At 39.8% G+C, this 54,509-nt stretch overlaps 1 protein-coding gene across 1 annotated transcript; it reads left to right on the top strand.

Annotated features, from left to right (window-relative positions):
* Nucleotides 1-32,197: 32,197 nt before the first annotated feature.
* On the top strand, nucleotides 32,198-49,878 carry LOC114050211 (rho-related GTP-binding protein RhoU). The gene is made up of 3 exons (XM_027871861.1): nucleotides 32,198-33,086; nucleotides 34,907-34,965; nucleotides 46,430-49,878. The coding sequence occupies exons 1-3, from the start codon at nucleotides 32,795-32,797 to the stop codon at nucleotides 46,883-46,885; spliced, it is 807 nt and encodes a 268-aa protein (XP_027727662.1). The 5' UTR covers nucleotides 32,198-32,794; the 3' UTR covers nucleotides 46,886-49,878.
* Nucleotides 49,879-54,509: the final 4,631 nt, after the last annotated feature.

Below are 54,509 nucleotides of genomic sequence, written 5' to 3'. Positions count from 1 at the left end.
ACACACACACACACACACACACACACACACACACACACACACACACATATGAAAGAAGCAAGCCCCTAAGGAAGTTTTTAAAACCCTTGGGTCACCTTGTCAAAATAAGACTTGCAGTAAAGGCCCAAATTTCCTTTTCCTCCTGGCAGGAGTTTGAATATTAACTAGACTTCAATTTCTCCCCGTGTTCCCCACAGCATGAGTCAGCATGTGTCCTGAACCTTGACCCCACCCCTATCCCTTCCTCTGGTTTAAGCTGCCCTGACCCCTATCTAAACACCTGGTCCCATTTGACCCAGACTAGAACCCTGTAAAAACTCACTTGTTTCTGCCATGTTGGGGTGGGCGGCTAACTCCATCCAAGACCCCAGTGGACTAGGGTGTGTGTGTATGTGTGTTCATCTTTTCTGACCACTCCAGTACTATATGAGTACCTCTTCTCAATGAAGCTTCACTTTCCTTCTCAGGAATAGGTTTTGGGTTTGTCCAGGGGTGCTCCACCTCCCAGCCTTGGTATTCTTTTTTTTTCTTGTTTTTGTTTTGTTTTGTTTTTTGCTAGGCAATGAGGTTAAGTGATTTGCCCAGGGTCACACAGCTAGTAAGTGTCAAGTGTCTGAGGCCGAATTTGAACTCAGGTCCTCCTGACTCCAGGGCCAGTACTCTATCCATTGCGCCACCTAGCTGCCCCTTGTACTCTACTTACAAGACCAGAATTGTGACTGGAGATTTAGTAGCCACATCTGGTTTCCAAGTCTTTTGACTTAGGGAAAATAGAGGCCAAGGGCTGAATCAGGAACCAAATGCCTCAGTGTCAATGTCTTCCTCTTTCTCTCCTACACCAGGATTGTGACTAACGGTTCTGTCCCAAATTAAGTGCCTCTCAAATTATCCGCCTCCCTCCCCCACCCCATTAATCGGCAGATAAAGGAGATTACTCCCTTTCCCTGTATAGGATTTGGTATTGCTAACCTCCCAAGTCTGTGTTGACAGTTGGTTATTTAAATTAAGAATTTTTTCTTCCACTTATTAGTGGATCTATTTGTAGACTCCTTTAAAATACAGTTTAATACTTCCCCATAATGTATCAAATTACATTTTAAGGAAGCCCAACAGTGAATCTTTTGGTAAATAGAAAAATTTGATTTATGTCCAGTTTTGTTCAGGAACACATTTAAGGCATTAATCAATTCATGTCTATACTTACACAATCCACAGTTTACCAGCAGATGTCCAGAAAGTATCCTTTGAATCTTATTCAGGTCTCAGTTGGGAACTTTCAGCCTCAGGCCTTTTGAAATCATGAAAGGCTAAGAAAATACTTGATTGTCCCTGGCAGCAGTGATTAACTGGGGGCATAAGGGAAGGGCATGATTATTAATCAGTGCCTTTTAAATAAAGCAAGTAAGAAATAGCTTTCCAAAGAATTGGCAGATACTGAAATGAGTTTAAGTGAAGGTAAATTTCATTATTGCTTCTTGCCATCAGGCCTGACTGGAGGGGTATAGTGGATCATAAGATGTGATGAAGAGCTGAGTCCCAATAAAAATTTGCTCCCCTTTCCTTCTCCTTCCCCCCTCCGCCTTTTATCAGCAATGACCAGTGTGGGCTTCCAGGCTGATAACCTAAAATACCTCAGAATCTTGCCTCTGATTGTCAGATGGGATTCAATAGGCTGAGTGTGTGGTCATGGTAGATATTAAGAGGCAATAGAAAAAAAATTGAGTGATAGTCAACATTGTAACGGGGATGTCACTCAGAACCTAGAGTGACAGTTTTCAAACTAATAGAGAAATGAGTAGTTAAAGATGATTAAAGCTTTCTAAAAGGCCTATTGACTGTTATCAAGGAACTAACCTATTCTTTAAGTTATTTTAAAATGGAAAAGTCTTCCTGACAGGCAATCTGGGATTTTATTAATCTAACAGACCATTGGGATCATAGAGTTTTTGAGCTGGAAGAGATCTTGGAGAATATCCAGTCTAACCCTTTCATTTTACAGATGAAGAAACTGAGGCAGAGAGCAGTTAATTGATTTGTTCAAGGTCATATAGCTAATTGATGCCAGAACCAAAATGCAATGTCAGCTCTCTGGACTCCCAGCTCTGATACTTTCCCACAATGCCTCAGGTTTCCACTTCCATTTAAAATAAACCAAGGAATAGGTTTTCTGTACATAAAAGATTTAATTAGATATTGATTCAACTGGACCTAATAGTACTTTATAAAGAAAAAAAAAAGCCCCAAACAACTATTGGGTTGCTTTTTAGTTTTGTACATCCTAGTTTACAAAACTTTGAGTGGATTTGCTAAATTGGAACAAATTATTCTTATCTGCCCATTCTGCTGGGGCAAGTCTTCATGTGCTTGGGATAGACACTCCTCTAACTTACTTATGGGTTTGTGGCCCATCAATTATCCTCCACCTGGTTTAGTCCATCTGTTATCTGATACATCCTCTGAGGACAATGTATTTGAGAAAATAAATTATGAAAGAAGCCTTGAATTTGGAGTCAGAGCACCTCGGTTTGCATCCCAGGCCTGGTATTTACTCCCTGGGTAACCAGTAGACAAGTCATTTTACCTGCCTAGACCTCAGTGTTCTCATCTGATAAATGAGGATATTAGAAGAGATGTAATCTGACTAATTCCTGAAAAATCTCAGCAGAGCGTGTGACTTGGAGTCTCCTGAAGGCATTTACCTATACTAAGTGAGGGGACCATATGGCCAGAGAGATGCTAGAGTGTTAATAGGGATGGAGGGCACAGCAGTAGAGTGACTCAGGTTCCTGAAACTGGCTTCCTGAGATTGCTGTGCATTTCCTGGACTGCACTGAGCTCCTGTTGCCAGCCTCCAGGTAAAGCCACTTTACTTTCTGGGCCTCAGGTTGTACTTGGAAAAAATAAAAAAAGGCACTGTAAGAGGTTTCATTCTGAAAAAAACTTCAGGGCCAAAGAAACAACTTCAGGGTTAAAAATATTGGAATTGTAATATGCAATGGCATATGGCTTCAGAATAGGACACAGAATAAATATAATTTTTTTCTCATGTTTAAAAAAATGTTTCATTCTGAGACAGTTAACACCGACAGACATACAGAAAGGAAAGGAGAATTAGAGGGTCAATTAAAATCTTCAGTAAGTGATATTTCAAATACTGAGATGTGTTGCTATTTGTTCTTGTCACTTTAGTAACCAATTAAGAACTGAAATGAGAAGAAGGAGCTTAGGGGCAGCTAGGTGGCACAGTGGATAGAGCAACGGCCCTGAAGTCAGGAGGACCTGAGTTCAAATCCGGTCTCAGACTGAACACTTGACACGTACTAGCTGTGTGACCTTGGGCAAGTCATTTAACCCTGATTCCTCACTGAAAAAAAAAAAGGAGCTTATTAATTATTGAGATTGCATGGTCCAAGTTTGTAGAGTTGGATTTGGAGTTAGAGTACCAGGGTTCAAATTCTGGGTGTGCTACTTACCTGTGTGGCCTTGGGCAAATTACTTAATGTCTTTGGGTCTCGGTTTACCCATCTGTAAAATGAGAGAGTTGAACTAGCTAATCTCCAAGGTCCCCTCTGGTTCCAAATCTATGAGTCTATGACAGAAAGTGGGTAGAAAGTGTTCTTTTGCTTTCTTTGGAAAGATTCTTTTTTGGTGCTCTTTCAATCTATAACTATTTTCAAAGATATTTATTTATTCTTTTTAAGATTTGATCTCTTTTTCTTTCTTCCTTCTTGCTTTTCCTCATAATTTTCTTTCTTTCCCCACTTTTGCCTCGTCCTTCTCCCTTAGTAATTTATAATCAGGCAGACATATTTATTTTTTGTAACCATCTTTAAAAATTTGATATTTTATTTTTCCCAATTACATGTAAAAACAACTTTAACTTTTTTTTTTTTTTTTACAATTTTGAGTTCCAAATTCTCTCTCACGCTCCTTGAGAAGGCAAGCAATTTGATGAAGGTTATACATGTACAGTCATACAAAACATATTTCCATATGTAACTGTCTTTTAAAATTCATCTGTAAGTGACCAAAACTGTCAAGGAAACACTGAAGAAGGGCAGTTCCCACAAGAAAGAAAGAAAGACTCCTCTAAGGAATTCCAGCTTGGCGCGTCTGAGAGTTCAGTACAGAAGGCATAAGCTTTCTTCAAGTCCTAAATTCTGAATTTCGTACTCCCTCCATGTTCAGTTTCACATCCCATCAGGCTAGATGATGTAACTATCATGATTGGGTTCAGGACCACTTTACTGTATCACACTTTCATCACTGACAGAAGAAGTGGGCAGATGGATTACTGAAACCTCAGCATAATTAGATGCAATAAAAATAAACCTTTTTTGACACCCTTCCTCCATACTAGAAATAATTCCAGTCTGCTATATCCAAAGGCACAATAACTAGGGTAGAAAGCTCATTAGAACACAGCGAAGGGTGTCAGCGCTTTTGTATTTAATTTACTTTGGAAATCTGTTCTCCCTTAGGAATATTTGGTTGTATATTCCATAGTGAAATTTCATCTTGTATAAGGCACAGAGGCTCATGATAAGAACACTTCCCTCTACTCAGTTTTGTTCACACAGCTAGCCCTATTGGCTTCAGCCCAGAGTTATAATCATATTGGAGATCTTGGAGCATCTACCCCATTTGGGATGCTAAAAGGTACCAGTGGAAAGTTCTCTCCATAATTATTATGTTTATATGTATCCCATAACTATTTTTAGAAACCCATCTGTACAAAATTCTTCCATATGACCTGTTCCAGCCCCCCCTTTTTAACTAGGATTCACATTTTTTTTCTAGAATACTAGGACTTTATAATTTGGATCTAGAAAAAGGATATTAATGCAAATGCTTTGGTTACCAGCTGATAAATGATGGCTCTCAAGAGTAGTCCAAGTCAATCTAAACTACCAACATCTATGTAAAAATGCTACAAATCACTAATAATCAGAGAAATATAAATTAGAGCAACTCTGAGGTTCTATCTTATGCCCATCAGATTTACAAAGAGAAAAATGGCAAATGGAGGGTTTATGGGAAAACCGGCATGCTGGTGCACTGTTGTTTGAGCTGTGAGTTGGCCTGGTTATTTTGGAAAGCAATTTGGCATTATGTCCTTAAAGTGACTAAATTTGTACATTGTGGTCCAGCAGTGTTACTACTGAACTTATACCCCAAAGAAATGAAAGCTAGAAGGAAAAGATAGATATGACAAAAATATTTATAGTAATTCTTTTCATGGCATCCCCAAACTGGAAATTAAGGCAGGGGGAGACAGACACCTATTGGGGAAATATCTATAAACCAATGCGTAGTAAATTGAGCAGAACTAGGAAAACAACTTATACATTGGCCACAACATTATAGAGAAAAGCAAGTTTGAAAGACTTTAGAATTTGGGTGAATGTAATGATAAATGATGAAGACTCAGGATGAAACACATCACCTAGCTGCTGTCAGAGAGGTGAAGTACTTAAAATGCAGAATGAAATATATATATATATATATATTTTTATATTTATATGGTCAATGTGGGTATTTATTTTGGTGGATGACCATATGCCTTAACTGGACGTGCTATTCCTCAAGCTCAATACTTCATTTCCCAACTCCAGACATTCTCACAGGCTATTTATCATCCATGGAATGCTCTTTCTCCTCATCTGTGCCTCTTGGCTTCCCTGGCTTCTATCAAATCCCAGCTAAAATCTCACCTTCTACAGGAAGCCTTTCCTAGTTTAATTCAAGTACCTTCCCTCTATTGCTTATTTCCTACTTATCCTGTACAGAGCTTGTTTGTACACAGTTGTTAGACTGCCTTCACACGTTAGATTGCCAACGAATCTCCCCCATTAGATTGTGAGCTCTTCAAGTGCAGGGACTCCCTTTTGCCTTTTGTTGTATCTTCAGGGCTTAGCACAGTGCCTGGCACTTAGTAGGTATTTAATAAAAGTTTATAGACTGACTGACTATGCATAATCTTATGAGGCCTTTATTTTTAAAGTTTAAAAAAATGTTCAATGGGGGGGCAGTAGGAAGGAAAGAAAACAAATACTTGGGAAAATAAATAAATATTTTAAATTAATAATCCAGGTCAGAAAGTTCAGGGAGAGTGAATATGGAAGATAGAAGAAGATAAAAATTAACAACACTTCACATTTATAATGCTTTTCTCACAAGAACCTTGTGAGGCAGGGAGTTCACATTTTATTTGTCCTCATTCTACAGATGAGAAACTGAAGCTCAGAGAAATACAGTGACTTACCCAAGGTCACCCAGCTAATAAGTTTCAGAGCCAGGAATAAAATCCAGGTTTTATTGACTCTGAAGCAAGTTTTCTTTTCATTATAATGCTCTATCACTGAAGAAGTAGAATCAATCAATCAATCAATGAGGACTTATTAAAGACTTGTTATGTGCCTGGTGCTGTGCTAGGCCCTAGGGAAATAAAGACAAAAATGACATAGACCCTGCCACCTAGGAGCTTATATTCTGCTGGGGAGAGAACATATACATATATAAGAAGAGCAGGCCAGAGACTTGACCTGTGATTTCATTAGAATAGAGAATTCCCAGGTAAGGAAACCCCCTCTACCAACTGGTTTGTGCCTTTTCTGTGATTTAACTATCCTAGAGAGTTGTCTTAACTACGGAGAGGTCGAGTGACTCATCTGGGGACACACAGCAGTATGTGTCAGAGGTGGAACTCAAACCTTTGTCTTTCTGGTTTCAGGAGTGGCTTTTGGGAATACTGGACTAGCAGCTGGTGTTCGAAAGACTGTGTAAGAGGTGGCATTTGAGCTGAGTTTTGAAGAAAGCTAGAGATTCAAGGTAGATGCAAGGAGCAAGTGCATACCAGGTATGGAGAACAGACAGTATAAAGGCATGGAGAGGGGAAATGGAGAGTTGTGCATAAAGAAAAGCAAGAAAGTCAGTTTAATTGGACCCTAAAATATGTGAAGGAGTGTCATGTGTTATAAAACTGGAAAAATGACCTGGAGGCAATTTGGGAAGAACTCTAAATGCCAAATAGAGGAGTTTGCATTTGATCCTAGAGGCAATAGTTAGCCACTGTAGTTTATTGAACAGTGGAGTGACAGAGTCACTGGAAAGTCATTTTGGCAATTGAATGGAGAAAGTATTGGAGAGAGGAGAAATTTGGGAGTCTATTGCAAAGTTCAGGTGAGATGATGAGCTAGGGTTGTGGTCATGCAACTAGGGTGAAAGAAATAGTGCATTGGCACATAGTAGGCATTCAATAAATGTTGATTGATTTGTAAGTTCCCCCATATTGCCTTGCTGAAAAAAAAAGGGTTTTTCCTTTGAAAGACTCAAATTTTGTAGCTGACTATATATCTGGAACCACTAAGACTGCCAATGAGAGCTTAAGCTCATGTCGCTTGTAATACTGGCCTTTTATCATCTTAATACCTGGCCACTGAGAGCAAGGCAGAGTTCAAATGGTTCACTTGATGTTCAACATCAAGAATTCATTGCTTGTAACTACTTTCAGTCACTGCTAGATTCCCCTAGCCAATCACTCGGATGATCTCAGCTCTTGGATTTCTTGAATTATTACTTCTTTAAATGTCATTTCTAATACTTGTCAGGGAGACAAGACGAATTTGCCCAGAGGAAGGTGGAATGACCTCACAAAATACCTTGGATTCCTTTCCTTCTACCAAAAAAAATCATGAGACATTTTACAGATCATGCAGAATGATGATTGGCTTTGTAAGGGATTCAGCCCTTGGTTCTGGGCCTCACAGTGGCCCAGCTTTCCCTGGGGGTGGGGTGGGGAGGAGGGGGTAGGGGAAGGATGCTAGTAAGCTAGAGAACATCCAGAGCGTGGAAGACAATATGGTAAGGAACCCTGGGATCGTTCGTTATGAGCATCTGTTGAAGGAACTGTCGTGGAATGTTCATCTGGGAGAAAAAAGACTTTAGGGGGACAGGAGAGCTGATGGGATTTCAGATGGAAGAGGATTGAAATGTGTTCTTAGAATCAGGAGCAGTGACTGGAAGTTCTGAATAAGCAGATTTTGGCGTTAGGTGAAGAAAATCTTCCTAACAATTAGAACTCTGTAATATCTCAGCAGGAAGTGAATTTCTCCTCAGTGAAAGTCTTAAAAGTCTGAATAATCCCTTTCAGCACATCTCATAGAGGGGATTCTTGTCAAAGTGTGGGTTGAATTCAAAGGTTCCTCAGGTCCCTCTTATCCCGGAGATTCTGTGATTCTCTGGACCTCTGCCTTCAAGCCCAGTGCTTCTACCTTTAAATGTCCTAGCTCATTGAACCCGAACTTGAGGCAAGGAACCTCTTGGACTTTTCCTCGTCCTTGAGTTGGGGTATCTGTCACACTCAGTCCCTCATGCTCCTTTCCCCTTCTACAGCCATTAGCACCATAACTAGATAGTTCAGCACAGCATTCACTACTACTTTCTTTGTTGTATTCTTGTCAGAGTCCAGGGCTGGGAGTAGAAGAACTTTGCACAAGAATTAGATGGGCTATTCAATGCTGAAAGCAACAAGCTATTTTATTTGGTTTATTTAAGGGAAAGACTAAAAGGAGAGTTACATGTCTTAACTGGAGACCTCCAGACAGTGAGGGACAGGGGAGATAACGGAAGGGTGCTAGGACAGACCAATAAATCTCTCTCTCTCTAGAACTGGGACTAACACCTCCAAATTAGGGTAGCCCTTCAACCATCTTACAAGGCTGAGACTGACACTTTCTAATTAACTTCCCTTACACTGGGGCCAAAACTAATTCCTCCAGAGTAGGGCTGGGAAGGGGCTGGGAAGGAAGAAAAACCACCAGGGATGTTGCCAGGGGGTTTCAGACACAATGGTCTTCAGGCCATGGCAGGAAGAGGGAGTCTATGATGCTTTAGGACTCTTGGGTTCAAGCAGTACCAGCTGCTCTAGAGTCAGGGTAGTTATTCTATCAGCTAGGGCAGGGGTGGGGAACCTGTGGCCTGGAGGCCACATGTGGCCCTCTAGGTCCTCAAGTGTCGCCCTTTGACTGAATCCAAACTTCACAGAACAAATCCTTTTAAACAGTCTAGAATCTAGACTATGACACTCGTCTCTCTCCATATTCCAAACCATAAAGGTACGTGTACTAGGATTTAGAATTTATTTCTTAAGGAAAAGAGAATACATAAATTCAAAAATAATGCATTAGGGTAAAATAATAAAAAGTACAATATAGAATAAATTTACCTAGTACTACACTAAGTGGCTCTAAATTTTTTAAAGTTATTCCCTATAGATTTGATTCCCAGGTGTCCCTTGCCCCCTTGTGGACCCAAGTTAAGAATGGCTTCTTCTATCCCAGAGTACCCCCTCTCCACCCCCACCTCCCAATTCTTAGATTGTGTACACCTGGACCTCCCGGTTCAAGTAGCCCCGGAGCCTGTGAATCATGCACAGACATTCAGTAACTGGTACTGGTCTTCAAAACATATGGTTAGGAGGAGCCTTTTTCATTTGCCTGTGAAGGGTGGTGGGGATCGGCTTTGAAGGCTCTGAGTCAGCTCTGCCTACTATTTTTTTTTTCAGCTGCACTCTTGGGAGAATCTTGGTGACTCCTTTCATTCACTGTGTCTGGTAAAAAACAGCGTTGGTGAGAGAAGAGGCCTTGGGGCCTTCTCTCCTCCAAGGCAGTGTGATCTCGTGAAAGAACCACAGTCCTTAGACCCTGCATATGTTCTTTTACATTTTAGGTGAAGTGATTGATTTCTCCAATATTGTGAATTTTGAAAGGTCAGGAGAAGGCTCTGGTATCCCAGCTTTCCAATTTACAGCCAATGAAGTACTGATGCCCCAAGAAGCAAGGGGTGACCTTCAGTAGCTACCTTTGGGACCCAGACCAATGGTAGCTGAGATGAGGATTCCTCTGGCAGTCATCTACAGCTGAAAGTGAACTTGATGAGATCAATGTTATGTAGGAACTGGGTGAGCTAAGAGGGTATCCCTGAGGTGTCAGGGAAAAATGTTTATATTTTGCTCTTGCTATGTATATGAAGTAAATGTCCCTTTGTAAAAGCTAATGGGTGTTAAAGGATTAAAGGGAACTGGGGTACCAGTCACTGACAAGCTAACTTAGGGGGATCAGGACCAGTAAAAGACACTATCTGCATCCAGAGAAAGAACTGATAAATAGAAGTGTGTGTAGAACAATTATACATGTATATTCTATTTTATATATTTATACAAACATATATAAAAATATATATTAAAATATATATTGTATTTAAGTATATAAATATAAAATAAAATATATGCATATATACCTATTTGTATCTGATGGTAGTCATCTCTAAGATTGTGAGAGGGAGAAAAAAAGGGAAAAAAGAAATTTACATGATAACTTTATTATGTATTTAAAAGGAATAGCATTTTTTTTTCTCTTCTGTTGAGTTCTGTTTCCTCTTTCTGGTGGTTCCTCCTATTGGATCTAATTTTTACTTACAACATCACTAATGTGAAAATAATGTTTAATAGGAATGTATATGTATAGCCCATATCAGATTGTGCACCGTTTTGGGGAGGGTGGTAGGGAAGAAGGGGGAGAAAAATTTTGAACTCAGAAGCATATGGAGTGAGTGTTGATAAATGAAAACACATTAATAAAAAATAAAAAAAAATTTTAAAAAGGAATAGCAAGTTGTCCATAACAGATTTGCAGTTTCATGTGCAATCATCTTTTTTATTCTATGATATTATGGAAATGCTTGTTTTATTCCATAAATTAAAAATCAAATAAATTTTAAAAAAAGAACCAGTGAGGGCTTGAGCTGATGGCAGTGGAGAAAAACATCCCCAGACCCTTATGGATACCCTAGAACACTGAGGGGTATGCCTAGATCTAAAAAAGGGAAACAGAGAACTTACTCATGTTTCATTTATGAGTTAATAACACACACATTATTCTGGGAAGAGATCCATAGGTTTCACCAGATTGCCATAGGGGTCCAAGACACTAAAAAGTTTAAGAGCCCCTGGTATAATGCAAAAGCCCGTTGAGACTCCCTTTTTCCACTGCATAGAATATAGATGTCAAAATGAGCTAGAATATTCCTATCACCTGGTCAGGACACATTCCTTGTAAGCTCCTTTGGGACAAAGCTTTTTTGTTTTGTTTTTGTGTCCCCAGCTCTTAACACAGTACCTTAGAAGGCTCTTACTCGATGGTTGGACTGGATTGGGCAGGGTTTTTTAGGTAAATCCCTGGGATCAAATTTCAAAGCTCACCAGCTTCCCCTTCTACTTTTCCATTGCATTATGGCTTTCTACCCTGCATTCCCAACATTTCAGCCTGAATTACATTTGAAAAAGGGCATACCAGATTGCTAATCTCTATTTAGTGTCTTGCAAATTCCTGCAGGCTGCTTTACTACTCCCTAATGTAGACTTTCCACAAAGAACAAGGGTGGGCGGCCCAGAGATTGACCCAGGTGTGGGTTAAGGTGTGAAATCAGAATGAATGAACAAAGGAAACTGACTAGGTTGGCCGCCTATTATGACCCACATGCAGCTTTGAGACTGGCAGGTAATAATAACCACATTTACATAGTGCTTTAAAGTTTTCAAAGGGCATTTCTAATAATCATAGCCATTTCCTTCACAGCCAGCCAGCGATCCCTCTTCTAGCACCCTCCCTATCCTAGGGCTACTGTGCTGATCTTGCATCGCTCATGGGCCAGCAGGGCAATTTCATTCACTTACAACCAGTGCAGCTAGCTGATCCTATTCACCATCGGTGCCAAGGCAGGTCAAATCTGGGTTCATCTCATCTGTTATTTATGTCAGGTGCAGCGACTACGGCTCTTCCCTGGGTGGGTAAAACAGTCATCTTGCTCAGGACCTCTGAACTTGCATGTAACCTGCTGCTGGCTCAGGGGGTGATCTGCTCTGTTTTCTTCATTTGTCATTCCCTTCCGGATTTCTCCCCTCCCTCTGTGCAGGCCAGATGCGGAGCTCACTCTTAAGCCAAAAATCCAGATGGTGGGAACAACTGATTCCATATATAGTCCATGACAGGATCACTTTGTCCTTATTTTGTATTTTTCTTTAAAATGAGGTGGAAAATAATCTGATTTACAAAGAGGTATAATATCATATGGGGCAGCTAGATGGTACATCGGATGGAGCGCTGGGCCTGGAATCAGGAAGCTCTGAGTTCAAATCCAACCTCAGACACTTATTAGCTATATGATGGTGGCAAGTCACTTAACTTCTATTTGTCTTAATCCACTAGAGAAGGAAATAGCAAACCACTCCTGTATCATTGCCAAGAAAACCTCATGGACAAAGTTCAAAGGGTCACAGAGAGTTGAATACGGGGCAGCTAGGTGGTTTAGTTGCTAAAGAGCAGGGCCTGGAGTTAGGAAGAATTAAGTCAAATCCAAGCTTGGACATTTACTAGCTGTGTGACCCTGGGTAAGTCACGTAACCCTGTTTGCCTCAGTTTCCTCATTTGTAAAATGAACTGGAGAAGGAAATGGCAAATCATTCCAGTATCTCTGCCAAGAAAACCCCAAATAGGATCACAGAGAGTTGGACACAACTGAAACAACTGAGCAACAGCAACGAGTTGGACATGATTAAACAACCACAACAAATAATCTTCTATACAATAATAATAATACAACATTAATGCCATCATCATTACTACTACCTCCAAAAACAATAACAACAACAACAACACTTCATGTTAAAAGAAGTAGCCTTAGGGCTAGGAAGACCTGAATTCAAATCCTGCCCTTAACCCTAACTGCCTGAGTGACTCTGGGCAAGTCACTTATCTTCTGGTGCTCCAGGCAAATCCCTAAGATTCCGAATGGCAGAGAAGGTGCCATTGGTAGAGGAAGTTTTATCATCCACTCGTCCTCTATACTACTGAAATCACAGGCTCAGACCCTAATCCTACATTTGTATAGCAGTTTTCAAACATTTTTAAATATTAAAATTTAAATATTTATTAATAATTAATATTTATAACTAAACAATATTTATATTAAACATTGTCAATAAAATCAAATATTAAACATTATTACATATTACATAGAATATGATAATATATTAAATATTATTAATATTTGTTAATAGATTTTAAATATTTGTATATTAAATATTAAATTAAATATTAAACATTCTTTCTAGGTAGGCGCCATGAGTATTATTATCCCCACAGTATAAATGTGGACATTAAGAGTTAATAAAAAATGGTTAAATGATATGCCCAATGTAATAAATATATAAGCTGGAATTTAAACTGAGGTCCCTTCATTCCCAGGCCATTCATTGCTTAGGGTTCATTGAGATTTAAAGCTGAAAGAGGCCTTGGAGGCCAATCTGCCATTTTACAGAAAAAGAAACTTAAGCCCTGGGGAAATGGAGTGATTTTCTAAAGATGGAATAGGCAGTAAGCATTGGAGGCAGGATTTTAACCCAGTTCTTCAGACTGCAGAGCGAGTGCTCCTCCTACTTACCACGCTGTTTCCCTTACATTTCTACAGAGCTATAAGTAGGAATTTTTGTACCTAGGACAAGAGGTAGGAAAGGTATGCTCAGCTGTGCACACCACCACAAGGTGCGGAGGAGGCTTTCACTCTCAGAGATCATCTGGTATCAATTCAATTCGAACCAGAAAACATTAACTACATAGCAGTTATATAGTGCTTCAAGGTTTGCAAAGCAATTTACATATGTTTTTTCATTTGATGCTTACAATAACCCTGTGGGGTAGGTGTTATTATTATCCCCATTTTGCAGGTGAGGAAACTGAGGCTCAGTTAAGTGACTTACCTAAGGTCACACAGCTAGTAAGTGTTTGAAGCAAGATTTCAACTCAGGTCTTCCTGATTCCAAGTTCAGCACTCTATCCACTGGGACAACCTATCTCTCTACTGTGTGTGTGGATAAATAGACAAAACAAGTCCCAAACACCATTGATCTGGGACTCTCTCTTCATTGATGGAGATCAATGTGAGAGGGGTTGGGCAAAGTTGGAAAGATTGGAGCTCTCCTCTCCTCCTACTCTCACCAACTCGGCCCCACTTTGGGAGTCTGGTTACATACAAAAAAAGTCCCTGTTTTTCAGGAGTTCACATTCTATGGGAAGGTTGTAGCACTGAAGCCGATAAGAACATATAAGAGATAATTTCAAGGAATTCCATGAATCAGTTTTCAATGGCTCCCCATTACCTCTAAGATACAAAACAAGCTCATCCATTAGTCATTTAAATCCCTTCGGAATCTGATCCCAGACAGCCTTTCCAGGCTTACTATGTCAAAAACTCTTCATTGCAGCCCAACTGTCCTCTATGCCAGTCCTGGAATTTTACCTTCCACCTCCTGCCTCTCACCTTTCATGACACAAGACAGTATAGAAATAAGACTTGGGACTGGTCAGAGAGTAAGGGATTAATAAGATAAAGAGACTAGAGAAATTGCCTCAGTCTCCCAAACCTACAAAAGAATGGGGAGGGGGGCAGCTAGGTGGCACAGTGGATAGAGCTCCAGCCTTTGAGTCAGAAAGACCTGAGTTCAAATCTGGCCTCAGACACTTGACACTTACTAGCTGTGTGACCTTGGGCAAGTTACTTAACCCCAATTGCCTGGGTTGGGTGGAGAATGGGACAATTCTTAGAAATCAACTAGTTAATGCCTTTCTCCAGTAGAGTCCCTTACAGACAATTTCTCCCTCATGCTTCTCATAATTCTATCAGGAGGGAACAGATGAGCCTGATTTTGCAATTGAGTAAACTGAGGCACAGGAGGCCTTCCCTAGACTTAAGGAGCCATTGACCAGTTCACCTTGTGTTTTGTGGCAGGTCTTCTCATTCTCATTCAGTATTGAATGTAGTTTTAAATTTAGCTGGAGTCTTGCCTTGACATAAAAAAGAAAAGGTAACTGCAAAAGCTTCATGCTAATCTAAAGGGTCAAAAAGAATTATGTTATTAAATTCAACAAACATTTGTTAAGGGCTTACAACTTGTACCCTGCTAAGTGCTGGGGATACAAGCACACACAAAAATATTTGGAATGGAAGGCCATGGGAGAATCCCAGTTCTGAAACTTAGTAGTTTTGTGACCTTTGGCAAATCACTTTGTTTATCAGTGCCCAAGTCCATTGATTTTAGAACTCTCAGCTTCCTTCAACCTGGGCAGCTAGGTGGCACCATAGTGCATAGAGGGCTGGGCCTGGAGTCAGGAAGACTCATCTTTCCGAATCCAAATCTTGCCTCATACACTTACTAACTGTGTGACCCTGGGCAAGTTACTTCACCCTGTTTGCCTCAGTTTCCTCATTTGTAAAATGAGATGGAAAAAGAAATGACAAACCACTCCAGTGTCTTTGCCAGGAAAACCCCAAATTGGGTCACAAAGAGTCAGACTAAACTGAAATAACTGAACAATAAAAGCTTACTTCAACTGAAACACTATTACTACATTAAATAATTCCCCCTTCCCCTCTGTTTCCCCTTACTTGTTACTTTGCATTTATTTTGTATTTACTTATATATGTACATGTTGTTTCCCTTATAGAATGTAAGCTCCTTGAGGGCAGGGAAGATTTTGGTTAGCCTGCTCAGCATGCTATGACACTCAAGGCAGGAACTTAATAAGGGCTGGTCAACTGATTGATCTTTATATTCTAAATGATCTTAAAATACTTTGATGTGGTTGACCAAAATTGTATTTAGCATTAACATTTCTGAAATTATTTTTTTCAGTTCTAATGAAGCACAACCTGGAAAACTGACTGGCTTTACCAAACAACATAGGGCAATTCTATTTAGCAAACAAACAAACAAAACCAAAACAAACAAGCCAGCACCAATTTCCAAATCCTAAGCACACAGAACTAAGCAAACTGTTTAGATTCCAAGGTTTTCAATTTCCTTTGACTATCCAAATTAGCACAATTCCGCTTTTTTTTTTCTTGAAACTCTGCAGAGGACACATCCACCATGACCCCTGAGTCTTCTTTATTCAGAACCATTGTAAGCCCAAGAACCAGAGGTCAATGAAGCAATCAGTTTGCAAATTGGTTGCTTTCTGGAGGCGATGTTTTCTTCACACCCAGACACTTACACAGCCTCAGATTGGAAGATTTCTAATAAAATGCAAACAGTTTCAGATCATGCTTAAAATGTTGGTTCTAAGGGGAATGCTTGGTTTGCTTAGATATTAATTATCTGATAGTACACTGTGTAACAACAAAATTTACTTTAAAAAATACTGGTTAAACGTAAGTTGTTATTAAAATTCAACGAATAATAGTTGCTAATAAATGTGTGACACAAGATAAAGTGTGAGATGGGCAAAGAACTTTGTTGGATCTCAGTGATGTGAATATTCCCTCTTCCGATACAAAGCACACATAACCCATCTGTGTCTTCTCATCTTATAGAATTATCTGTGCCATTCAGAGTGCTCTGGAAAATCCGAGGGGGAAGATTCCACTTTCAGGCGAGAGAATCATTAAAATCTTCCTGGAGGGTGCAGGTCACACCTGAATGGGACCTTGAATAGGTACACACTGTGTGAGCTGGCTCCAACACACTACTGTATATTTTTTCTTTTCCTTTTCTCTTTGTCTTTTCTTTCTTCTTTCCTTTCCTTTTTGAGACCAGGTCTTGTTTTGCCGAAGTTGGAAGTACAGCAGCTGCTCATGGGACCTATGTTTTTGTTGTTGTTATTGAGTTGTTTCAGTTGTATCTACTTCTTTGCAAACCCATTTTAGGGTTTTCTTGTTTTTCTTTTTTTTTTTTGTTAGGCAATGGGGTTGTGACTTGCCCAGGGTCACACAGCTAGTAAGTGTTATGTGTCTGAGGCTGGGTTTGAACTCAGGTCCTCCTGAATCTAGGGCCAGTGCTCTATCCACTGAGCTGCCCCATTAGGGTTTTCTTGGCAAAGATACTGGAGTGTTTTGCCATTTCCTTCTCCAGCTCATTTTACAGATAAGGAAACTGAGGCAACTCATTTTACAGATGAGGAAACCCAGGATCTACCTATCCCACTGCTAACTGGTACAGAATCTTTGACCTGTTTCCTTTCTGACTTGAGCTGGTTCACTCCTCCTTAGGAAGCCTGGTACCCTTCTTCCCCATTTATGGGGTCTCATCAGTCAGTCAACAAACATTTATGAAGTGCTTACTATTTGCCAGGTACTGTACTAAACTCATCATGTTGGTGCTATCTTACTGTAAATGCCAGATGGGCCTTAGCCTTACTGTAGCTCAGAACTCCTGAGCTCAAGGGATCTACCAATTTCATCCTTCCCTAGTAGTAAAGGTCATAAATGTGCACCACGATTTCTAGCTGGAAATGCATATTTTATACCATCAGCAATAGAAGCCAGTGAAGTTCTTTAATCAGACCTATATACTATGTGTATGTACTATATACTATGAAAATTAATTTGTCAGTTGTGTGAAGGATGGAGTGGAAAGGGAGGAGGCTAGAGGAAGAGGGACCAATTAGGAGGCTATTCTAATTGTTCAGGCAAGATGTTATGTGTTGAAGCTAATTTGGTGGCAATGAGAGTGGAAAGGAGGGAATGGGGAGTAGAGATGCTATGGAATTAGAAAAGGCAGAAATTGACCTTATTTAATCCTTTGATTTGATGGGGGGGATGGAGACAGGAAAAGGTAGATGACACTGAGGTTTTGAGTCCATGAGAATGAGGAGGGTGCAGCTATCAATAGAAACAGGGAAGCAATGGCAGGTTTAGGAGGGGAGATGTTGAGTTCAATATTAAACACTAAGCTAGATATCTGAGCAAGACATGTTGACAGAGAGGGTCCAGCAGGTAGTGGGAGATGTAGGATTAGCGCTCAGAAGAGGGATTGGGAATGGAGGCATAGATTTAGGAGTCAAGTAAATAAGAGTGATAATTAAAACCAAACTAATTTTAAGATGACTTTTTTTTTTTTAATGAGCGTCAGTATGCTGTATTGGATAGAAAGCTAGTCTTGAAGCCAGCATTACCTGACATCTCTGACACATACTCACAGAGTCCCAAATGACTGAGGGACTCTGAGTAAGTAATTTAATCTCAGTGCTCTAGACATGTCTATGAGACTATAAATTGCAGAGAAGGTATTGACCTGCCTTGGTAGAGAGCTTTCTCATACAGCAGTTCCCAATATCAATGAAATCACATGTCCAGTTTCTCTCTTCTCTCTAATTTTAATCCCCAGGCCACTTTTCCAGGCTTATTGTACATTATTTTCCTTCATTCATTCTACATTCCATGAAAACTGACTGATTTCCTCTGACTGGAATACACTCACTCTTCTCTACTTCCTAGAATACATAACTTCTTTTTAAAGCTCCTTTAAAATTCAGTATCCTGCAGGAAGGCTATCTGCCAGTTGCTAGTGTCCTTTCCCTGGAAATTTCTCTGTATGTGTTTGTGTGTGTATATGTATGCATGCATGCATACACATACATGTATGTTTATGCATGAACCTTCCTAAGGTCTTGGACAGTTTCATTTTTGTCTCTGTATGTTCAGCAACGAATCTAATATCTGGCATATAACAGGTGCTTTATAGATGCTTGTTGAATTTAACTGAGTTATTGTTATTATAAACTTAACTATAAACAATTCATTCAAATAAACAAGAAAAACATCATCTTAGTATCCTCCATAATGCCTAGCACAGTGTCTTGTACAAATTAGGTACTCAATAAATATTTGTGAAATGGATAAATTAATTAATATTTCCATGATGTTCTAGATTTTCTAAAAGGGCTCTGATTGATTTGACCATTAGTTTGTGTTGAAAAGATACTCTAACTGTGGAAAACTAATTGAGTCTAAATGAGTAAGGTCTAAATGTCCTTGCTGGCTTTATTGTGAAAAAGTACTATTTGCTTCCTACCTAATCCTCCTGGGATACTGATGAGAACAATGATTTTACATAAGACATATTTCTTCTTGTGACTGAATGAGTCAATGTTTGTATGGAATTTGGACTTTCCACAGGACAGTTCAGAATATTATACAATCAGGGGAAATCCAGATCTGACTTTTCTGGACAGTTCAAGGAAATATTACCTGTTTCTTCTTTAATTTGATTGGACTTGGGAGGGGGCGGATGCCTTTATTTTCTGATTTGGGAAGATCCCATGGCCTAAACCTTGAGACAATGAGAAGGGTTGCAGCTCTTACAGGCCAGGATGAGTATGGCAGACCCATCTTCTCAGAGATTCTGGGAAGGCAGGTTCAGGCTGTTGGGAAATGGTTATGTAGTAAGCTGTTATCTTTAGGGTAACTGGAAAAGTCAGAGAGGCAGAGGTCTCATAATAGCCGAGATGGGGTTTCTAAAGAATGCTTATCATCGGCTAAAGATTTTGGCAGCTGGACAGTGTTTGAGCCAGGAAGTTCCTGTGATGGGGTGGGGGATAGGAAAGGTATCAGTTGTTAGAAGGAGTTAGGAGGGAGATCCTGGTAGCAGAAGGGTTGTAACAGCTGGCAGGGCAAATCAGGAATGTTACAGCAGCTCCATGGGGACTGAACCAGGGTCTCTTTATCATGCTGGATTGGCAGAATTGCAGCAGCTGGGAAGACCCTGAGCAGAAGATTTGAAAGGGGGAAAACAAACAATAGAGCTGGAGGGGAAAAGGTGCCTCCAGTGTGACTCACATTAAACTATCTGCTTTCCTCATTAGTGGGACTGATGCTCTTTAGAGGTCTAGCAGTACAAACCTACCAGCTATTCCTCCATGTACTTCTCAACATGGGCTTCTATTTTCTTCGGGAATATAATGTGCATGACAGAAATTCATTTATTCCTTGATGAACCCATACAAGCTATGTAGTTCATTAAAAAAGAAAAACAACCAAAAAAGTATGAGAATACAAGCAGTCCTGTGTTTTTATTCTAAGGTCTCTGAAAGTCGCTTAAAGTGAATGAATAGAAACCCAGATCTAAAGAGACCTCAAAGGGCATCTAGTCTAACCCTCATGCTGGAGGCACCTTTTTCCTTCAAGTTCTATTTTTTGTTTTCCTCCTTTATTTAAAATCAGGTAATAGAAGGCAACAGGACCGATATGTTGGGCAATATACTTTGACTCACCCGTGTAATGATAAGAGGAACATCTCAGGGGTTCATGGTTACTAATAGAAGCACTCCCGCCTTGGCTAGATTAATTAATGTGGAAAGATGTTAGGCCTTCAGATAGCCACTGACCTAAGTGACAATAATGATATCCACTACACTCCCTCCTTTACTCCTAGTGATAAATACCATAATTATGGTCTTTGTCCAGTCCAATCCTTTGAATGGCATAAGGGAATGAAAAAGATGCTAACAGAAATTCCTGGATAGGAGATATCAGGTTCTCATAGTCTCTTTCAGAGTGGGGATGTATTGGGGAGGAGAAAGTAATGGAAGTATTAATTGGCAGTTGGTAGTAATCTAAGATGTATTTTTAAAAATTCTAAATTACATTGACAAACATTATAGGAAAATGAGGTATAAATTTGAATATAAAAATATAGCTAGGGGAGCTGAAAAAATTTAAAGTACCCAGTCAAAATATGGAAATATCATTCATGCCCTATTGCATCTGTTTACTCCTTCCAGCTTTTGTCATAATGTCTGGCACATAGTAAGTATTTAATAAATGTTGATTTATTGATTTGCTATTACTGATTTATGTAGAGGTGGGGTTTTTATTTTTGCTGACAATGATGTAGTGACGTTGATAGTTTATAAAGGGTTTTTACATATGTTGTACTGCTCCATCCTTCTGTGCTGAAGGAGATCCACCACAGGTTTCAAGTTGAAGAGGGCTTCTCTGTGGATGGTGCTCTTCTCCAGATACTCCTGTTTGTGGAGGTTGTCGTGCTGATTGCACCAGGCTCCAGAACATTTCACAGTCTCTTGGAAGAGATAATAAATGGACCAATAAATATGTATTAAGCACCTACTGTGTGCCAAGCACTGTGCTAAGTGCTGGGCACACAAAAAGAGGCAAAAGACAGTCTCTGCCCTCAAGTAGCTCACAGGCCTTCAAAAGAGTTTGGCCTAACAATCCACAGAGGAAAAACCAAGTGGATGAAAATGTTTATTGTCCAAGTTACATTGCATCTGGATGAACAGCCTTCCAGAGTTTGCCTACTGATAGGTATATTTGGAACAAGAAGTACAGATGAACAGCAAGTTGGGCCCAGAGTTAAACACAGGAGGGGAACAGGCTGGATTTTCTTTGGGAAAATTAATGACTTTGAGCTTCCTATGAAGGCAAGGGCCTATCTTTTTAATACCAACATTCTACTGGTGTTTCTGTATGGCAGTGACACATGGACTACAATTCTGAAGAATCAAAAACAATTATCATTCAGAGGGCAATGGAAAAGCACATGGTGGATGTGAGCAGGTCAGAAATCATCTAACAACTTGTCAGTCAGAAAAAAATGATTACCAAAGGCAATCCTAAATTAGAATCTAAACTTGTTTGTAAAATTAAAATGGATTAATTACAGTTTTAGATGATCAAGTCACTAACCCAGCCTCATGGTAGAGTGGAAAGAGCGTTAGAGTTGAAGGCTGAAGCTCTGCACGTCAGCTCTGTTACTAAGTATATGACATTGGGCAAGTCGTGTAACCACTGTGAGCCTTAGTTTCTCATCTGTAAAATGAAGGTGGTTTTTAACCTGGAGTCCAAGGATAGGTTTCAGGGGGTTCATGAATCTAGGTTATTATTTCTTTTTATTAATCTTTGATTTCTTTCATAATCCTATATATTTTACTTTATGCATTTAAAAAGTATTCTGAGAAGGGTTCCCCCCCAAGCTGTATCAAACTGCCAAAGTTGTCTATGACACAAAAAAGTTAAGAACTCCAGGATTAGATGATCTGTAAGAGCCCTAGCAGTCCTTAAAAAAAAACAAAAACAAACAAACCCTAACACCTATGAGCCTAAGAAATTTCTCCATAGCTCATTTTCTTCATCTGTGAAATGGGGATAATTATACATGAACTATTTAACAGACTTGTTATGAGAAAAAAATGCTCTACTAATTTAAAATAGTATATCAACATATTGTTGTAGAAATGTTCTTGAGATCCTACTCATGAATGATATCATGCTCTTTTGGAAATTGCATCCCCTAGAATTCTGTTCAATTCTGTTCTGCATGATGGGATATCACATAGGACAGGGGTGGGGAACCTGTGGCCTCAAGGCCACATGTGGCCTTCTAGGTCCTTATGGGCCCTTAATAAAAAGATTTATTCTGAAAACTCAGACTCAGTTAAAAGGCCACACCCAAGGACCTAAAAGGCCACATGTGGCCTCAAGGCTGAAGGTTCCCCACTCCTGAGATGATGGAGATTCGGAACAAGAAACACAAGAAACACAAAGATTGAGAGGAAAAAAAAGAGGAGAAGAAGGCACTTAGGAAGAGTCCCTTTAGGTAAGAAAGGAGGAAACCATTGCAGAGAGCTGCCATGGTGCTCCTGGTGCCATTCCTTATACTGTCAGGATTTGCATATTTTCGGGCTTTCTCCCCTATCTGCCTGCTGAGGCTAAATCTTTGAGACCTCTCCTTTTCTCTGTCAGGAAAAGTGGCTGCAAAATCCTAAAGACTCTTTAGCCCATGGACAGGACTGCAGTGACCCAGATATTGAGGTGTAGCATCTTTCATGGGCAGCTGATGAATAAGTGTTTGAAAGATAATTTGACTTGAACAATGCATCATAAAAATTGTATTGATTCATATATTTTCCTGCTATTTTTCCTGTACATCTGTTTTAAATCAATTATCCTCTTTTCACCACTATGAGTATATCATGCAATTAGTATTGGATGGACTTGAGGCAGAATTCAGAGAGGGAAAAATGGAGACTTAGAGCAAGAATTGAAGAATATATAGACCATCAACTGGGTACAGGTTCCTGGAGGATAATAAAGGGATGTTAGATTGTTGTTCAGTCATTTCAGTTGTGTCCAACTCTTCATGAATCCATTTGGGGTTTTCTTGGCAAAGATACTAGAATGATCTGCCGTTTCTTTCTCCAGTTCATATTACAGGTGAGGAAACTGAGGCAAACAGGGTTAAGAGACTTGCCCAGGGTCACACAACTAGGAAGTATCTGAGGCTGGATTTGAACTCAAGTCTTCTTGACTCTAGGCCACGAGTTCTATCTGCTGTGCTACTTAGATGCTCTGCAAAATAGAAAATACTATCCAGATATTTAATAATTGTAATGATCTATTCATGGGTCTTATTCCTCATTTCATCCCTTTAATTATAATTTGACTCAATTCAACAAACACTTAAACAACTACTGCTAGAATTAATCAATCAGTATTGATTAAGCACCTACTATGTGACCGGCATTGCGCTGAACACTTGGATACAAAAAGAGGCAAAAGACAGTCCCTGTCCTCAAAGAACTTACAATCTAGTGGTAGAAATAACATGCAAACAAATATGTACAAAGCAATCTATGTACATGATAAATAGGAAATAAATAACAGAAGGAAGGCACTGGAATTAAGAGGGTTTGGGGGAGGCTTCTTGTAGAATGTGGGATTTTAGTTGAAATTTGAAGGAAGCCAGGGAGGTCAGTAGTTACAGAAAAAGAGGGAGAGCATTCCATGAGGGCCTGCACCAGAGTAGAAGTATCAGAGGAGAGAAGAGGACATATTCTAGAGATGTGGCAAAGGTGAAAGTCCTTGTCAATAGCTTAGATATGGGGGTGGTGGTAGTGGTGGTGGTGGTGGTGAGAAATAGTGAGGATCCAGGTTGACTTCTGGGTTGCTAGCCTGAGGGACTGGGAGGATGGTGACGTCCTCTACAGTAATAAGGTAGGTTTAGTGCTAGAACATTGTGCTAGGTGTTGAGAGACAAAGTTTTTATAAGTTACATCCCTTGTCATCATGGAGCTTATTATATTCAAATGATCAAAAATATAGACATTTCAAGGATCTGTAATTTTGTTCATGAGTGAACTTCCTCCATCTACGTAGAGTACAACCTTTCTATCATTTAGCAGTTTGTCTTCAAGTTAGTATGACCAAAAAATTCATCACTCTGTAGTTGATCTGATGATAAATCTCTGTGAACATGGCTAGGTTGGTCCTCAGACAACAGGCATGCAGTCCGTCACTGGGCCCAATAGGTATATATAGCTATCCTGCACAATAATCAATGACAGGTATGTTTGAGAGGTATGGAACAAAGTGGTTTGTTAGGTGAAAGAAGTTATTAACAACCTGAGGGATGATGGGAAGCTTCATGGAGGAGATGCCATGTGAATTTAAAAGATGAGTAGAAGTCTGATAGTCCAACAGTCCTGTCCAAGATTGATCAGGCCAAGATCTTGACGCTTTAAAATAGCCCTTTGCCCTGCTACCCTCTTTGTCTTTTCACTATCAATCTTTCTTCCTTTGCTCTTCTTTTTGTCTTTGAATCTCCAGTTCCTGGCATAGTGCCTGGCATGTAGTAGGGAATTATTAAATTATTATTGGTTGATTTTTCCTCTCAAGCATAGCCAGAATTAGCACAGGGCAGCTGGGACTTAGCTCGAAACATTGACAAGATGCAAGGAAAGGAAGCTGCTTAGTTTTCCCACAATGGAGTGCTGGCTCCCCAAACTGGCCAATCCCTTTGCCCCAGTCTGGACTGGCTTCATCTCATGTTGGCTCCCATTGACACTATTCCTTTCTCCTTGGGTTGCTTTCTTATCATATTGGACTGCCTCTGATGCACCATTTGTCCTTCAGACCCATACCACATTGGGATATCTGAGATCAGAAGGGGGATCCATCAATGGCGAAGATGGCATGAGGATCTCCTGTTTCTACAATAGTAATCTCAATCTAGTCTTAACCAGTCCCTATCCTTCTTTGTATTACCTCACCACTGTGCCCTCGGGAATCCTCCTATATTGTTAAGCTCCCTTTCATCATAGCTGTCTATCCTCTCTGCCTCCACTTCTTTTCCTTTCATCATTCTGAAATCCTTTGTAAATCTTGCTTTCTACCACATCTCTGAACAGAAACTGCTCTCTCCAAAGTAACCAATGACTTTTTAATTGCCAAATATGGTGGTTCTTCATCCGTAAAATGAAAGGGTTGGTCTAGATGACCTCTGAACTTGTTCTAGCTCCAAATCTATGATCCTATGACTACCATGTTCCTTGAAGAGTGAGGAATTTTTTTAAACTTTTTTTTTTGTGTATATGTGTGTATCCTCAGTACTTAGTTCAATACCTGGCACAGAGCAAGTGCTTAATAAATGGTTATTGACTGACTATGTTTCTCTCCTCCTCACTCCCGCTCATTGTCAGGGGTGATGAAATTCCTAGTTAAAGCTCTACTTTCAATCTAATGTATTCAGTGTTCCTACTCTCTATTTGATAGATTTCTGCCTCCATGACAGTAGAAGTCGGCCTTGGGATGGCTATCTTTTTTCCTGTTTGTCTACGGATGATCATAAGATATAGCCTGCTAAACTCTTTCCCTTTCCTAGTTCAAGCAGCTCTTAAGGTTCTGTTTTTCATTAAGGTTGCTTTATGTCCCCTGTTGCTTAATTGGGGATAAGATCTATCTAACTTACTGTTAAACAATTTAAATGACTTATTGATGGCATTTAACTAATGTTAATTGTAATAATGGGCAGCTAGGTGTCAAAGTGGATAGTGTGATGGGCCTGGAGTCAGGAAGACTCATCTTCCTGAATTCAAATTGGGCCTCAGACACTTACTAGTTGTTTGACCCTGGGCAAGTCACTTTACCCTGTTTGCTTCAGTTTCCTCATCTGCAAAATGAGCTGGAGGAGAAAGTGGCAAACCACTCCAGTATCTTTGCCAAGAAAACCCCAAATGGGGTCACAAAGAGTCAGACATGACTGAACAACTGTCTAGATATTTGTAATATCTTAGAGAGCTGTACTTCAGTATCATATATCAATTGCAATAATAATAGAATAGATTGTAAGCTCCTTGAGGGCAGGGACTGTCTTTTTATTAATCTTGTCCCCACTTAGCACAATGCCTGGCACATAGTAGGCACTTAATAAATGTTTATTGGAGGATTGGATAATAATAGCTAGCATTTATAAAGTGCTTTCCAGTTTACAAAGTGATTTACATGGTAGTTTATTTGATCCTCATGACAACTTTGTGAGATAAGTACTATCATCATACCCATTTCACAGATAAGAACACTGAAGCTGAGAGTTTAAGTGCCTTTCCTAGGGTCACACAGGTCACACAAGTGTCCAAGGCAGGATTAGAATTCAAGTCCTCCTGATTCTCAGTCCAATAAGCCTACCCACTGCACCACCTAGTTGCCTCACCTAGTTAGTGAATTGATCTAAATTCTAACTAAATCTAAACGCAAACTACGTAGAAAAGTTTGATCAAAATAGTGATAATTTTTAATTTGCATTTAATTTGATGAAAATTTTTGGTACTTTGCTTTTTTCCATAGTAATTTCCTCCTTTCCCTGTATTCTTACAAGATTCTTTAAGAGGTGTAACAGCAAGGAAAATTTTGTTTAATGACCTTCTGATTATTACTATCCAGAAAGGCATAAACAGGAAGATGTAGGCTTTTTGTCATTCTCATGTAGGGTGTCCTGTGTGAAGTACAAATGGAAGATAATCGATTCCTTAAAGATGGCGAAGTTTACCAGGTACTTTTCTTTGCGGGTGACGTTGTATGGATTGCACATTGATAAGCTTCCAAATGAGATCATAGATTAGAGTTTGAAGGGACCTTGAGATTATTTAGTCTAACCTCTCTCAAGTTTACAAATGAGGAAACTGAAACCCTGAGAAGTTAGTGACTTGCTAGAGGTCACAAGGCATTTCACCAATGAAAGAGGCAAGATTTGAACCCATGTCCTTTGACTCCAACTTCTGTGCTCTTTGCACTGTACCACACTTTCTTTCATACTCACTCAAAAGATTTCATTCAGACTATCCACAAAGGAAAAACCAAGAGGATAAAGAATGTCTGTTGAACAGTCTGTGATATGCAGCTGGAGCTGACCTATCAGTGCGTATATCTTGGATAGACATTGTGGATGGACAATGAGCTGGCTCCTGAATCAAAAGGGAGAGCATGGACTGGATCATACTGGGGAGATTCCACAATGCTTTTAATGGCACAAACATTTTCCCAGAACTGGAATGAGTAGGGTAACCCCAGATGCTGATATCTTGATTCCTATGTTCAGGAGCAAGTTTCTTACCTTTCATCCCTTCATCCCCGCCTCCTGTCTCCTATCTCAATAATATCTACCACATTAGCACACTCCTTTGCTAAGCACCAAAGTTACCCCCTCCACTCCCCAACTACACGAAGGGGTCCCCAATAAGTTTAGTACCTAACTATTCTAAGTTCATGGGATAAAGGGCTGGTATGGGTTATCAGGCTCCCCTGTCCATTTCCCAACATTTAGTCACTAATACTTGGAAATAAATAGTTACATGATAAACATTTTGTCTGTACCACTAAAAAGTGAAAGCAAAACCCAACACACAATTCATTTATGCTCCAGTGAGATTTATTGAAAGGTAGGAGTTATTGTATAGATGAATTACAGCCTGCCAGATCTCCAATGAATGGTAAGTGTTGGGAGCACGCATACTGCCCATGACCTCGTTGGGTACTTCTAAGTGAAGGGCACACAACTCTGGGATCAAATGAGAGAATATTTGTAAATTGATTAACATGATGCCTAGTACATAGAAGATGCTTAATAAATGCTTGCTTCCTCCTTTGTTTCCCCTCTACCCACTTCCCCCAGGGCCTGTAGAGATTCTTTTGATCCTTTGACAGTTTTCTCCACCTTGCTACAAGTACCAGTATCAGTGTGAGGGTCAAAAGAGAAATCTTTAGCAATCTTGGAATTTGAGGCTGTATTTATCAATAAAGGCCCATGCTCTTCAAATTCTTGAAAATTAAAAAGCACTAATTGGTCATGCTTGAGCTTATGGATAGTCTTTTTTTTTTCTTTTGATTGCTAATTGGCCAGCGCACATGAGCCTAGCAGGGGGCAGTCTCTTCCAAACTTATGATTGGTTGTTGGGATAATTTCACCTCAGCACATATCCAAGACTCTCCAAGGCCTCAGATGAAGGTGCTTATTGTCCAGGGGAAACTGTGATGGGCTAGTTCTCATAATTAACCTAAAGATGATACATAGTTAGTAGCACTAGAAGCCAGTAATTACCTCAGGATGGTCTGTCTCCTTAGCTTAGATACTAATAAATATTCTGAAAATGATCCTGACAGAAACTACTGTTATCTTAGTCTGGGGGTGAGGGGTCAGTAGGTGAAGTAAGACCTTTTGCAGAAGTTATGAGAAAAGAAGAAAAAACCCCACCCTGGTGAACTTTTGAAAAAACAAATTTATGAGACTACAAGCAACTGTGCTTAATTCTTAAGATGCAAACAACAAGGATTACAGTAAACCATATTTTAAAAAATATTCATCTACATAGGGAAGGGAACAAACATTTATTAAGTACCAGCAGGTTATGTGCCAGGAGTTATACTAAATGCTTTACAAATATTATCTCATTTGAACCTCACAAAAAACTTTGTAAATAGGTACTATTATTATGCTTGTTTTACAGATGAGGAAACTGAGGCAGACAGAGGTTAAGTGACTTGCTCAGGTTCACACAGGCTAAATCTGAACTCCAGTCTTCCTAATCTCTGACTAGGAGTGTTCTAAATGGGGGTTGCATTTACAGTTATAGTTTAAAACATCAATATCAATAATTGGATTGATCCATCAGTTAGCCTTCCTTCTACAGGTAGAAAATGATAAATTAATAGCACCTGAAACCTTGAGGTGACCAACATCAGTCAACAAAGGTCTTAGCTAATGGGGAAAAGGGGGTATTGAGTAAGTTGACTCACAATCTTCTCCATTAACTTCTGCCCACTTACCAAGAAAATTGAGGCCATTCACCATGAGCTTTCTTTTCTCCCCCTCTCATTACCTGCTATAATTCCCCAATTATTCCGCCTTTTCTCCAGTCTCTTTTGAAGAAGTGGATTTTTTTCTCTAGATGAGGCCTCTATATGTATCCTGGATCCCATCCCCTTGTGCCTTTTTCAGAAGATTAGCCTAATTATTATCTCTTCTCTCTCTAATACTCAATCTCTTTCTTTCTGTCAACTTCTTTCCTGCCCCCTACAAACTTGACCAACATGCCCACAACCTTAAAAAACCCTCACTGGAACCTAACATCCCCACTAACTATTGTCCTACATCGCTTCTCAGCTAAACCACCTGAAAAAAGTTGCATGTAATCAGTGCCTCTATTTCCTGTACTCTCATTCTCTTCTAAACCCTCTGAAGGCTGATTTCTGATTTAATCACTCAGCTCAAACTGCTCTCAGTTGTGTCAGAGATGGGACTCAGACCAAGTTTTTCCTGACTCCAAGTCCAGTTCTTTATCCATTACATCATGATTACGGGAGGGACTGTAACAGAAAGAGATGGAAATGGTCCCTTTTAGACATGGGTGATGGCACGAGCAAAGACTTGGAATGGGAGGAATTCAGATGAGACTAGGGGACAGAAAGCAGCTGAGTTTGGTTGGAACACTGGGCACGTGAAGAGGATTAGTTTGAGAAACGTCTGGAAAGGTAGGTTGGGGTCAAATTGAGCAGGATCATGAATGCCTGCATCAGTCAAGTCAACAAGCATTTATTAAGCACCTACTGTGAGCCAGGTACTGTATTTAGTAATAGGCATAGGGATACAAAGAAAGGCAAAAGCCCTTGAGGAGCCCACAGTTTAATAGAGGAAACCACATAAAAACAACTACATACAAACAAGATACAGGATAAATTGGAGATGATCTCAGAAGGAAGGCTAAGATTTAAGGAGGTCTGGAAGCCTTCTTGCAGAAGGTTGGTCTTTATCCCAAGAGACAGAGATAAAGAAGAGACAGAGTTCTGGTCATGGGGAACAATGAATGTAAATGCCCATATTTTATGCTTTGTTCAGTAAGCAATGGGGAGACACTGAATTTTTTTGTTTGTGTTGTTGTTTTATAGAATGTCATTAGTGTATCAGGAAGATCATTCAGTCTATTGAGGAAGAAAGAAACACAGAGGCAGGTAGACCAGTTAGGAAACTACTTCAAAATTTAAGTGACAAGAATTGAGGGCTTGAACTATGATTATTGCAGCTAGATCAGAAAGTGCTAACTCTTTACAAGAGATGTTATAGAGATAGAAATTAGAACCCAGGCAATAGACTGAATGTTTCTGATGAGAGCAAGGGAAAATCAAAGATAACTCCAAGGTTATGAACCTAGATGACTAGAAACATATTGGTTACATTGAGAAAAAAAGAAAAGTTAGTTGGAAAGATAAGGTTACTTTTTTTTTTGTCTTGTTTTGTTTTGTGGAAAGAAATGATTATGATGCAGTTTTGAAAGCGTATTATTTGAAATGCCAATAGGATATCCAAGTGGAGATGCTTTTCAAGAACTTGGAGAGCACTAGCTTTCTTGGCTTTAATTTCATTATCTGCAAAATGAGGATACTCTGTGTCCTAAATAATCTATAGACTAATATTGTTAGTTTGAGATAGGAGACTGGAGGGCAGGGAAGAGATTGGGAACAGAAATAGAGATTTGGAAGTTAAAGCAAAGGTTAGAATGAAATGGAATAGATCATGTTTATTGGGAAGAGATAGGGAGCCAGAAAGAGACACCAGAGGTTCAGTCAGAGAGGTAGATGGAGAATCAGGCAAATGAAGTAATTGTGGTGGGCAAAGGAGAACAGGAAAATGCCTTGAGATGAGTCTAACAGGGGTGAAAGATGGATTAGAAGTGGGAGAAAGTGGTGGTAGAGAATGATGAGATTATTTTAGGCTGTGGGCCCAGAAAAGATTGAAGGAGGGTGGTAACAATAGGAATGGAAAGGAGAATTTAATGACTGGTAATCCTTTTCAGATTTCAGACTACTTGCTGAACTAGATTTAAAAAGAGAAATTGGAGAAAAAAAATTATTTGGCCCAAATTTTTTAGGAGAAGGATATTTTGCTTGTTTGGGGTTTTGTATCCTTTGTACTGTAATTTACAGATTACCAGACACATCATCCCCATCCCCATCCCCATCCCCATCCCCAACCCCATCCCCAACCCCATCCCCATCCCCATCCTCATCCTCATCCTCATCATAGAGTGCCTTAAGGTTTGCAAAGTGTTTTACATACATTTTTCTCTTAGCCTATAAGGTGTATGAGGAAACAAGATTGAGAGAGAAAAGTTAAATGACTTGCCCAGGGCTACAGGGCTATTAAGAGTCTGAGGTAGAATTTGAACTCAGGTCTTCTTGACTCGTAAATCCAGCGTCTAGTCATTGCATCACCTAGCTACCGTAGTAAACACTGAAATGAAATGAATTGAATTTTTAATTTAAATAAATTTAAACACGGGTTGGTTGGTCTTCTGGTCACGGTCTTTGTTTCACAAAGACATAATGGAAAAAGAATGACTCACAAAGAACAAAATATCTTAACAATGGTACCTTCAGTTGCATTGAAGAGGAAAAAAGTCCCAAATCTGATCGTTTATTTAGTTTATTTAATAAAGGCATACTCTAACATACTTCTCTTACTCATCATCTGTGAAACACTGACAAGAGAAAGGGAGATTTACAGTTGAGTTCTGGCCATACAGAGACGGGAAGGAAGGGTCAGAGGAACGGGAAGAAGTTGTTAGGTTGGGGGGGTTAGAGAGGAAAGTTTCGGGGAAAGGGAATCAGGGAAAACATGGGAAAAAAGAGTTGAGGAAGAGACCAGAGGAGAGCTAAAGATCAGAGAGGCGTGGGAGAGGGAAACAGGAGGATGATTCCAGCCAATAGGCGTCGGCCAAATTGTTTCGCTCTTGGAAACTGAACTGGACGCCAGGATGGAGCTCCTTCCTGTGGCGACCCCCAGGAGTGGGTCTAGTCCCCGCCGCCGCAGGCCAGTGGTTGGTGCTGACTTAGGGGTGGAGAAGGTGCAAGAGGTGTAGGGTACAGGTAGAGAGCGCTATAACCTCAGCCTCCAAAGGCTGCAGCTACAGCAGCAGCAGCCACGGCGGGCGCAAGGCCAGGTTCCGCCTCTTTTCCCCCCCACTCCCCGTCGGCTCCCCTCGAGTTATGTCATCGTGAAGCTAGAGAGAGACACACACACAGAGACAAGGAGCGCTTTCGCTTCAGTAGGCTCTGTGCGAGGCTCTCCTGGGTCAGTCTCTTACCCCTAGCCGCGTTGTGACTTGGTGGCTGCCCATTAAGGAACAGCGCCAGTCACATTTCTCTCCCAAATCCTCCTTTGTCTCGCCACTTTTTCTTCGGAATTCCAGTTTTTCTGGGTGGCTCGTTGAGAAGAGGGTGTTCCACCGTTTCGCTTTCTGGCTGGAAGACTACAGAGTGGTGAGGAGAGAGCCGGCGGGCCAGTCTCCTCTTGTCACCGGAGAGCGGGGAAACAATTTGGGCCGGAGCGGGAAGAGGGGGGCCGCGGATCTTTCCCGGCTCCCCCGGTGGACGCCTGCAAAGCTGCCTGGACGCAAAGAGGAGACGGGAGCCGCCGCCCGGACCGTACCGGCTTCGTACTCCCCAGAGGACTGGGAGCGAGGAAGAGATCTCTATCCAAGGGGAGCTCTGTCCACGGGGCAGTGAAGTGCCCTTTGCGCTCGGGGGAGCCAGGCTTCCCTCTCCCAGTTCCCCGAGCGCCCCGCGCCGGCTCTCCTTTATCCCCTTTGCTTCCTCCCCCGCGGGAGAAAGGCCAATGCCGCCTCAGCAGGGGGAAGCGGAGTACATCAGCAAGCCAGTGCCGGGCTGCTGCAGCTGCGAGGTGCCGCCCGTGCCCCCGCGCCGGGTGCGCAGCAGCCGGGGCGCAGCAGCCGTCGCCCTCGGAGCAGCCCTGGGCAACCGCTGCCGGGCTGGGGGTGCGGAGCGGCGGAGCATCAAGTGCGTGCTGGTCGGGGACGGCGCGGTGGGGAAGACGAGTTTGGTGGTGAGTTACACCACGAATGGGTACCCCACGGAGTACATCCCTACAGCCTTCGACAACTTCTCGGGTAAGGCAGGAGTTGGAGACCGGGCTCCAGGGAGCTCGTGTTTTTACTGGAGAGGAAGAGACGAAGAGCAATGTATTCGTTGTTATAAATGAGTTATTAAGAAGCAAAGCTATCAAAGTGATTTCTTCTGAGGGGGCGTGTGGGTGTTGCTGTCCATTCGATAGAGAAATGCCGTAAATTAATCATGCTACTGGCTTCCACCACCTCGAGGGAAGGCATGTTTGGAGGAAAATGTAAGGAGGTTATCCCGGCTCCCCAAACTTGTTGGGGTGGAAGTCAAGTGCATACAGAAATTTAAGAAAAAAAAAAAGCTTGGGGGAGGGAGTAGTCCCTGCGATCTAGCCTAATTTTTAATGAGAGGAAGAAACAAATTAAAAAGGGAAACCTCTGATTGCCAGTATAGTTGTCCTGGGGCGAAAAATGCTGAGTCCGGGCGAAACCTCCTGGCGCCTGGTTTGAAAGTTTTAATTGGAGGGTGATAACTGGGTGTGCTGTTATCAGCAGGGCCTGGGACTTTCAGTCCTTTCTGGTGGTGTGCCTGACTTTGTGCTGGCTGAACTTTAAAGCGCCGTAGAAACTGCCAGATAAGGTTTAATTTGCATCAAAATAGCACCAATCACAACTCACAAATCCTCTTAGCCGAAATTATTCACGGGTGTGGGCAGGTTTTCTTTCTTCCTGGCCTTCCTCCCCATAACAATAGCAAGGTCTATTTCCGATTTTAAGTATCTCTTTAGTTTACTTCTCGCCCCAACCACGCAGTTCTTAGAGGGTCTGTTGATGCGTAGGTAAACTCTCTCGTTAATTACAACCTTCTTTGTGATTTTTCCTCTGTCTTTGTCACTTTCTGGAAGTTTTATGGTACCCTTGAAGAGTGTGTGATTAGCAAACGTTTATTGTAGTTTTTGTTCTTTCTGCACTCACTCCCTTAACGACCCACTTTTCCGAGCTATTAGTAACTCGTTGTGGTGAAGAACGGGCAATTTATTAAGCCATCAAGACAAACTGGATGGACATTATCTGAAGTGATTTTTTTAAAAAAAATTAACAATTGAATTTTCCCCCTTTTCCTTCCTGTCTTCCTACCCAATTGATGGTAGGATCATTTAAAACCAATCTAGAATTCATCATCGTTGATGAAAAAAATTCTACCAAGGCTTGTTGGAATAAAAAAGAAAAAAAAATCTTCGAATCCTGGTCAAAAGGTGAACTGTTTTTTAAAAAAATCCCTTATTTGAACAGAACGAAGAGATAAGCAGAAACCTCTTTTATAAACAGAACAATGCAGGTAGCTGCTGTTTGCACATGGTCTCCAAACAAGCTTGAGTTTTGTGATAAACTCTGCAGTCAGAAAATTTTCCCAAGGGAAAACAAAAATATTTACTGTGGCTTCCCAGTGATTTAGAGCAGTGAGGTTGATTCCCACTTACCCCCAGCCCTCTCTCACACCACCCCCCTGTTGTTTTTAAGTCTTTCTGAAACATAAATGTGACAAGAGAATAAATCCTCTGGACCTGGAGGAAAGGGCTGTGTCTCTTTTGGTCTCATCAAAGGGTTGTCTTTCCTTCAGTGATTTGCTACTTCATCAGCTGCACTGAAGTGAATTGTCAAGCCCTGAAGGGTTTGTATACCCAAATGTTTGTGGCTGATCAGGTTCCAGCTCTTCAGGCTATTAAGTCTAAATTAATTGAAGAAACTAAAAGAAATCGTGTTGGTGGGAGGGCCTGGGTAGGGATGGGGGTGGAGGGTAGAAGGTTATTCTCTTGTGAATGATTAAAGAAACTCCTCATTACACTTTTCTTTGTGTCTTTTCTTCTTAGCTGTTGTGTCTGTGGATGGCAGGCCCGTGAGACTCCAGCTCTGTGACACAGCGGGCCAGGTCAGTAAAGTAACTCCTTGAAAATAACTTCTTAAAAGAGGTTATGGGTTTACAAATGTTTTACCAAGGGACTGAGTTATCCTTCCAGGGCATCGTGAGATCATCCTTCTCAAGCTTGCTCTTGGCTGTATCATGAATAGGGAGAGTATAACTACTAATAAACTTTCTGAAAGGTTTGGCCAGGCCCAGCTAGTGGTGACCAAGGTCATTAGACAAGGAAACAATTCTTAAACCTTAGTCTCTTTCTCTATTCACCATGTCCTCGTGTCGTTTATCTTTGTATGAGTGAACTACACACAGTGTAACACTTAGAATCATTGATTTAGAAATGGAAGGGATCTAAGAAGTCGTCTAATATCTATTCCCTTGTTCTACAGAAAGCTGAGGTCCCCAGAGGTGACATGGCTTACCTGTGGTCACACAGGTGGTAAATGGCAGAGCCAGGATTGAACACACATTCTCCAACTTCAAATTCAGCACCTTTTCCCCGCTGTACTAATATATTATATCCTTGAAATGTTAAAAGTTAAATACTGGAAACTCTTCTAGACTGGTATAATTCTATTTTTCCCTAATTAAATTTGATTTTCAGATCTGCATTTTCTCCCTCTCACCGAACTCCCCAACTAAAAAAGCAAGAAAAACAAAATCTGTTACAAACACGTACAATGAAGCAAAACAAATTCCCACACTGACCATGCCACTGCCCTGTTCCCCTCCCCCCCAATTCTGAGTCCATCATCATTCAGAAGGTAGGAAGCATTTTGTGTCCTTGGGAATTGTAGTTGGTCATTGTGTTGATTGGGGCTCCTAAGTCTTTCATAAAATTCAATTTAACATATGTTTATTGAATGCTTGGTATGTGCCAAGCATGATGTTAGATATTAAGAATACAAAGACAAAAATGAAAGTCCCTGCCCTCAAGAAGCTCACATTCTATCAGAGAGAAACAACTTATCACAGATAAATCTACAGAATAAATACAAAGTAATTTTCAGATAGATGGGAGAAGAGTACTAATGACTAGGGGTCTCAAGAATAGTAAAGACCTCTTGTAGGAAATGGCCTTTTAGTTGAGCCAGGGTGCCAAGAGGTGGGGTAGTGGAGAGAGAAGTTGTATTTATTCATGGGTCCCAAACTGTTAGAGAGAACAGCAATTAGTCTAGTTATGGAGAGTGTGTTAGAGGGAATAAGGTGCAGTCAGCATAGAAAGATAGTTAACTAACTTTTATTAAGCAGGCATTGTGCTAAGTACTGGAGATACAAAAATTTAAAAAAAGGCAAAAAAACAATCCTTAATTTCAGTGTAATGGAGGAGACAACATATAAACAACTATATGCAAATAAGACACATTGGAGTAGTCTCAGAAGGAAGACATTAAGATTAAGGAAGATTGCAATAGATTGGAGAAAGATTGTTAAAGGCTTTAAATATCAAACAGATAGCTTTATTCTTGAGTCAAGAGGGAGTCATTGAAACTTCTTGAGCAAAGGAGTGACAAGTTTGTACCTATGCTTTAGGAATGTTACATGTTAACTGTATGTAGGATGGATTAGAAAGAGGAGAGGCTGGATGCAGTGAGACTGTTTAGGAGTCTGGTGAAAAGCCATGTGAGGGATAATGATGAAGGCTTGAGTCAGAAAGGTTGTGATGTTAGTGGATAGTGATGGGGGTGAATGCAAAAGATGTTTCAGAGGTAGAATTGACAAGACCTTGGTAACTGATTGGACAAAGTGGAGTGGTGAGTGAGAATGGAGTTGAGGATAATTCCTAGGTTTTAAATTTGGTTGACTAGAAGAACAGTGGTACCCACAACAGAAATAGGGAAGTTGAGAGGAGAGATGGATTAAGGTGAAAGGTGTTTGGGGCATTGAGTTTGAGGTACATATGGTTACATAACTTAGATCTTTATCAGGTTTGTTAGTTCTTTTTTGAGGGGCATATTGTCGATTTCCCTTAAAAACAAGTCCCCTCTCCTTCCCGGCTCTCTTCTTCTATGATCCATCTTGGGTATAATCTAAATCAGAGTTGTCAAACTCACCTGTGTAAGTGAGGTCAGAACCAGATTAAAATGCAATTGGGAAATGTTTAACAAAAATAAATAAAAATACAATAAAAAGTAGACAATGTTAATTTGTGGTTTTCTAAGGCAATATACATAGGGCAGGAATCCATTTCTGTTTGAGTTTGACACCATTGATCTAAATAATTTTTCTAAAGCTCTCATCTGCTCAAAAAAACTCATGGATCCCTCTTGCCCATAGGATAAAATCACAAAAATCCTAAGCCTAGCATTTAAGGCTGACCACAATTTGGCTCCCATGGAACTTGATCCAACTTCATGATACACTGGCACATGCTCATCTCTTTTTTTCTAGAATGTATGCCTTCCTTATCCTAGCCTCTTAGAATCCTTGTCTTCCATTCAGATGTTTCCTCCTACAGGAAACCTTCCTTGATCTTCCTCAATTGTTAGTTTGCCCTTCTTATTTTCCTTGTATTCTCTTACTTGTATGAGATACCACAAACTCCACCCCAATAGAGTGTAATCTACTTGAGGGGATAGGGGCTGCTTTTCTATTTTATCCTTGTGTTTCCAGTGCCTAGAAAAGTGCTTAGAACATACTAAACACTTCATAAATGTTTGTTGTAATGAATCCAATCTGTATTGGTATATAAAACTACAGATTCTTAAGGTCTATTTTTGATATATCGAATAATATAATATATCTAAGACTCAAGTCTTGGTGTTCAGGAAATATCTCACATTTATCATCATCAGATACCATGTAATTAGTACCTTATTTATGTACATGACCCTGTACAGGACCTTCTAGAAAGCAGGTTGTTAAAGATGATTTTTGTCCCTTAGAAGCTTATAATATTTACAGAGTAATTTATGGTTGTTTCCATTCATTTGCAGTCATTCCACAAGGCAGGTATATATTATTTTATTTTATAATAATGATTTTATAGCTGAGGAATCCAGAAAGTTTCAGTGATTGGTTCCAAGGTCCTAGAGTTAATGGCTGGTAGGGACTAGTCTCTGCATTTTTTAAATCAGTCATTTGGCTTATTTAGCCCCATTATCTTTTAGAACATAGAAACTGCTGTTTAGCATGACCCAAGTTTAGAAGCTAATAAATTGAGAGTTCATGCCCAGTCAGTCTTTTGAAATATTTTGAATATATTTATTCTTGTCTGGCAAAGAATGAGACATTTGCCAAAAGAAGGTGAGGTACTAGGAGTTTTGAGTTGATGGTGTAATAAAAGGGGGATGGGAAGGATTTGGTATCCATAAACTCATGCTTGGATCAACATATTAACCAATGGCAAAGGTAAAGGATATAGCAATACCCTTATTCATTATATAACCCATTCATAGCCAGGTTTTAAATTGTTAGACCATTGAAACTGGTTCCAACCAATAATTTTCCTTTGTTTCTAACAAGTAATTGCAGACCTGGAGAACTGATGGGGTAAAGTTGCACAGTGAGTACCATGAGACATTACGCTGATAACCACATGGCCACTCTGAATGAGGCTAATCTTCCATTTCTGAAGAGATTTAAAGACTGGTGCCATCTGTCACTAGGGCCAAAGCCAGTTCATCGTCCTGGTGCTCCTACTCTGTGGGAGAGTCAAGTAAAGAACTGGAGTGGGGGAGTGCTTCAGACATGAAGGGTTCCAAGGTAGAACCAGCCTGGCCTTCTGTTCACACACTATCCCACTACCACTGTTCTCCTCCCTACCACCAGTGCTGACTGTTTACTTCCTGCTCACTGCCAGAATTCCCCATTTGTGGTGTGTGGATGACATGGGGTGGGTTGGTGGGGGATAGGAAAATGAGGTAAGAAGGGTTACAGAGGCTTCAGTGTTACATTAGCATGAACAAGAAGCAAGAACTGCTGAAGTACAGAATTGAGGACAAAGAAATAAGTACTTTGAAGATTAAGAAGAGGAAAATCTCCTGCATTTTTACTGTAGTTAAATACTGTGGTGATTTTTGTAATGAAAGTTTCATTCACTTTTATAAAGTTAATTTTTTTCATCATATAATGTAAGTTTGCCAACTTGTATAATGTTGATACAGTAACATCTCACTTATTGAGAAATCTACTTATCTTATTATCTTATTGAGAAATCAGAAGCAAGGAGAAGAGGCCTTTGGGGCAGTCAAAAGATGTGATAAAATCAAGGCTTTTACTCTCAAGAGAACTCTTCTCCCTTTCCACCATCCAGAAGATCATAGGTTTAGATCTCGAAGGGTCCTCAGGCCACCCAGGCCAATCTCCTCATTTTCCAAATGAGGAAATGGAGGCCTGCAGAGGTTAAGGAACTTTCCAAAGATCACACATGTAGTTAAAAAAAAAAAGACACTTAGAACCTGTTGACCTTTACTTTAGATGTTATCTATTTTGTCAGGGGTGTGTGTGTGTGTGTGTGTGTTTGTGTGTGTGTGTTTGTGTGTGTGTACAGGGGGTTGAGAGGATGCCAAGCAAAAAGCTGCTCAAGGCAGACACGTTGACAAAAGCAAAACGTGTTTTGTTGAAGTGACAGGAAGAAGAGAGGCAGAAACCTTAAAAAGCAAACAAGAAATCAGAAAGTATAGGATCACTTCATGTGGGGTCAAAGAGCCCTGCAATTCAATTTACAAACATTATTACGAAGTTCTTATGTGCAAGGCTCTTCATACTTCATTAGTTCATAAGGACCTTGCTAACAGCTTAGTACATTAATGCTTGTTTTTGATGGTTATCCTTAGTTACCAAGAAATGGTTAAATTATTTCCAGAATGCTCTGTTGAAGAAGGCAGGAAAGCATTTGTTAGATTTTATAAAGATTGCAATCATGAATGTAGAAAGTGAAACATTTTGGCACATAGCTAAACTTCATTCATGTATTTAATTGAAACGCCTCATATCCATCAATCAACAAGTATTTATTAAATACCTACTCTATGCCAGGTGTTGTAATTGCTGGAGATACAAAAACAAAACAACAAAAAGAAAGAAAAAAAAGAAAATCTACTTTTAAGAAAAATGAAATGTTTCCCAAATGATCTCCCAAATAACAGAGTTTCTTGGGTTTATAGCTCAAGATTTTTCAGCTTCTTTGGTTGTAATTGAGTATTTAGAGTCTTGCACAGAGCTTAGAACATTAGCTCTGAAAAACACCTTAAAGTTTCTCTAGTCCAGGGTTCTTAACTTGAGGTCTGTGAACTTGGTTAATATTTTGTTAACTGTATTTCTATACAGTTAGTTTTCTTTATAATCTTATGTATTTTATTTTAGACATTTAAAAACATTATTCTAGTAAGGTGTGCCTGGGCTTCAGTCTGCTAAGAAGGTCTATGGCATCCAAAGAAATAAGATCTCCTGGCTAGTCTAACAATATTTTATTAATTAAAAAATAATAATAACAGCTAGCTATATGGAAGTGACTTGAAAGCCTAATAGTAACAACTAATAAGAAGTCATTTACGTAGTGTTTTGCCAAACTAAGTAAGTACAACCTAGATGTGAGTTATTATCATTAGGCTTTCAAGCTATCTTCATATAGGCTTTAGAACTATCTTCACATAGTCTCAAACAGCTATGAGGTTGGTAGCATCATTATTATCCACATTTACAGATGAGGAAACAGGCTCTGAGAGATTGATTTCTCTTTCATACTATAGCTAAGTAAGAGTCTGCTGCAGGATTGTGACTTTGGGTCTCCTGACTTTAGTTATGCCCACAGTTTACATAAGAGATGTCAAACTCCCTTAGTAAGGCCCACAAAACTCTCAAATGCAACTGAATTGGATTAAAATGTGATTGGGAAATATTTAACAAAAGAAATAAGAATACAAGATTATGTAGATGATGTCATTGTGGTTTTCTGAGTCAATATCTGTTTCTCTTTGACTTTGAAACCACTGGTCTATACTACCGTTACCTGTTTAAAAACAACAGCAACCCAGCACTGACTGGAGACCTTAAAATAGTCTGACATTTTTCCTCTTGGACTTTGAAACTCATTTAAGAAGATGGAAAGTCCCAGATATTGCAGAATCATGGGATTTAGGTCTGAAATGTACACTAGAGATACTAGTAGAATGTAAGCTACTAAGCTATTTCATCATAGGGATGGTAGTTGGTTATTGTCATTTTTTAAAATATCCTCAATGCCTAGCAATGTGCCTGGCACATGGTGGGATCTCAACAAATGCTTATGAATGGAATTGAAATAAATTCTCTAGCCCAATCCCTTTAGTTTACAAATGAGAAAAATGAGGTCTGAAAAGGTTAAGTGATTTGTCTAATGTTATATAGGTATTGTAATTATAGCCACTAAAAGTGAACTATTGGGGCAGCTAGGTCAGGAAGACCTGAGTTCAAATCCGGCCTCAGACCAAACACTTGACACTTACCAGCTGTGTGACCCTGGGCAAGTCACTTAACCCCAATTGCCTAAAAACTAAAAAAAAGAAAAGAACTAGTAATAAAAAAAAGTGAACTATTTGTGGTCCTATTTCTCTGTCTCTCATGATGTTACTTCTGCCTGGAATATCTTTCCCTGCCATACCTATCAAAAATACTACCCATCCTTCAAATTCAGATGTCCTCTTTCGTGAAATTGTCTCAGATTCCTTCTGTTGCCTAGCGTGGCAGGTAGATGGTACAGTGGATAGAGTATTAGGCTTGGAGTCAGGAAGATCTGAGTTCAGATATGGCCACAGACACTTACCAGCTGTGTGTCTCTGGGCAAGTCACTTAACCTCTGTTTGCTTCAGTTTCCTCATCTGGAAAATGGTGGTGATAATCACCATCATCCTTATCACAAAGTTGTGAGGATAAAATGAGATAATATTTGTAAAGGATACAGCCCAACATACAGTAGGTGCTTAATAAGTGCTCGTTTCCTTCCTCTCTTCCCCTTGTCACTGGATGCTTTTTCCCTTCCCTACCACTAGAATTTGATAACAATTTATTTCTAACTATCTGCTCAGCACATTCTTCTCTACAGTGAGAGCTCTAGTCTTAATATCAGAAAACAATCTAGATTTGAGCCCTAACTCAGCCTCTTCTTAGGAAGTTGTGTGATCACTTAATGCAAATCATGAAATGTCTCTGACCATGAGTTTCCTTATCTGATAAGTGGGAACACTAATACTTGTGCTACCTGGTTTGGCTTTTCTTTATTTCCCCACACCTAACACAGTTCCTAGCATATAGTAGCTGCTCAATAAATGTGTGTTGTCTTTATTACCTCTTTTAGAGACTTGTGAGGAAAGGAATTTTAAATCTCATACTACTAATTAAATGTGAGCTGCAAATGTTGAAGTGGGAAAACGTGACAGGAGATGTGAGTTGAAATTCCAGCTCTGCTACTTAATAGCTGTATGATCGTAAGCAAATTATTTCACTTCCTGAAACTCAATTTCCAGATCTGTAAAATGGAATTATAATGTGCCATGAGTAATTGTGAAGAAAGTGATTGTTCCATTACTATGTATTACTATAGGTTTTTTGTGTACTTTTCTTATCCCTTTGTTCTTGAGTCATTTTAGTCACGTCTAACTCTTTGTGACCCCAGTTGGGGTTTTCTTGGCAAAGATATTAGTGTGGTTTAACATTTCCTTCTCCAGTTCATTTTACAGATAAGGAAACAGGCAAACAGGATTAAGTGACTTGCCCAGGGTTATACAACTAGTAAGTGTCTGAGGCCAGATTTGAATTCGGGAAGATGAGTTTTCCTGACTCCAGGCCCTGAAATCTATCCACTGCACCACCTACCTGAACCTAGTGGAGTGGAAAGAGCATTGGATTTGTAGTTAGAAGATGTGAGCTAGAATCCCAGTTCTGCCATTTATGTCCTGTGTGACCTTGAACAAATTACTTGACCTTTCTGGGTCATAGTTTCCTTCTCATTGAAATGAATGAGTTGGTTGAGATAACCTTCAAGTTCCCTTCCAGTTCTAAATCAAGGAACCCTCCGATTAGATTAGAGGGGTGAAGGAGGGTGACAGATGTCTGGTCCATCTTGAGTTCTCTTCCAGGCCTAGCATTGTTAGTGCCTTGAGTGGGATAGATGCTCTGTAGTTATTCTAATTAGATTGAATTGAACCAAAATGGGAAACATTCTGGGGCAGTAGAGTACTAGTTAGAGGTTTTGAGTTTGAATCCTGGTTTTGCTCCCTATGTGGTCTTTAGCCTAAGTTATTTCTCCTTTCTTGGCTTCATTTATAAAAGGTGGAAGGGAGTAGGGGATTGGACTAGATGAACTCAGTTGAACCAGATGACCTCCAGGGCCCCTTTGAGCTCTAAATCTGATCCCATGCAAATCTCATTCCATTCCCCCTAGATTAGTTAGTCTCCCTTTTAAGTGATTTGGATTAACACCTGCTGGTATTTCCTCAATAGTCATCCAAGGGAGCTCAAGTTTAAAGACATTACCTGATTAAGGTAATCCTCATGCTGTCCCTACTTGGTGGATGAGGCTGCCATGCTATCCCCACTTTAGATATCAAGAGATTGGAGCACAGATCCCCCAGTGTGTGAAATTACACTGAAGTGAGGTGATTCTGTAGATGCTAATTCTCTAACCTGTCAGGTAAGATACAGCTGGGTGGGTAGAAGCATGAACTTCTAAATACGAATTGCTCCTTGTGAATTTGGATTTTCTCTTCAAGGCTGTGTATACAAATAAACGCATTGGTCAAAATGAGGTTAATGCATCACCCACAGTCTTACTTTAAGTGAAAACAGAAAGATATTGGGAATTTTTAAAGAGACACTCTTTAGCTCAAGAAAAAGAGACCATAGCCAAAATGGTGTGGCTTACGATAGAGTTGCTAACAGGAGCTTCTTTAATCTATGAACCAAGTTGTATTCTCCTCACAGTAGGAACCTCTGCTGTCTGGTTTTTTTTTTTGTGTGTGTGTGTTTTTTCCCTTCTCCCCATATGATTAAACTTAATCATGCACAATTTCTTTAACACATGCCTGGCAAGTTCATACAAAGCATTTGACTCCCAGAATCCATTTCATTGAACGGAGAGTGCTCTTCCATTGGCCTTCCCCTCCATGTGCATATTGCATTTACATCAGTGAATACAGAGCTTCTGTTTAGGTAAAGGGAGCTAGGGGGCTAAGTTTTTGCTTTGCTTTCTTAGATTCTCAGACTCAGTCTCCAGAGGTCTGGTGAAGCCTGCTTCCTGGACTCCTGTCATAGACCTAGTCTCATCTCATCTAAGTTGGCCTGCTTTTTATGGGGAATGCAGGCCCTCCAACCAATATCCAAGTGTTTTTGGCCTCATTCAGCACTCAAGTGATGCTACCAGCGGGACTAATTTCTCATTGTACTTGTTCTTTGTGCTTCTTAATTTGTCATCCTCTGAGAATATGTGGGAACTTTTAATTAAAATGTTTTCTGAGCCAAGTAAAAGCCTATCTGGTTTATTTTTGCTCAGTATTTGATCTATAAAAGCAAATTTGACCTCTGATTTGGGCTTTTGAAAGCTCAGGAAGCTACTGTAATTTTTTCAGAAATACCCTGAACAATTACAGGGTTTCAACTGGACATTTTTTTTTCATATTAGTTGATCGACCTCTACTTGAAATATGACACCTTGAATGGAGATAATAAATTCTAACAAAAAGAGATGAAGAGCCTTCATTTGGGAGGGGGAAGAGGTGGTGAATAGGAAGGCTTTGACAGAGATTGATATTTGTATAAATGTGGGATTGTAAATAATGTGACAGAATGAAGAATTGTGTAGAGGAGACTATTGAATAATGCTTAATTTTTTGCATGCCACTGGATAGCTAAGTCTGTATGATGCATATTAAAATGAATGGCAGCCATAAATATGAACTTTAAATAGCAATGAGATCATTCCTATCCAAGTTTTTAGTAGGAAACTATTCGAATCTTCACATAACTGAAAATAGAACTGCATGAACAGAGGAAAAAAATAGATTTCAGATTCATACAGGTTAGAAGATCTCACTTTTAAGGTCAGAGTAAAACGGGAAGATACAGTTAATTATCTGATTAATAGAAGTTTGCAGACTGCCAATTCAGATCATTTGGAATAATTCTAACCTATCTTTTGTCCCAAGATTCACAAAGGAGACATAGGGTGGGGTTCAGCAACCTTGATGGTCCTCTAACATGTGGGAACTCTAGAAACAGGATAGGGAATACACATGGGACAAACTGGCCCATACAGAGTAGAAGAGAAAAGGTAAGCAGGTGGACTAGGAGAGAAAGACTAAGAAAGAAAGAAGAGAAAAAGAGAATGGATGTTGAGTGGAGAACAGGACTTTGCCACCTACTAAATCCATTGGTCGGTTAACACAAGTGGCATGGAGATCAGAGCATGTCACTGCATGAAAGTTTGTGGTTGGTTTTTCACTCTGCCAGTTTATAACTTTATACTTTCTAATAATCAAGTAATCAGTCAACCAACAAGCATTTATTACTGTATGCCAGGTGGTAAGGATGGAAGAAAAATAAAAAGCAATCCCTGCCCTCAAGCAGCTTACATTCTAATGGAGGAAATACAATATTTAATCAGAACATACAAGATTAATACAGAGAAGATCTAAGGTAATCTTAGACAGGAACACTTAATCTCCATGCGCTGTATACTCTTCCCCTCTGTGAAACAGACACATCTATACTATTAACTTCCTAGCTGTTATGGGGAGCATGGACCTAGAGCTGGAAGGCAGCTAAGAAGCCATCTAGTCCAGTCCTCTCTTTTTTACAGAGGAGGAAATTGAGGGCCAGGGACAAGTCACATATAGAAGTAATCCACAGAGTGGTCATTTGAACTGAGGTCCTCTATCTCTAAATTCTTTCCACTGTACCCTGAAATATTTTGTACTCTTAATTCAGTTCATCAAATATTTATTAGTCAATCAATCAATAAGCAATTATTAAGTGCCTACTATGTGCCAGGCACTGGGGTATAAGACTTCCTGTCTTCAAGAAATTTACCTTCTACTTGGGCTCTATAGATATTTTCTCTATTTTTATTTGTGGATATGGATACAGAAACTAAATTCTGAATAAATAGGAAGGTTTATACCTACAGTTTAGAGAATCTAGGCCTGAGTTACTCTTTGTGGTAGGAGAACTAAATAAAGTAAATCTTTTAATGCAGTGTTACGTACATACATGGCGAGCCAACGATAATACCCCTTTGATAGTTGTTTGATATCATGAGGGGATGCTAAGTGTTAGAAGCATATGGGAATGGAAGGATCAGTACTGACACACCCAGAAGATGGATGTCATCATCTCTACATTGAGATTGTGAACCCCTCAAAGGGGCAGTGGTATTATTACTTAGACAACAATTCCTTCCTTCCACATCCAGTTGGATTTTCATAACCTTGGAATATGCTGCCTTGAGTCTTTAAACTGTGACTAAAAAGGAATAATTCTGGAATGCTTTGTTTCATTACAGGATGAGTTCGACAAACTCAGGCCTCTGTGCTATACCAACACGGACATCTTTTTGCTTTGCTTCAGCGTTGTAAGCCCTTCATCCTTTCAGAATGTGAGTGAAAAATGGGTCCCAGAGATTCGCTGTCATTGCCCCAAAGCCCCCATCATATTAGTTGGCACACAGTCAGACCTCCGAGAAGATGTCAAAGTCCTCATTGAACTGGACAAATGCAAGGAGAAGCCAGTGGCGGAGGAGGCCGCTAAGCTGTGTGCAGAGGAGATCAAAGCTGCTTCTTATATTGAGTGCTCTGCCTTGACTCAGAAAAACCTCAAAGAGGTCTTTGATGCAGCCATTGTGGCTGGCATTCAGCACTCGGACACGCAACAGCAACCAAAGAAATCCAAGAATAGGACTCCAGACAAAATGAAAAATATTTCCAAATCTTGGTGGAAGAAATATTGCTGTTTGGTATAATGCTGCTGGCCAGAGACCCAGAAAAGGCTATTTTTAGAGGAAGTACAAATTAGAAGCTATATTAGCTTAAATGACTTTTCCTTTCACTGTATAGAAAATATGTATATGTATGTATATAATGTGTGTGTATATATATGTGTATATAAATACACATATATAAATACATTTCACTGTGGGGAGAGCCCAATTTATGTTCTTTATTCTTTTCTTTCCCTTCAATTTCTTGTGCAAGTGAATGGGACAGACATACTTTTATGCAAATGATTTTTAAGTAGATTAAGAATTTTCCAGCAGTCGAATCATTTAAAGCTATATTACACCTCATGAGAAGACACTCCACACCTAGGTAAAGATTGTGGAGTTTTTGTTGTATTTTAATATATAGAAGGACAAAGGAGCATGGTAAATTATGGGAGGAAGAAGAAAACTTGACTTAAGGCTAAACAGTGGACTGTGAACAAAGGGTCATCTCTGGGCATTTGTATCTCTCTGAAACATGGTGCCTGCTAAAGAACAACGTTTTTAGCCTTAGAACTCCATGCAAATTGCACTTTCATTAAAAAAAAATCTGAGGAAACTTGCAAAGGTTTGTGTGTGTACAACCTTAAAACAATTGGTCAATTCAGTTATGTCAGTCAAGGATAAGTGCCTGGCTAATTCAGTGGGGAAAAAAAATCTATCCAAGTGGTTATTTGGCATTGTGTAGCCCCCTCCCAAAGCCATGATTAAAAAAAAATCTATCTTTCTATCTATAGATAGATATATTTTTTAACATATATATATTTAAATCAGTTGTGGGCATTGGGCTGACGTGGGTCAAATGACATGCTGGTGTTGAGTGAGTCTGTTGGAATGTCTCCACCATTTGGTTTTAGGGAATAACCATATTAATGGGAGCAAAATGTGGCCATTGAACTTCCTGACTCCTGGCCCAAAGGTCTCCTCTTTTAGGTTCTGTAATATGTGCCCCAAACTGCTTCCTTCCCACTTTGTTTTAACTCCCAGGCTTTTCTGTGTGTCTTGAGAGCTTGCATGGCTAATTTGTACCATCTGTAAGGCATGAGAATGCTCTTTTGAAAGGAGGTAGCAAATGTTTGTGTGACACAATGTATCTTTTTTTAAAGTCTGCCAATATGTGCTCCTCAATGTTTCCCCTTTACATAATGGCTGTTCATGCTGCTGATTCAACTTTTAAAAAAATGAATGAGAATGGAGGATATGCCACAATTACTGGATTTTCAAGGAAAGGCCTGGCTTTTTCCTCATTAGAAAGCTTTTTATAAAGAGAGATCGTTTTTTGATTCCAGCCCAGGTGTGCCGTTAGAGGGCTTTTAATTTAATCGTCTGCTGAGACTGCTTTAAAAAATACCAGCTACCCTAAAAACCCGTGAAAGCATTCAGTTAAATGCAACAGATGACTTTTTCCCAAAGAACTGGCAGCAGAATAGTGCCATGTGTCTTAAAGATCATGAGAATGCTGCTGCCTAGTAATGGGAAGCTAGTGTTTTAATTGGCTGCAGCTGAGCTCTGTGGATCAGGAGACCTGTGTTCACAGCTCCTTAGCTTCCCTACTTGCCTCGGGACTTTGAGAATGTCACTTATTTGTGAGTCATGCAGATTTTCAAGTAGGTGATATTTATAAGGCATTGTTTCTCTTGCAAAATGCCACATCAGCTTTTAACACACTGTCTGACAGAGAGGTGGGGTACAGCAGGGTTTTTTTTTTCTCTTTTTTTCTTTTTAGTCTCTGATCTCAAGCTTACCCGGGTTAAATCAGCTTTTCCATATTCACGGCTGTATCTAACCTGAAAGGGAATCTTTGTGTAGCTGTGGGGTAGAAGAGTCCTAACTCCTTTTGCCTTTATGTATTTAATAGGTTCCAACCCATTTTCTCTAGAGGAAGTCCAATACCAGTCTATAATTTTTTCTTGCTCCTGCTAGTAGCTATCAAAAAACCTCTTTCAAATATATATGGAACAAAAGATTAACCTTAAATACCCATAGGCTCTTATTATTATTTATCGTTTGTTATGAAATGGTTGCCATAGTTTTTGGAAATGTTTAGTTACAACCTGAATTGATTAAAAAAAGTTGCTTAACTTCTTGTGATTCTTAAAACAAACTCTGTTGAATGAATGAATTCTAGACAATTCCCAAGCCTAATTTAAAGGATTCTATGTAAAACATTTAGTCTTTAAAAAAAAAAGGGGGGGGGGAATCAGGCCCACACACCTTCCAGTTCTGAAAGCTTCACTTAAAATGCTTTTATTTTTTATCGGGTGCTTGATTCTACACCATTGAAGTTAGAAATTGAGCCAAGAACAGAGCCCAGTACTAGCAGTACTTGGGCTAACCCTGATGCTTAAAGTTTGGTAGGCTGTTTTTATGAGTGCAGGAATTTTGATATTTTACAATGTTTTATGGAGTAGGAAAGATGGGGTTGGGCCAGAGGTTTCCCTTCATATTTATTTCTCTGTTAAATTAGGCAGGGTGGGGAAACTTCGAAAACTTTGTGTGTGTGTGTGTGTGTGTGTGTGTGTGTGTGTGTGGATAGGAAGTCAACTCATTTCAAAGCCCAGAAAACTTGTTAAATGTAAATTTGTAGCTTGGTATCGCAAAGATGATTTCTTATCAGCACCCTATTTTATAGTGTGCTAGTCTGATGTAAATCTTAAACTCTAGGGCAATATTACTATTTCAGAAAATGTGATATACCTGAGCCTGTTTTGTTATCTTTTTTTACTATGTGTATATGAACTAAGTTCTTGCAACTTTATGGACACTATGCTTTCTGTTCTTAGATATATTTGGAAAAATCACAGGTATTTTACAAAGCCAAAATGAGGAAAAAGTCCTCTACATTGCCTCTTCTCAATATTGTGCCTTACCAAGTTGAGTTTTCCTGTTTTTAAGTGTAGATGATACTGAGCAGAATGTTTCACTTGAAAATGTGGTGAGTTGGGTGGTGTGAAATAAATTTCAACCTGTATGTATTTGCATCTGCCTATCTTATGGAAGATTTTCTTTTGGAAATAAATAAGGTCCAACCACCTCTTTAAAAACACTGTACCTGATAAGCTCTTTGAGATGTTGGGTTGGGAAGCAATATACAATCAATCATTCAATAAACATTTATTAGATGCCTACTATATGCCAGGCATTATGCTAAGTTCTGGGATACTAAAAAAGAGTCAAAAGACAGCCCCTGCCCTCAAGGGGCTTATGATCTAACGGGAGAAACAACATGAAAACAAATATATTCAAAGGAAGCTTTATATAGGATAAATAGGAAATAATTAACAGAAAGAAGGCCCTGGAATTATGAGGGATTGTAGAAGGCGTCCTGTAGGAGGTGACGTTTTAATTGGGACTTGAAGGAAGCCAAGATGGTCAGTAGCCTGAGGTGGGGGGGGGTTGAGAGACGAAGAAGCATTTTAGGCATGAGAGACAGCCAGAGAGAATGCCTCCCTAAGTTGTGTGAAAAGTTTTTTTGTTGGAATTGAAGAGGAACCATTAGGAATGATTAGAATGGGGATACAGGAAGTTGTCCCTACACAATGAGGTACAGGTCAGTTTACCTGAGAAGTACCTTGTATTATCCAGTAATAATAAAATTAATCTCTGGTAAACAATCTGTATTAGTGACTATTGCTACTGAGTCCTATGAGATTTCAGGTTTATTTAAAATGAAATATTAGAAGATAAGGTTTCTGCCTTGGGTAATAATAGATAGTCTTTAAATGGCAGGTATGAATGAAAAAAGCATATCATGTGCAGTGCAGTATTGAGGAACTTTTCCTCATTGTGAATTGTATAAAGATAAACCATCAACTCTTCCCAGCTGAAGGGGAGCTCTCAATGTTTGTTTGCCCATTGTTTCAGTGTCTTTCTATTATACCACAGACTCCATGGCTTACTCAATGTCATAACTCTTAAAAGCAAGAAATACTAAAGCATTCAGATTATCTACCCCTTTATGAATTTCATTTTTTTTCAGTTCCCAAATTCTCTCTCTCCACCATCTACTCATTGAGAAGACAAGAAATGTGATACTATGGATTTAAAACTGAAATAACAAACACCTTATTTGGTCATAAAGATTGTCTCCCAAACGATCCAGTTCTGCTGGTATGGATTCTCTAGCATTTTTGACATCTACTCCTAGATGGCTACTAGTGCTTTAGGAAAACCTATGTACACTTGCTGTCACTGGAAGATTTTAATTTGTAAAGCCAGCCCTATGAGCACTGATTACTTCTTCCTAGTCATTGCTACAGTTTGGATCATTGAAAGATGGTGCCTAGGGTTATGACTTTCAGTAGGCAAGAATAACTCATAAGGTTTTGATTAGCACTGGTTCAAGTAAATGCAACATTCTTTTAAGGTGAAAATATAACTAATTTAGTTCAATTTAAAAGGAGTGCCTAATGTGTGCACAATTTAAGATTTCTGGTAGCTAAGTAAATAAAGATCATTACAGCCTTGATAATTACAGTTTCATGATTTGATCCACATTTATAGTTACTGTTAATCAAAAGTGCTGCACAATTATTGTAAACTCTATAAACCTCTTAAATACACATAGCCGCTTGTTATTATTATTTATCTTTTGTTATGATGTTAGGGATTAGATGTTTCAAAACATGGTGAATCTTTCATGAAAGAACCAGGGCAGTGTCATAGTTAGGAAGTCTAGGACTTGGAATAAGGAAGGCCTGGGTTCAAATCCTGCCTCAAACACTTAGTAAATGTGTGACCCTGGGCAATTCCTCCAGACCTCTCTGAGTTAGTTTCTTTATCTATCAAATGGGAGAATTGGATTCAGTGACCTCTAAATGTCCCTTTCAGCTGTAAATCTATGGTCCTATATCTGGCTCAGAACAAAATGAAAAATCCATACAATCAGATCATTTCTCCATCTAAACTTCATCTCTAAATAATTAATACATGCAATAATATGCATGATTTATGAAGATCAGTACTCTAATCTAAAGAGACAACATTACCTTTCTCTCAGTCTTTGAGTGGACAAATTGCATGGCACCCATAATGTCTACAGCTTGACTGATCATATTAACTGACTCCTTATTACCAGGACAGTTTCATTCCCTGCATGCTCATCTTCTTCATGCTCAAAAGTAGTTATCCAGGTCCTTTCTATTAGTCATTTCCAACTCTTTTTACACAGAAAATTCTCATTTCTTTCTCCGTGTTGTATGGCAACCACCCCCTTACCATGTTCTCCTTTGTAGCTAGTGAAAAATCAGCTCTCAACAAACAAAAGGGTACAAGATGACTCCATATCTCTTATTTGTATCAAATCCCATGCTGATCAATTCTTTAAATAGGAAAAGGTGTGGTATGGTGAAAAAAAATCTGGATTCAAATCCTGTCTCTGATGCTCACTATTTACGTGACCTTGGACACTTAAACTTCCTGATCTTCAGTTCCCTTGTCTGTTAAATGATTGGGTTGGACTAGGTAGCTTCTGAGGACCCTTCAGACTCTAAATGTATGAGCTGATAATTTCTTGTTTTATTAGAAATTAGTTTCCTGGGGCAGCTAGGTGGCGCGGTGGATAGAATTCTGGTCTTGGAATCAGGAGGACCTGAGTTCAAATCTGCCCTCAGACACTTGACACTAGCTGTGTGACACTGGGCAAGTCACTTAACCCCATTTGCCTCAACAAAAGGCACAAAAAAAAATTCGTTTCTATATCATTCTATTTCCCATCCCTCCTTGTCAATACAAAATTTAATAATAGTAATAATTGTGATGGATGACATAGAGCTCTCCAAGGTTTGCACAGTATTATAACACATCATCTCAGTTGATTGTAACAGCTAAAAAAAAATCTTAAAGGCCATTATGTCCAACCTCCTCATTTTATAGATGAGGAAACTGAGGTCCAGAGAGGTCAAATGACTTGTAGGTCACAAGTGGCAGAGCCTGGTTATGAACCTAGATTCTCTGGCTCCAAAGTCAATACTCCTTCCACTGTACCATGTTGCCTCTACCTTGCAAGGTAGATTGTCAAAGTAAGATCCTCATATCAGAGGTGAAAACACTGAGGCTCGGAGGGGAAAGGCACTAGACAAAATAACATGGCCGATAAGTCACATAGCAACTAAACCTTTCAACTTAAAGGCCCTATATGCCACCTCTTTGCTTCATTTCACACTTTGGGAGCTTGTATCTCAAAGATGGTGATTTACTTAAGTTCAGAGCCATTTGGATCAAGAACTCATTGGCCTTCTTGAATTCCATTTCTTCCATTTCTTCTAATGGTGAGAAGACAGGAATTACCAAGGTACACAGTTTGTATTCTAGCTAGTGTCTTTGATGGTCGGTAATTTCCCCATCAGATCAGAGGTTCTTAACCCTTTAATGTGTCATGGACTCCTTTGACAGTCTGGTGAAGCCTATGTACTCCTCAAAATAATATTTTTAAATAATTGGTAGAAATGCCAAATTTCAATTAGAGGTTAGTGAAAATAGAGGGTGGAGGCAAGATGGCAGAGACAAGCCAGGAAGTAACCTGAGGTCTCTTCAGTTTCCCTTGAAAATAACATTAAGTCAAGCCTCTAAATGGATTCTGGAGTTACAGAATCTACAGAAAAACAGAGTGAAACAATTTTCCAGCTTGAGATAACTTAGAAGGCCTTCAGGAAAGGTCTGTCTTACTTGGGCCAAAGGGGAACACAGTCTAGTGCAGATGGTGTCTGGGCAAGTCCGCTGGAGGCTCTTAGCCACAGCACAGATCTGCAATCAAGGCCCCTTGGTCCTGGCTCAGCAGGCTAGTGGCATAGCAGGCCAGCAGTGAGGCCTCCAGTTACAGCACAGAAGGCAAACTGCCAGCCCAGGAACCACCAGCACAACAGACTGTGTTGTACGGGTAGGCTGGGTCATCTCAGCAAGTCACCAGCACCCAAGGCCCTGGTGCAGAAAGCCAGTGACCAGGTCCCTGGTCCCCACCACAAGAAGCTTGGGACAGTACTCCTTGTGCCCCAGAAGCAGAACTCAACTTTAAAAGTAACAGAATAGGCTAAAAACGAGTAAAAAATAGACAAGAACCCTGACCATAGAAAGCTACTATAGTGACAGGAAAGATCAAAACACAAACTCAGAAGAGGACAACAATGTCCACAAGATTTTGAGTTCCAAATTTTCTCTCCATACACCAAAATGGCATGCATTCTGAATACCCCTAATCTGCCTTCTCTTCTATCTCTCCCCCCACTCTTTTTATCCCCTTCCCTTTCAATTTTCCTGTAGGGCAGGATAGATTTCTACACCCCATTTCCTATATATCTTATTTCCAATTGCATGTATTAAAATTATTTTTATCTTTTTTTTTTAATTTTGGTTCCAAATTTTTCTCCCTTCCTCCCTCCCCACCCACCCTCATTGAGAAGGCAAGCAACTTGATATAGGTTATACATGTGTAGTCATGCAAAACACTTCCATAGTAGTCATGTTGTGAAAAACTAAGTATATTTCCCTACATCCTATCCCGCCCCTCCATTTATTCTATTCTCTCTTTTGACCCTGTCCCTCTCTAGAAGTGTTTGCTTCTAATTATCCCCTCCCCCAATCTGCCCTCCCCTCTATCATCTCCCTGCTC

Source organism: Vombatus ursinus, unplaced genomic scaffold (assembly GCF_900497805.2).
Source record: "Vombatus ursinus unplaced genomic scaffold, bare-nosed wombat genome assembly UNPS02014798.1, whole genome shotgun sequence".
Taxonomy (NCBI): Eukaryota; Metazoa; Chordata; class Mammalia; order Diprotodontia; family Vombatidae; genus Vombatus; species Vombatus ursinus.
This window is presented reverse-complemented; position numbering and strand designations above follow the sequence as displayed.

What these genes read in the sequence shown, in the direction of transcription:
- LOC114050211 (XM_027871861.1), top strand. Translation starts at nt 32,795, where the DNA reads ATGCCGCCTCAGCAGGGGGAAGCGGAGTACATCAGCAAGCCAGTGCCG. An exon ending in AGCCTTCGACAACTTCTCGG is followed by an intron (nt 33,087 to 34,906) that starts GTAAGGCAGGAG and finishes TTTTCTTCTTAG; the next exon opens with CTGTTGTGTCTGTGGATGGC. An exon ending in TCTGTGACACAGCGGGCCAG is followed by an intron (nt 34,966 to 46,429) that starts GTCAGTAAAGTA and finishes GTTTCATTACAG; the next exon opens with GATGAGTTCGACAAACTCAG.